General features: G+C 43.6%; 2 protein-coding genes across 3 annotated transcripts; both read left to right on the top strand.

Annotated features, from left to right (window-relative positions):
• Window positions 1-18,227: 18,227 nt before the first annotated feature.
• GPR83 (G protein-coupled receptor 83) lies at window positions 18,228-33,945 on the top strand. 2 transcript variants are annotated; one of them, XM_015100868.4, is made up of 4 exons: window positions 18,228-18,740; window positions 23,727-23,852; window positions 27,018-27,151; window positions 30,943-33,945. In XM_015100868.4, exons 1-4 carry the CDS (start codon window positions 18,378-18,380, stop codon window positions 31,565-31,567), a joined length of 1,248 nt encoding a protein of 415 aa, XP_014956354.2. In that variant the 5' UTR covers window positions 18,228-18,377; the 3' UTR covers window positions 31,568-33,945. The 2 variants fall into 2 exon arrangements, with proteins under 2 accessions (XP_014956354.2, XP_042088758.1); XM_042232824.2 differs by lacking the exon at window positions 23,727-23,852.
• Window positions 33,946-59,195: 25,250 nt separating this feature from the next.
• On the top strand, window positions 59,196-60,634 carry LOC101114552 (leucine-rich repeat-containing protein 28-like). Its single transcript, XM_042232822.2, has one exon. The coding sequence runs from the start codon at window positions 59,278-59,280 to the stop codon at window positions 60,403-60,405; it is 1,128 nt and encodes a 375-aa protein (XP_042088756.1). The 5' UTR covers window positions 59,196-59,277; the 3' UTR covers window positions 60,406-60,634.
• The last annotated feature ends 314 nt before the right edge of the window (window positions 60,635-60,948 follow it).

Genomic DNA, 60,948 nt, shown 5'->3' with positions numbered 1-60,948 from the left:
GTGGTAGTTGCTCAAAGTTGGAGTAGTTGCTGTGGAAATTTCTTAAAATAAGACCACAGTGAAGTTTGCCCCATTGATTGACTCTTCCTTTCAGGAGCAGTTTCTCTGTAGCATGTAGTGCTGTTTGACAGCATTTAACCCACATAGAACTTCTTTCAAAATTAGAGTCAGTCCTCTCAAACCCTGATGCTGCTTTATCAACTTAGATGATTTAATATTCTAAATCCTTTGTTGTCATTTCAACAACCTTCACAACATCTTCACCAGAAGTAGATTCCAGCTCAAGAAACCACTTTCTTTGCTCACCCAAAGGAAGCAACTTTTCATCCATTAAATCTGTATCACAATATCACAGGAATTCAGACACATCTCCAGGCTCCACTTTCAGTTGTCTTGCTATTTCCATCACATCTGTGGGTACAGCTGCCGCCGAAGCCTTGAACCCCTCAAAGTCATCCATGAAGGCTGGAATGAACTTCTTCCAAACTCCTGTTCATGTTGATATTTTGGCCTCTTCCCATGAATCCTGAATGTTCTTAATGACATCTAGGATAGTGAGTTCATTCCAGAAGGTTTTCAATAGACTTTTGCCCAGATCCATCGGAGGAATCACTATGACAGCTATAGCCTTATAAAGTGACGTTTCTTAAGTAATAAGACTTAATAGTTAAAACTGGAACCCCTGATGATTCAGATGGTTAAGAATCTACTGGCAATGTGGAAGACTGGAGTTCTATCCCTGGGTCAGGAAGATTCTCTGGAAAATGAAATGGCAACACACTCCAGTATTCTTGCCTGGAGAATCCCATGGACAGAGGAGCCTGGCGGCCTACAGTCCATGGGGTCACAAGGAGTCGCTTCACTTTCAGTCAAAACTACTCCTTGATCCATGGGCTACAGAATGGACCTTGTGTTAGCAGGCATGAAAGTAACACTAATCTTATTGTATATCCTGATCAGAGCTCTTGGGTGACCAGGTGCCTTGTCAATGACCTGTCATATTCTGAAAGGAACCTTTTTTTTCTTTTGAGCAGCAGGATCTCAGCAGTAGACTTAAGACATTCAGTAAACAATGTTGTAAATAAATGTGTTATCATCCTAAACTTGTTCCATTTGTAGAGCACAAGCAAAGTAGGTTTGGCATAATTATTAAGGGCCCTAGGAATGGTAAATGGACATTCACTTCAAGTCAGCATCTGCATTAGCCCCTGTCCTTTGAAGCTTTAAAGTCAGGCATTGACTTCTCCTCTCTAGCTATGAAATTCCTAGATGGCATCTTCTTCCAATATTCGGCTGTTTCATCTACATTGAAAATCTGTTATTTAATGGTGCCACCTTAAATAACTGTCTTAAGTAATTATTTTAGCTAGATCTGGATAACTTGCTGCAGTTTCTACATCAGCACTTGTACTTTTATGTTATGGAGAGAGTTTCTTGCCTTAAACCTCATGAACCAGCCTCTGCTATGAGACTTTTATTCTGCAGCTTCCTCACCTCTCTCAGCCTTCAGAGCATTAAAGAGAGTTAAACTTTGCTCTGGATTAGGCTTTGGCTTAAGAGAATGTGGCAGCTGGTTTGATCTTCTATCTAGACCACTAAAACTTTCTCCATGTCAGCAATGAGACTGTTTCTCTTTCTTAACCATCTCTGTGTGTTCACTGGAGTAGCACTTTAAATTTCCTTCAAGAACTTTTCCTTTGCATTCACAACTTGGCTAACTCTTTCGTGCAAGAGGCCTAGCTTTCAGCTTCCCTCACTCAGCTTAATTATTTCTAGCTTTTAAAAGAAGAAATGTGTGACTTTTCCTGTCACTTGCACACTTAGAGGCTGTTGTAGGGTTATTAATTGGCCTAATTTCAATATTTCTATGTCTCAGGAAATAGGGAGGCCCAAGGAGTGAGAGAGAGATGGGGAAGGGCTGGTTGGTGGAGCAGTCAGAACCCATGTTTATCAATAAGTTTTGCCATTTTGTGTGCACGGTTTATAGCACCCCAAAACAATGACAATAGTAACATCAAAGATCGCTGATCCCAGATCACCATAACAAATATAATAATGATGAAAAAGTTTGAAATGTGAGAGTTAGCAAAATATAACAGAGACACAAAACAAGCATATGCTATTGGAAGGACAGTATTGATAGACTTGCCTGACACAGCATTGGCACAGAACTTCAATTTGTAAAAAAACACAGTATATGCAAAGTGCAATAAATGAAGTGCCATAAAATTTGGTATGCTTGAACAACTGACTGGATATTTGATTTAAAAATTGAGTATATATTAAACTCTAACAATATGTATTATTATAACAACAATAATATATGTAAATACATAGAATATATGGAATAATTTATTTAATAAATAAAAGTAAATGACATCATAATAGAATGTCTAGAATTTGCCTTAAAACCATCTGGACCAGAGGAAGGGAAATTGATTGGACCTGGCTAATGGATACATGTAAGTATACTATGTCATATTTCTATATAAAAAGGCTTAAAATATTAATGTAAAAGATTATTCCATCAAGCATTATTTATTGCAGTGAAAAATACACTGTAGTATGGTATTTCTTGAGGCAAAATATATGCAGCTATTAAAAGGGATGTTTTTGAGAAAAATATAGTAACATAGAAAATGCTCTCAGAATGATGTAATCCAGACACAAAACTGATAAAATTTCATTTCAATTATTTTAAAAATGTAAAGGAAACACCAAAATGTTAATAGAGAGATTGCGGTGATTTTTTTCCCCTATATTTATATGTTTTTATATTCTTTTATAAATACCATTTATAATTCAGAAAAAAGAGAGTGATGTATGGAACAACACAGTCAATCTTTACATCTAACAGGTCCCTTACTATTGTCACTGTCAGAGATGGGTTATTGGTCTCATCAGCTAAATGAACCAATATGACCTGGGTGGCAGGTTTTGGTTACATGTAAGGAGGTCGTTGGAAAGGAAATAAAACTGCTGGCTTTATAAGTTACACCCTGTACTTCTGCAGGACACAGCCAGTTGTGTTTGTGAGAGACAGTTCCTTTGTCAAGGAGTGATGATTAAATGAACAGCTCTGCTTTAGTTATATGAATGTTTGGAGTTTTTTGTCTTTAAAAACACTCTATTGATGTTTTCATATATAGATTCATTAAGTATTTAGCAAGAGCCTGCTCTATGCTAGGTACCATGCTAGGCATGGTTTAAAAGATGAAGAGATATACCCTGAAGAAACCAAAATTGAAAAAGACACATGTACCCCAATGTTCATTGCAGCACTATTTACAATAGCTAGAACATGGAAGCAGCCTAGATGCCCATCGACAGATGAATGGACAAAGAAGCTGTAGTACATATACACAATGGACAATTACTCAGCCATAAAAAGGAACCCATTTGAGTCAGTTCTAATGAGGTGAACGAATGTAGAGCCTATTATACAGAGTGAAGTAAGTCAGAAAGAGAAAGATGAATATCGTACTCTTAACATATATACGGAATCTAGAAAGGTGGTACTGATTAATTTATTTTCAGGGCAGCAGTTGAGAAACAGACATAGAGAACAGACCTGTGGACATAGGGATTGGAAGAGGGCGAGGGTGTGATGTATGGAGAGAGTAACATGGAAACTTACAATATCATATGTAAAATAGACAGCCAATGGGAATTTGCTGTATGACTCAGGGAACTCAAACAGGGGCTCTGTGACAACCTAGAAGGGTGGGATGGGGAGGGAGGTGGGAGGGGATTTGGGGAGATAGGGGACATGAGTGTATGGCTGATTCTTATTGATGTATGACAGAAAACCACAAAATTCTGTCAAGCAATTATCCTTCAATTTAAAAAAAAAAAAAGATGAAAAGAGCAGAGTGCCTGCACCTAAGAAAGTTCAGTCTAATAGGACAGGCTGAGGTAAACAGTTGTTAAACTGGATAGAAAGTCTGAGGTAGGGCTTCCTAGAAGTGGTCTGGGGGTTGAGAACCCACCGGCCAGTGTGGGGGCCACGGGTTCAGTCCCTGAAGCAAACACCTAAGTCCATGCATTACAACAACTGAGCCCATGGGCCACAACTACTGAGACCACGTGCCTGGAGCCTGTGCTCCACAATGAGAGAAGCCACTGAAATGAGAAGCCCGTGCGCCACATGAAGGGTAGCCCCTGCTCCCCGCAACTAAAGAAAGCCTGTGTGCGGCAGTGAAGACCCAGCACAGCCAAAAATAAATAAGGAAAAGCTGAGGCAGAAGTAAGCTCAGGATGAACCATCAAACCCACGCTGAGGGCCCACATGCTCTTCCGAACTCACTTGCTGCTAAGATCTTTCATTTAGCAATTAAACTTACAGGTATAGAATAAATGGTAGGTTCTTTCTCATCTCACAATTTAGATTACATATTAATCTTTTGCCCTTAATGTCAGGCTTTGATGGTATCCTTAATGTGATTTTTTAAAATAATCTGACTGATTGGCCAGGATTTGACCTTTACATTATGATCTAACATGTTTATTCCATTGCAAATAGTTTCTTCTTCAAAGATGTATGATCATCATATTTCAAACACCACAAACCTTCCTTGGTTCCCTTGACTGCAAGCTGAATTTTCTATTGTAATTACTAGAATTTGTCTTTATCATGGCATGAACTTTATAAAATAAAAGTCGATGTAAAATTAATATGCGAAAAGATTTTTTTCCTGGTGCTCAAAACCAATGGCTTCATTGGTAATTCAGGAAAAAAAAAGGTCTTATTAAAGCATTTTTCAAGAGTGTATCAATGATAGCTATTACTTATATCCTGTGAAAATAAGTTGCAGATCTGGTAATGCTTTCTAGAAATAACTTTACAAAATTTTTATTTGGTATTGTTATAAGAAAAAAAAAACTAGTCATCAATTCCTCCCTCTATAAAATGTAAATTAATCAAAAGGCTTAAATATCAGGCTTAATTATCCTCTTTCACTTTGTGAGGATCTGGTTTGAAACAAAACGCACAGCAGAAATAAAAGAGAAAGAAGAAAAAATAGCTCAAGAGCAATTAAGAGCATAGAATTAGAGCTGGTGCTAAGAAACATGATTCAACCTGTAGGATTACAGAAAATCTCCTTGTAACATCCATTCCATGGCTCTACCAATAGAAGAACTGTATCTTTTTCTCTTTGCCTCCTCAGAGATTAACTGAAGAAATCCTCATTTAAGTGGTTAACCAGCAGTAGAAACAGAAAATAGAGTTATTTTCACAGAAGGTAGATTTTATATTGAGTTCAGAAGATACAGTTTATAAAATTTTAAATGATTAAAATGTAGCTATGTCTCTGAACCCTGCTAGATAGAAAAAGGAGTATTCAGAAAAATTAAGGCTTGCATCCTGGGTTGTCTGATTCCAAGCTCAAAATCTCTGCTATAGTCCTGCTCATTTCCCCTGTCTGGGTCCTGGCCTAGGGTCTAGGGGGTAATAAGAATGAGATACACAGAAGAGCTGACAATCAGAAAGACAGATAAATTACAAATTGACAACCACAAGGTAAAGGAGACATCAGAAAAGAGACAGCATGGTATGGGAGGAGTTTTAAGTGAGATCTGGGGACACAGACTCTGCTTGTTACGAGACTGTGGCAGTCAAAGGGGTCGGTGAATCTGACAAGAGAGACAGCCCTTGAGCTGGATCTTAGAGAAGGAAGAGATGTTTTCCTGGCTGAGGGGTGGGAGAGGATGATTCCAGACAGAGAAATAGTATCTTCAAATACACAGCTTCATGAAATTGGTGGGCTGCGATAAGACCCCAAAATTCTATCCATAGTGAGCCATGAAGAAGAAAAGGGACAAGTTTAAGAAAATGAGGGAAGAATAGGATATGTTTAGTTTAAAGCTGGTTGAACTTTAAAGGCATGTGGGTATTCCAGGTAGAAATGTCCAACCAACAGTTGAATGCATAACATTAATCTGGAGCTTTCAACAAAAGTGTAAGAGGAGGTATAATTTGGAAAGAAGAGTGAGTGACGATTCAACCAGTAGAGATGGTTGAGGTCAATCTTGGATGTTTAATTCAAAAGGAGCAGATAACAGAGGATGGCACCCTGGATCACCAACACTAACTAGCAGCCCTGTGGTGGTTACAACAAATGCCACCATTTATCCACATCATGGGTTAAATAGGCTGATATGAGTTGATCCAGTACCAACAACACCATTTATTTATTTTTTTTGGGGGGGTGGGGTAGGGTTTCTTTATTTATTTTTGTGTGGGTTTTCTTTTCTCTTAGTTTTTAAAAATAATTTCTTTTAATTGGAGGCTAATTACTTTACAGTATTGTGGTGGTTTTGCCATACATTGACATGAATCAGACAGGTGTACATGTGTTCCGCATCCTGAAACCCCCTGCCACCTCCCTCCCCATCCCATCCCTCTGGGTCATCCCAGTGCAACAGCCTGGAGCTCCCTGTCTCATGCATTGAACCTGGACTGGGGATCTATTTCACATATGATAATATACAGGTTTCAATGCTATTCTCTCAAATCATCCCACCCTCACCTTCTCCCACAGAGTCCAAAAGACTGTTCTATACATCTGTGTCTCTTTTGCTATCTCGCACATAGGGTTATCATTACCATCTTTCTAAATTCCATATATATGTGTTAGTATACTGTATTGGTGTTTTTCTTTCTGGCCTACTTCACTGTGTATAATAGGCTTCAGTTTCATCCACTTCATTAGAACTGATTCAAATGTATTCTTTTTAATGGCTCAGTAATATTCCATTGTGTATATGTACCACAGCTTTCTTATCTGTTCATCTGCTGATGGACATCTAGGTTGCTTCCATGTCCTGGCTATTAGAAACAGTGCTGCAATGAATATTGGGGTACATGTGTCTCTTTCGATTCTGGTTTCCTCAATGTGTATGCCCAGCAGTGGGATTGCTGGGTCATATGGCAGTTCTATTTCCAGTTTTTTAAGGAATCTCCACACTGTTATCCGTAGTGGCTGTACTAGTTTGCATTCCCACCAACAGTGTAAGAGTGTTCGCTTTTCTCCACACCCTCTCCAGCGTTTATTGTTTGTAAACTTTTGGATAGCAGTCATTCTGACCGGCGTGAGATGGTACCTCATTGTGGTTCTGATTTGCATTTCTCTGATAATGAGTGATGTTGAGCATCTTTTCATGTGTTTGTTAGCCATCTGTATGTCTTCTTTGGAGAAATATCTGTTTAGGTCTTTGGCCCACTTTTTGATTGGATCGTTTATTTTTCTGGAATTGAGCTGCAGGAGTTGCTAGTATACTTTTGAGATTAGTTGTTTGTCAGTTGCTTCACTTGCTATTATTTTCTCCCATTCTGAAGGCTGTCTTTTCAACTTCATTATAGTTTTCTTCATTGTGCAAAAGGTTTTAAGTTTAATTAGGTCCCGTTTGTTTATTTTTGTTTTTATTTCCATTATTCTGGGAGGTGGGTCATTTGGGATGCTGCTGTGATTTATGTGGGAGAGTGTTTTGCCTATGTTTACCTCTAGGAGTTTTATAGTTTCTGGTCTTACATTTAGATCTTGAACCCATTTTGAGTTTATTTTTGTGTATGGTGTTAGAAAGTGCTCTAGTTTCATTCTTTTACAAGTAGTTGATCAGTTTTCCCAGCACCACTTGTTAAAAAGATTGTCTTTTCTCCATTGTATATTCTTGCCTCCTCTGTCAAAGATAAGGTGTCGATAGGTGCATGGGTTTATCTCTAGGCTTTCTATTTCTTTCCAATGTCTTTGTGCCAGTACCATACTGTCTTGATGACTGTAGCTTTGCAGTATAGCCTGAAGTTAGGCAGGTTGATTCCTCCAGTTCCATTCTTCTTTCTCAAGATTGCTTTGGCTGTTCAAGGGTTTTTGTGGTTCCATACAAATTGTGAACTAAAATGGACTGGATTGGGTGAATTTAACTCAGATGACCATTATATCTACTACTGCAGACAGGAATCCCTCAGAAGAAATGGAGTAGCCATCATGGTCAGCAAAAGAGACTGAAATGCAGTACTTGAGTGCAATCTCAAAAATGACAGTATGATCTCTGTTCGTTTCCAAGGCAAATTATTCAATATCACAGTAATCTAAGTCTATGCCCCAACCAGTAATCCTGAAGAAACTGAAGTTGAATGGTTCTATGAAGACCTATAAGACCTTTTAGAACTAATACCCAAAAAAGATGTCCTTTTCATTATAGGGGACTGGAATGCACAAGTAGGAAGTCAAGAAACACCTGGAGTAACAGGCAAACTTGGCCTTGGAATACGGAATGAAGCAGGGCAAAGACTAATAGAGTTTTGCCAAGAAAATGCACTGGTCATAGCAAACACCCTCTTCCAACAACACAAGAGAAGAGTACACATGGACATCACCAGATGGTCAACACCAAAATCAGATTGATTATAGTCTTTGCAGCCAAAGATGGAGAAGCTCTATATAGTCAAAAAAACAAGACCAGGAGCTGACTGTGGCTCAGATCATGAACACCTTATTGACAAATTCAGACTTAAATTGAAGAAAGTAGGGAAAACCACTAGACCATTCAGGTATGACCTAAATCAAATCCCTTATGATTATACAGTGGAAGAGAGAAATAGATTTAGGGAACTAGATCTGATACAGTGCCTGATGAACTATGGGATGAGGTTCATGACATTGTACAGGAGACAGGGATCAAGACCATCCCCATGGAAAAGAAATGCAAAAAAGCAAAATGGGTGTCTGGGGAGGCCTTACACATAGCTGTGAAAAGAAGAGACAAGAAAAGCAAAGGAGAAAAGGAAAGATATAAGCATCTGAATGCAGAGTTCCAAAGAATAGCAAGATGAGATAAGAAAGCCTTCTTCAGCGATCAATGCAAAGAAATAGAGGAAAACAACAGAATGAGAAAAACTAGAGATCTCTTCAAGAAAATTAGAGATACTAAGGGAACATTTCATGCAAAGATGGGCTTGATAAAGGACAGAAATGGTATGGACCTAACAGAAGCAGAAGATATTAAGAAGAGATGGCAAGAATACACAGAAGAACTGTACAAAAAAGATCTTCAAGACCAAGATAATCATGATGGTGTGATCACTCATCTAGAGCCAGACATCCTGGAATGTGAAGTCAAGTTGGCCTTAGAATCACTATGAATAAAGCTAGTGGAGGTGATGGAATTCCAGTGGAGCTGTTTCAAATCCTGAAAGATGATGCTGTGAAAGTGCTGCACTCAATATGCCAGCAAATTGGGAAAACTCAGCAGTGGCCACAGGACTGACAAAGGTCAGTTTTCATTCCAATCCCAAAGAAAGGGAAGGCCAAAGAATGCTCAAACTACCACACAATTGCACTCATCTTACACTCTAGTAAAGTAATGCTCAAAATTCTCCAACCCAGGCTTCAGCAATATGTGAACCATGGACTTCCAGATGTTCAAGCTGGTTTTAGAAAAGGCAGAGGAACCAGAGATCAAATTGCCAACATCCACTGAATCATCGGAAAAGCAAGAGAGTTCCAGAAAAGCATCTCTTTCTGTTTTATTGACTATGTCAAAGCCTTTGACTGTGTGGTTCACAATAAACTGTGGAAAATTCTGAAAGAGATGGGCATACTAGACCACCTGAACTGCCTCTTGAGAAACCTATATGCAGGTCAAGAAGCAACAGTTATAACTGGACATGGAACAACAGACTGGTTCCAAATAGGAAAAGGAGTACATCAAACTGTGTACTGTCACCCTGCTTATTTAACGTCTATACAGAGTACATCATGAGAAATGCTGGACTGGAAGAAGCACAAGCTGGATTCAAGATTGCTGGGGAAATATCAATAACCTCAGATATGCAGATGACACCACCACATTTATGGTAGAAAGTGAAGAGGAACTAAAAGCCTCTTGATGAAAATGAAAGAGGAGAGTGACAAAGTTGGCTTAAAGCTCAACATTCAGAAAACTAAGATCATGGCATTTGCTCCCATCACTTCATGGGAAATAGATGGGGAAACAGTGGAAACCATGGCTGACTTTATTTTGGGGGCTCCAAAATCACCGCAGATGGTGACTGCAGCCATGAAATTAAAAGACGCTTCTTACTCCTTAGAAGAAAAGTTATGACCAACCTAGATAGCATATTCAAAAGCAGAGACATTAGTTTGCCAACAAAAGTCCGTCTAGTCAAGGCTATGGTTTTTCCAGTGGTCATGTATGGATGTGAGAGTTAGACTGTGAAGAAAGCTGAGCACCTAAGAATTTATGCTTTTGAAGTGTGGTGTTGGAGAAAACTCTTGAGGGTCCCTTGGACTGCAAGTAGATCCAACCAGTCCATTCTGAAGATCAGCCCTGGAATTTCTTTGGAAGGAATGATGCAAAAGCTGAAACTCCAGTACTTTGGCCACCTCATGGGAAGAGTTGACTCATAGGTAACAACTGTGATGGTGGGAGGGAATAGGGGCAGGAGGAGAAGGGGACAACAGAGGATGAGATGGCTGGATGGCATCACCGACTCAATGGACTTGAGTCTCAGTGAACTCTGGGAGTTGGTAATGGACAGGGAGGCCTGATGTGTTATAATTCATGGCGTCACAAAGAGTTGGACACGACTGAGTGACTGAACTGAACTGAACTAATTGTGAAATCATTTTTTTCTAGTTCTGTGAAAAATACCGTCGGTAGCTTGATGGAGATTGCACTGAATCTATAGATTGCTTTGAGTAGTATACTCATTTTCACTATATTGATTCTTCCAACTAATGAACATGGTATATTTTTCTATCTATTTGTGTCCTGTTTTATATCTTTCATCATTGTTGTATTGTTTTCTATATATAGATCTTTTGTTTCTTTAGGTAGATATATTCCTAAGTATTTTATTCTTTTCGTTGCAATGGTGAATGGAATTGTTTCCTTAATTTCTCTTTCTGTTTTCTCATTGTTAGTGTATCGGAGAAGGTAATGGTGGCCTACTCCATTACTCTTGCCTGGAAAATCCCATGGATAGAGGAGCCTGGTAGGCTGCAGTCCATGGGGTCACTAAGAGTCGGACACGACTGAAGTGACTTAGCACTTAGCAAGTGTATAGGAATGCAAGGGATTTCTCTGTGTTAATTTTATATCCTGTAACTTTGCTATATTCATTGACTAGCTCTAGTAATTTTCTGGTGGAGTCTTTAGGGTTTTCTATGTAAAGGATCGTGTCATCTGCAAACAGTGAGAGTTTTACTTCTTTTCCAATCTGGATTCCTTTTATTTCTTTTTCTGATCTGACTGCTGTGGCCAAAACTTCTAAAACTATGTTGAATAGTAGTGCCATGCCACCATTTATAAAAGCTCCTATGTAAACATGTAGAGTGAGATCAAACAACTTACAAAACAAAAAAACAAAAAAAACAGAAAAAGAAAAACGTGGAGCCACAAACTGTAGGTTGCTGTGTGTGCTTCCTTTTGCTTATCCTAAATATACCATTTTACCCTATGGCTCCAGTGTGTTAGAACTTGGAAGCCAATTCCTAGCATAAAATTTCCATTTTTGTTACTTTTGAGATGATCTTCAGGCATGGTTTATTTTTCAGCCCTACTTTGTTTATTTGCAGTTTAAGTAACATGACATGCAACTTTTGCCATGAGAACAGACAAATTCTGTGTGACTATCACATGCTGGCAATGGTGCTAAGTGCTCTTTCTTTCCCTCTGCCACTGTGATTGTCACCAGAGAAGGACTGTGGGGGTTATGACTTTTGTAATCAAGTAGGGATTTTCAGGAAACAATATTGGTGTTAAGTGAACAATTACTTTTGGTGCCAGGAATCTTGGTGTGTTGCAGCTGTCAGAAACAACTTTCTAAGGATCTGTGTGATATGTTATTCTTTGTCTAGTTTTTATTAAAATTTTTCTTTTTGGTTTCAAGTCCATTTGAAATAGTTAAACACTAAACTCTGCTCTCTGGTTTGCTCAACATGTATGACTATTATTAGAGATGAAAATATAATTACTATTTGGCATTGAAAGAGTTCAGAATGAATGTCCCTAAAATATGCCACTTACGCTTATTGATTAGTTTGAGCTGAAGTCAGTTAAGGTACAAAAGACTCGGGAAGAGTTGTTGCTGCTATTGTTGTTTTACTGCTGCTGCTGCTAAGTTGCTTCAGTCGTGTCCGACTCTGTGTGACCCCATAGATGGCAGCCCACCAGGCTCCCCCATCCCTGGGATTCTCTAGGCAAGAACACTGGAGTGGGTTGCCATTTCCTTCTCCAATGCATGAAAGTGAAAATGAAAGTGAAGTCCCTCATTTGTGTCTGACTCTTAGCGACCCCATGGATTGCAGCCTACCATGCTCCTCTGTCCATGGGATTTTCCAGGCAAGAGTATTGGAGTAGGGTGCCATACCTACCCCTTAACTGCCTAAAAGAATTCAGAGGGAGAGTCTGGTCCAGGAAGATAGCTATCACCGGAGGTAACTAAGAACATGTGGGCTGTTTGGAAAGCTGGGGGAAACCCAGCAGAGACTCTTTAAGGTCCTTTCTCTCTCACTGTCTGCGAGGCACAGGAAGCATTGATTGACCAGCATTGGCTCTTGCTGTCTTGCTGTGAATTGTCTTCCTCCCCTTTTAAACTCCAGACCCCTATTGCCTTCTTCTTATTTCAGAATATGGCATCTCAGCCTCAACTGCTTGACTTTCAGGGAGCCTCTCACTATCCTTTTCTGGGCTCCCATATGTATGTAATTAAATGTGATTCCCTCACGTTAATTTATTTTCATTTGTTTGTTGGTTCATGAGTGCTCAGTCGTGTCTGATTCTTTGCCACCCCATGGACTGTAGACTGCCAGGCTCTGCTGTCCATGGGATTCTCCAAGCAGGATTACAGGAGTGGGTTGCCATTTCCTCCTCCAGGGGATCTTCCCAACCCATGGATTGAACCTAGGTATCCTGCATTGCAGGCAGATTCTTTACAGTCTGAACCATCAGGGAAGCCCATTAATCTGTTTTATGTTAATTTAATTAATAGACCAGCCCAAAGAACCTAAGTGGGTAGAAGAAACCTTTTTGTCCCCAACAGCATGTACTGACTGTACACAGTATCCTTGGTTCTATTCAGAAGGCACACAGGAAGGAGCTGCTTCTTTCTGGAAGCTCCGTGTCTTCTGAAGTCTCCTTCAGCTCAGTTCAGTCGCTCAGTCATGTCTGACTCTTTGCGACCCCATGAACCACAGCACACCAGGCCTCCCTGTTCATCACTAACTACCAGAGCTTGCTCAAACTCATGTCCGTTGAGTCAGTGATGCCATCCAACCATCTCATCCTCTGTCATCCCCTTCTCCTGCCCTCAATCTTTCCCAGCATCAGGGTCTTTTCCAATGAGTCAATTCTTCCCACTAGGTGGCCAAAAGTATTGGAGTTTCAGCTTCATCATCATTCCTTCCAATGAACACCCAGGACTGATCTCCTTTAGGATGGACTGGTTGGATCTCCTTGCAGTCCAAGGGACTCTCAAGAGTCTTCTCCAGCACCATAGTTCAAAAGCACAAATTCTTCAGTGCTCAGCTTGCTTTATAGTCCAACTCTCACATCCACACATGACCACTGGAAAAACCACAGCCTTGACTAGATGGACCTTTGTTGACAAAGTAATGTCTCTGCTTTTAAATATGCTGTCTGGGTTAGTCATAACTTTCCTTCCAAGGAGTAAGCATCTTTTAATTTCATGGCTGCAATCACCATCTGCAGTGATTTTGGAGCCCCTCAAAATAAAGTCAGTCCTTTCCTATTTGGAAGTCTCCTTAGCTATAGACATAATAATGCTGCAGAGCCACAAAGTGTCTGAGGAAGGCTTAATAGTTTAGTCTTAACATGGAACAAGTGGGAAATGTTTTTTCACTAAGCAGTAGACTGCTCCATCAGTTCAGGGGAAGTCGAGAACAGTGGTGCTGGACTGGGAACTCAGGAGGCCCAATCCTGGCCAAGTAGAGAGCTGGAAACCTGGAGAAGAGGAAGTGTTCTAGAATTTATACCTCCCCTTGGATATAGGGCTTCTCAGGTGGCTCAGCTGGTAAAGAATCTGCCTGCAATGTAGAAGACCTGGGTTCGATCACTGGCTTGGGAAGATCCCCTGGAGAAGGGAACAGCTACTCACTCCAGTATTCTGGTCTGGAGAATTCCATCGACAGTATGGTCCATGGGGTCGCAAAAAGTCGGACATAACTGAGCAACTTTCACTTCACTTGGATATTGGGGGCTTCCCTAGTGGCTCAGATGGTAAAGAATTTGACTGCAATGCAGGAGATTTGATCCCTGGGTCAGGAAGATCCTCTGGAGAAGAAAATAGCAACCCACTCCAGTATTCTTGCCTGGGAAATCCCATGGAGAGAGGAGCCTGGTGTGCTACAGTCCATGGGGCTGCAAAGGGTCAGGCATGACTGAGTGACTAATATTTTGGGTATTGTGAATATTCCTGACCCCTTCAGAGCACACTGATCCAAATTCCAACTGCAGCCTGAGGGCCTTCTCTGGCTTCTGAGGCTCACTTCAGCCACCCACTTGGCAGGCAGGAAGTAGAGGAGAATTATCACACCCTTGGGAGCAGCCTTCAACCCGTGGTTGAAAGAGGTGGTGGGTAGATACTCCTGCTCCCTTGCAGGGCTTGCACAGCTGCTGTGCATGCTTTGTATCAGCTTCCCCAGCAGGACTATGCCCAGTCGCCCACGATGGTAACTGGTCTTACAATATGCTCTTTATCGGCCATCTTCCTTTCCTTGTCTCGTTTTTCCACCTTTCCCTACTCCTGTTTGCTTCCACTTCCCCAGTAAACTTGCATTAAAAACTTTGTCTCAGGATTTACTCCTGTGGAAAGGTAATATGAGGTGACTGAAATATGTCACCTCATCTTTCAGAGAGAGTTTCAGGCCCCCAGCACAAATGCCATCACACCCACAAGGTGGGCACGGCAATCAAGAAACCACCATGAAGGCGTGAGTGCTCCAGACTAGTGTGCCATCCAGAGCACCAAGCAAAGTACTTAGATAACAGAACTCAGAAGGCACTGCCTATCTTGTGTTTCTTTCTCTGTGCTCAATGCTGACTAGCCCTCTTCTACCCATACCTCTTCCTCAACACTGAGATTAATTCAATTAACCAGGGTTCGTTTTCTAAGCCACCATCACACTTGAGCCTTGCCTCCCTGTGATACTGGCAAGTCATCTTGAGATACTGGCAAGCATCCAGGCCACCTAGGCTCTTGGTTGCATGTTCACAGGCAGTTTCTTGGGTTTTTTTTCCTGATATTTAGATTCCTAAGTATCTATTATCTCATCAATATGGCACCCCTGTCGCTTCTCCTAGGATCAGTCACATATTCCCCTATTCCAACCACATGACTCCATGAGACTCACCAGGTCCATCAGCAGAATCAAAGGACATCTTCATATCACCTTCTGCTCCCAGACATAGTTGTTTACCAAGGGAATGTAAGGTGATGAAATGGAAATAAGAGTGGACCTCTTTGAACTTCTGATAAAATAATGGAGAAAGGTAGGCTAAAAGCTCTGGGAGGGGGCTAAGGTCCAGGAGGATCTTTTGTGTTTCTTGTACTTGACCAAGAATTTGGCAATCATCCTTGCTTCCCCACTCCAGTCTCTGTCAACCCTGAGCCCCACCTTGCTGGCACCAGGATACAGGTCTCCAGTCTGCTCCTAAATCACTTGAACAGCCTTCCCTCTCTATTTTCCAGTTGCCAGAGTGTTCTTTCTAAAATGCAAATCTGATCATATCAGTCTCTACTTGTAGCCATTCTGTGAATTCCTGTTGCTCTCTGGAAATCATTCAGATCTTTATGAGGATTTCAAAACTGATGGGACCCTTTTGGTCTGGCCCCCTGCCTACCTCTCCAGTCAACTCTTCAGAAAAAAAAAAAAAATGGTGCCTGCTATTTCAGAAAACAAAGACTGTTGTCTGCCATCAAGCCATCAGCCACTAAGGAGCATTCTGAATGGAGAAGAAGATACTGGCCCTAGATAGTTAAGATGTGTGTCAAAGGAATGATTTCAATGAGCCCAGACTCTTGCACCTTCCTATAAATAGAAGAGCACAAAACTCATTAACTTGAGATGTCTGTTTTCTTGATTAGCAATCATCTTTTGATATTTGATAACTTGCTTATTTGTTTTTATTTAAACAAAAACTCCTATGTATCCTGGGCTTCCCAAGTGGCTCAGTGGTAAACAATCCACCTGCAATGCAGGAGATTTAGGAGATGCAGTTTCAATCCCTAGGGTGGGAAGATTCCCTGGAGGAGGGCATGGCAACCCACTCCAGTAATCTTGTCTGGAGAATCCCATAGACAGAGGAGTCTAGAGGGCTACAGTCCATGCGGTCCCAAGAGCTGGACACGACTGTGCACTCACCACTACCACTACCTATATATCCTGGCTCTCCCTTTCCTCTTTGGAGCAGCTTCTCAGAGCCATCTGAGAGGCTGTATCCCAGGCTATAGTCTTCAATAAGGTCCCTGAATAAAGCATAACTGACATTTTCTAAGTTGTATGTTTTCCTTCAGTCCACCTCTCTTTGCATAACACTCAAGAACTTCCTGCTCCTGCAGTTGAATGAGTCAGACTCACAGTCATCTCCATGTCTCCATGTGTGCCACACAGAGACTCTCTCCTTATAGAATTCTCCATCTTCTTCCCTCTGCCTCTCTGTGACCTAATGGCTCTTGCTGGTCCCTTGTGACTGAGTTGAAGTGTCACTTTCTCTGAGAAGACTTCCCTGATTTCCTCTCACATAGATCAGGGCACCTCGTATTTTACTCTGGTGACACTTAATCAAACTATTTTCTAATTGCTTATTGACCTGTGTCCCTGGAGCTCAAGGGGGTACAGAAGCTCATGTCCAAATTTCCTGGAAAATTTCCAAAATGAGAGGTGGCTAAGCTTTCCCTCAGTGAGAAAAGGGGACTTGGGTGGGAGGGGTCTGTTCTCCAGGGATTGGGTGAGACAAAGGATTTCTCCTGAAGGAAAGGGACATCTCAGAAGGGACCTGGGCTTGAGTCATTTGATGGAGACCTAAGGGCACTGCTCAGCAGGGCGCCATTACAAAAATGTCTGCTTGGGCTTTGCCAATAGAACAAGTGAGGGGTCAGTTACAAGTAGTCAACCAATTACTGCATACAGAGCCCAGAGCAATGTGGCAGGGTAGCCCTATGGGACTGAAAACTCCACATACAGGAAAAGGAAAGCTTTCCACTAAGGCCAGAAAAGTGAAAGAACTTGCTTAAGATTTCAGAGCTAGGACATGACAAAGCTAGGATTTGACTCTGATTCAACAGGATTGTATGGAATGGATGGCAGGGCAGGAGTGACTGGGTAAGACTTGAGTGTGTGTGTGTGTGTGTGTGTGTGTGTGTGTGTGTGTGTGTGTGTGTGTGTGTGTGAAAGACCAGGTGAGTAAAATACCAAGATTTTGTGGAGAAGTAGGTGGGAACAGAAAACAACATGCATAACATCCCTTACAGGTACGGCTTCAGAAACGCCCATGGCAGAAAACTCAGTTACCCAAAAAGTGGGCACAGAGCTATTTATCTCCATTGATTCCTGGATCACACCAGGAGAACTGCTTTGAAGTGTTTCCTTGAAAAAACAAGCCCACACCCCGCGCCCACCAACCCCCTCCCCCTCCCCGCCCATTAAATCTTAGTGAAGGGACGGAAGCGAAGTCTGGCCAGCCTCCCAGGACATCTTAAGTCTGGTCACTGAAGACGCTTGAAGAAAGTCTACATCGATTTCATTGTTCACATTGTGCCAGAACCCCAGGGCCCAGGGACACACCTCAACCTGAAACCTGCCAAGACTGACACTCAGACAAGATCAGAGCAGCCCCAGTTCGGAACCAGGTGCTGCCTGGAGCGGGCACACCCAGTCGCTGCCGCGCGCTCTCCGAAACCCCGACTGACCCGGGGCGCATTCCTCCCGCTCCCTTTCGGAAGGCTAGGCTTAAGCAGAAGGCAGGCGGATACGAGCCTTTAGCGAAACAGCCCTGAAGCCCAACTGGAGTTTTATTTCTAGAGGGAGAGCGGGCTGGGGAAGTGGGTGGAGGGGAGCTCGCCGAGCCGGAGCGCGTCACCGTCGCCCGGAGAGACGCCGCGCCGAGCGATCTGCAGAGGCGCTCGCTCTCCCGCAGCCGGAGGGCGCAGCGGAGACACGAAAAAGTGGCGCGGGCGGCCCGGAGCGCGCGACCGCGGGCGGGAGGCAGGCGGGGAGGGGCCGCCCACCGAGCGCGGCGAGGCCCGGGGTCCCGGGACGCAAGGCCCACGCGCTCCTCTCCCCGCGCCCGAGCGCACGTGCGCGGCCCGCGGGGCGTCCTGCCCGGCCGGCCCAGGGCGCGGGGCTCCCGCGAAGATGACCCCTGGCTGGGTGCTGCTCTGCCTGCTCCCGGCGGTGCGGGCCGCGGACGAGCGGAGCTCCGGGGCGGCCCTAGCGGGCCCCAATGCCTCACACTTCTTCTGGAACAACTACACCTTCTCAGACTGGCAGAACTTCGTGGGCCGGAGGCGCTATGGGGCCGAGTCCCAGGACCCCACGGTGAAAGCCCTGCTTATCGTGGCTTACTCTTTCATCATCATCTTCTCGCTCTTTGGCAATGTTCTCGTCTGTCATGTCATTTTCAAGAACCAGCGGATGCACTCGGCCACCAGCCTCTTCATCGTCAACTTGGCCGTCGCCGACATCATGATCACGCTCCTCAACACCCCCTTCACTTTGGTGAGGCCGAGGGCTGGGCTCTGTCTCCCTGGGTCCCCTCCCTCTCGCCGCCCGATTTCTCCCTTTTCCCGTCTGTTCCCTTCTCTGCCTGTCTTCCTGCTTCATGTTTCTTAGTCTCTCTCTGATCGACTCATCTCTCATCGCTCTGCCCTGCTGTTTGTCTCTTAGTGTGTCTGTTTCTGACGCTGTCATTTCGTGTTTGCCTTTCTGCCTACCTGTCTCTCCAGCGTCTTCTCTTTGCTCTGTCTCTGGTTCTCTATGTCTTCATCTGTTATTTTCCTGTCTTTGACTCTCTCTGCCTCTGTTTGTCTATCTCTGTCTCTCTCCTCATGTTTATCCTTGACACTTCTTGTCTGTCTCTCTAGTTTTGTCTTTCTGTGCTCTGTCTCTCTCACATCACCTTCTACGCCAGAGCTTCTGCAGCTCGTGGCACTGAGGTCAATGATTCGAGTGTCTGCAGCCAGCTGTGAGTCAATGACCATTTCCTGTGTAATGTCACTGACCGGGAGTCTGCATGATGATGGAGCAGTAAATCAAAGCCCTTTGAAATGCCAGCGTAGATTGTTAGGTCACCCCACCCCCATTAAATATAGCCCATTAAATGCCCCCGGTCATGGGATGCTGCTTGAAGCCAGCTAAAATATGAAACAGTTGCTAGTTGTTAATGGAACCTTCCTGCCTTTTCCTAGACCACTTAGTTAAATTGCATTTCCCTTCAGTGGTTTGCCAGTGAGGTTGTGTATGAAGTCTGTGTGGTGGAGGACATGTGGGTGAGGTGGGCTTGGGCCCCAGGGCAGGGGCGGCCTCGGGGCACTTGCACACGGGTAGGGGGCCCCGCCCCGCCTCTCTTCCTCAACTTCCACTGAGCTCCGGCTGCTGATGCTAGTGGTGTCATGTCTCTTCTTTCATGTCTTGGGACTGTGGTGCCCGTGGATGATTGAAACTGGAAGAGCTGTGACCAAGCAGTCATCATGACAGGAACACCTTCTATTTCTGCAGCATGATTTACGCTTTTTTCCAATTTATGAACAACCTTATTGATACTTGAGTTATTACCAAACCCTATCTATTCATATGTCTTTCTCTCTCTTTCTTACACACACCACACACACTCAACCAGAAATAACAGATGAGCAAAAAGAAGGTGAATTCCCACAAGCCTATACACGTGTGTGAACATCCTTTCAAACCTGACATTTAAAAACTGTGTCCTCTCTCGTGTCTTTGCTTATGAGAGCATCACTCCCATTTGGCAGATGAGAAAACTGTGGCACAGAAGTTCAGTCCCTTGTCCAGGTCACTTGGCTGGTAACTGGCAGAGCCAGCATGAGAATTTGGTCCTCTGACTCAGGTACAGCCGGAGGTCTGTCCATGAAGCCACTTAACTGGGGGTAGGGGATGGGACCTCTTGGACCACTGCTCTCAACCACGGACTTTCCCTGCTCTCCTTTCTGCCTGCATTTACTGGATTCCTCAGGATGCTGTGGGCAGTAGCCAGGGGCAAAGAAACTTCCAGATACCTCCCCCCCACAACATACACACACACATCCACTCCCCACCAACTGCCTTAAAGCACAGGAGTGCATCTCTGGTTTCTCTTGGCTCCCGCTTAGCTTCTGACTTGACCATCTGCAGTCCTGGGGAGTGGGCTAGGCCGCCCAGGATAGGAGCCCCGGGGCACAGCCCTCTGCTGCTGCCCAGAGCAGGGTGCCTGGCTGGATCTGCACACAGGGCAGGTGGGGGAGGGAGAGACCAGAATGCAGTTCGGAGCCAAGAGCCCCCTACCCGGAGGATCTCCTGCAAAAGAGGGGGTGTCAAGGCTCTGAGGACCCGGCCCCTGCTCCAGGTTGATCCAAACCAGCTTGGCCTTCAACCTGACCCGTGCAACCACTCCAGTCCAATTTCCTATCAGAGCTTCTGAGAAGCTGGCAACTAGGGTGAGTGAAAGGGTTGAAGGGAGGGTCTTCTACATCTCACCTGGGCTCCTCAATGGGTAAGAAGTCCTGTTCTTGGGCTAGTTGATATAAATATCCCTCCTCCCTGGTCTCCCTTCCTGTCCATTTTACATATTATGTCAGCATGAAAACCAGTGCTGGTCGATGAAAGAAAAGCAAACAATTACTCACAATTACTGTGGCAGAGGTGGGCACAGAGTGTGGTGGAGCCAGGAGTCAGTCCTTTATTTTGATCTGCCAGAGTTCCATGGGTGGGTCAAAGGAGACTTTTCAAAGAACGCAACATTTCAAAGGGGCTAGGATGAGTAGGAATTTCTCAGGCTGAGATGAATGTTTGGTACAGGCAGAGACTGGAGAGGACAAAGGCAGGGGTGTCCAGGTTTGTGGTGTGTTAAGGGCTCACTGCAGCTGCAGCATCAGGGCAGGAAGCACCATGGAGGAGCTGCGGGGCAGGAAGAAGCAGAGGCGGCCAGGAAAAGGTGGGCTGGCTGTGAGCAGCCTGGATGCTCGGAGGGTATCTGGCTCTGTCTTGAAGGCCGTCTATGATTCTAAGCAGGAAGGTGACAGTAATCTGATCTTTGGTTAAGAAAGCACTGTAAGCAGTGTGAAGACTGAATTACAGGGGGGCAGACTGGAGGACTAGAAAGCTGACTGGAGGCTGTGATAGTCCAGGTGAGAGATGAGGGGGCTCCAAGCAGGCCATGGCCTGGGGGCTGAAGAAGAGGGAGTGGATTGGGAAATGCTTCAAGCAGCACTGCTTGGCTTTGGTTCTGCATTGACTGTGGGAGGTGAGAAGCAGGGGTACCTAAGCGTTTCCTGCTGGATAGTGTCACTGGGCTGCTCACATCCCCATGGAGCTCCTACCTGCCTATTCCATAGAGAATAGTGACCATGGTTTGTGTACCAGGTTCATGATCGGGTCAGACTTGTCCCCCGTGTTTCTCATGCACATGCTGTCGTCAGATCATTCCAGCCCTTATTCTCCAAACAGCTCCTGAGATTCCTGACTTTGTGCCATGCTCTTTGTTCTTACCTGCACATGGGCAAATCCTACCTATTCTGTAAAGTGTTAGTTGCTCGGTTGTGTCCGACTCTTTGGGAACCTATGAGCTATAGCCTTCCAGGCTCCTCTGTCCATGGAATTCTCCAGGCAAGAATGCTGGATTGGATCGCCATTCCCTTCTCCAGGGGATCAAACCTGGGTCTCCTGCACAGCAGGTAGATTCTTTACCATCTGAGCCACCAGGAAAGCCCATTCTATAAAGCTTATCTCAATTGTCTTGTATCTTACAATAATGGCAGCTAGTAGTTAAGTACTTGCTATGTACCAGGCACTGTTTTATCTGATTTACTCGTGTTATCTGATTTACAGGTACTTGATTTTTATAGCGATCATGTGAACAAGGGTTAGCCCAGGAAAGTGAGGCTCACTGGGCCTAAGTGCCTCGCCCAAGGTGACAGCTATCAGTAGCAAATACTTTGCTGTAAATCACTGCTCGACATTCTTCCTGTCGAGCTGATTTGCGCTATTTTTTTGTGTCACCTCTCTCTCTCTCAGCCTCAGCCCACTCCCACCTGCCCTGGTGGCTCTTTGTCTGGGCCTTCTGTGGGGCAGGGGTCCCAACCCCTGGGTCACAGACCAGTACCTAACGGGCCCCGGGCTCCACAGCAGTTGATGAGTGGTGGGCAAGTGAGTGAAGCTCTGTCTGTGTTTACCTGTACCCTTCACTTGTTACCTCCTGAGCACCTCCTCCTGTCCATCAAGGTGGCATTAGATTCCCCATGGAGCACGTGTCCTACTGCACTTGAATCATCCTGAAACGCTCACCACCCCTCGCCCCCATGAATTATCTTCCATGAAACTGGCCCCTGCGAAAACAGTTGGGGATCCCTACCATAGGGCATTGAATATTTTCTGTCTTGCATCTGAGATACCTGAGACCTCCTCTTCCCAAGTTGGGAGCTCCTTGATCAGAATCAATGCCTGATCCTTTTTGGGTGTGGAACATCACTCAGGAGCTCAGGCGCTGAGTGAGCAAAGAGCTGTGGAAGATGTGGGTTGAGGCCTCTGCCTGCTCCCTGAGCCGCACACACCCTGAAAGCTGGTCTCCTCTCTCTGCCCAGACCCTGGCCCCTGCTCCCACCTCTGCAGATCCCTGGATCTCCTCTCCAGATGATGTGTTTTGAGGCCTGCTTAGTCAACATTCCAGGGCCCAACCTACACGCTATATTGTGACTCTGTAGACATGTCTCCTCTGTGAGTCTGAACTCATAGGAACCAAAAATTAATTTGGTTATTATCATAAAAATAGCTCCTATTTAGTTCTAATCATATCTTTCTAGCAATCTGCCAGATATTGTATTCCATGCGCTATAGTCTTTCTCTGAAAAAAAAAAAAAAAAGCTAATCCTTACAATAAGATACATAAGACTTATTAGAAATAAGAAATAAGACTTATTAGAAAAGACCCTGATGCTGGGAAAGATTGAGGGCAGGAAGAGAAGGGGATGACACAGGATGAGGTTGGATGGCATCACAACTCTATGGACATGAGTTTGATCAGGCTCCAGGAGACAGTGAAGGACAGAGAAGCCTGTCTTGCCTGCAGTTCATGGGTTCACCAAGAGTCGGACATGACTGAGCAACAGAAAAACAAAAGAGATTTTTGAGCCCCCTTTTTTTTTTTTTTTTTTTGCAAATGAGGAAACAGAGGTTCAGACAGATTATCTACCTTGCCCAAGGTCACACAGCTAGAAAACATTAGAGGTGGGAAATCTGACTCCAGAACCCATGTCCTTCCCACTCTGTCCTGGCACCTAGCAGGGCCTGGCCCCAGTAGCAGGATCAGAGTCTGCTGAATTGGGTGATGGAGAATGAGTTGTGCTGGAGAAAAGCACGTGAGACCCACAGTCCAGCAGTGCAGAGTGGAGCCAGGCAGAGAGAGGCCTCCTGTGGTTCGCTGCCAGGAGACACAGGGAGGAGGTCGGGCCAGAACCGTCTGCCTCCTGACACCTGCGGGTTCGTCTGCAGGTCCGCTTTGTGAACAGCACGTGGGTGTTTGGGAAAGGCATGTGCCACGTCAGCCGCTTCGCACAGTACTGCTCCCTGCACGTCTCCGCCCTCACGCTGACAGCCATCGCTGTGGACCGCCACCAGGTGAGGCCCCCCCACCCGCCCCGGCGTTCTTACCAGGGCGCTCAGGACAGTGCTTCAGCCCATTTATTTTTAAAGACTGTTTCTGATGTAGACCGTCTTTAAAGTCTTTATTGAATCTGTTACAATATCACTTCTGTTTTATGGTTTGGCTTTTTGGCCTCGAGGCATGTGGGACCTTAGCTTTGTGACCAGGGATTGAACCCGCACTCCCTGCATTGGAAGGCGAAGTCTTAACCACTGGACCGCCAGTGAAGTTCCCTAGACCATTTTTCAAAGAGCCTATTTGTCTTCTTACTGACCAGTATGAGCACTAAATTAGGCATATTAAGTCCTTTGTGCTAGAGGCTGCAAAACATTACTCCCCATTTGTTATTCCAGTGAAGACTCCCTGCTGGCATTCTGTGCATCAGAAATGACTGAGCTTGTTTTCAGGGGTAGGAAGGCAAATCTGGAAAATGACAGATGAAAAGAGAGTGGCAGATAATTGCAGGTCAAAGGCAAGGCTGCTGGCTGGGAGATGAGGTGGCTATTCCTGGGCCTGGTTGTAGAGGAGGTACACCTGGGGTTGCAGACAGGGAGGCGTGCAGGTGCAGGAGTCCAGCGGGGTGTTGAGGCCCTGCTCATTGTCCTGCCCCTTCAGGCGATTATGGGTGGGTATGGTGAAGGGAGCCAAAAGGACCTGACAGTGCCGGTCATGGAGGAGGGTGGTTCCACACAGATGCCTGGCTTATGCTGATTCAGTGAACCTTGGTTATACACTTGGGTCTGTGCAGAGTCACTGATCGCAGGTCAGGGAAGGGCATCATCGCTTGCACAGCACCATATGCCTGGTGACTGATGAAGGGAGGAGCAGCCTTGAGGCTTGAGGCTGGCTGCAGGCTCATGCACAGATTTCTAGATGATTAGTCTGCTCTGAGAAGACACAAGGGCACCTTCAGGCCAGTATCATAAGGACAATCAGGACAAAAAGAGCGAAATTTAATTCTAAGGAGCTCCAAGAGTTACAACTACAGCCAAGGGATAGGAAGCTTCTAAGATACAGACTCATCAGGGAGAATCCTCAATGGCTCAGCAGGTAAAGAATCTGTGTGCAATACAGGAGACCCAGGAGACTTGGTTTCCATCCCTGATTTGGGAAGATCCCATGGAGGAAGGCATGGCAACTCACTCCAGTATTCTTGCCTAAAATCCCATGGACAAAGGAGCCTGGTGGGCTACAGTCCATAGTCACAAAGACTTGGACATGACTAAAGCAGCTTAGCACCCATGCACACTGTCCCTTTGGCATTTATGTTAAGATGTTTTGGTGCAAAGTATCAAAAGGTTGCATACAAATATTTCTTGCCTTTTCTTAACCTTCTCCCCTAATTCAACAAGAAGTACTCTGGATCACCTTACCTTTACTTGGGCTATACCTACCTCACTTAACACAGCTAACTGAGGGTCCACCCTTGGACCAAAGGAGGGTCTGAGGAACAAGGGGGAGGTCTTGCATACACTGGCCACACTACTGTGATATATACCCACACATGGGATCCTGTCCCAGAGACTACAGGTTCTTGGAGCATCCAGGGTTTCTGACCCAGGCTTTCACTCCCTTTATTGACCTGAGCCATGAAGGAGTGTGAGAGGCAAGGATGGCTGAGTCCAGAATGGAGATATGCTGGGCAGCTTCTGAAGCCTAGTCCATTCCTCCGATAAACCTTAAGAGACCGGGGGAAGACTGTGGAAGAACACGGTAGAAGGTCCAGTGTGTCCTGGGATGGCATCCTGAGGTGGTGGCAGCTCTTTATGACCTTTCCTCCTGACCCTACTCACCCCAAACATCTTTTTCAGGAAATAGATTCTAACCTAGCCACCTGGGTGTCCATCAGTAGACAGATGGATAAAGAAGATGTGATGTATATATATACTGGCTCCTCAGCCATAAAAAAGAAGAAATTTTGCCATTTGCAGCAACATGGATGGATTTGGAGGGTATTATGCTAAGTGAAGTAAGCCAGATGGAGAAAGACAAATACTGCATGATATTACTTATATTGGACTCTAAAGTAATACAGCAAACTAGTGAATATAACAAAAAAGAAGCAGACCCCCAGACATAGAGAACAAACTAGTGGTTACCAGTGGGAAGAGGGAAGGAGGAAGAGGCAATGTCTGGGTAGAGGAGTAAGAGGTACACACTACAGGTATAAAATAAGCTACAAGGATATATTGTACAACACAGGGAATATGACCCATATTTTACAATAACTATAAGCGGAGTATAACCTTTCAAACTGTGAATCACTATATTGTATACTTACAATTTATATAATATTATACATCAATTATATATCAATTTAATAAAAAGAAATAATGATTCTAACCTTAAAATGAGGCTGCTGTGAAATTCCCAAGTCTTTATTTAAACTTTTTAGGAGAATTGATTGGCATATAGTAGCAATTGGTTCTAAGATGCTTTTCAGCCCAAAGCTTCTAGCACTGGTTTTATTTGGGGCTTGGGAAAGCTGGGCCCCACTGCAGTTTTATTGGATTGGCCAGATAGTTCGTTCGGTTAGTGAGTATGTTGTTCAACACAGTTCTTGGTGAAAATTAAAAATGTGTCTTTTATTAGTACTTAAAGCCAAATGAATTTTTTGGCCAGCCCAGTAGAAACGACTTTGAGAAACAGCAGTGATCCCCAAATAAAGGTGGATGCAGCTTCCCACAGTAAGTGGTGAGGGCTTCACCCTGTGTGTGTCACCTTCCGACCCCTCTGAGCCCTTTGTAACCTAAAGGATCTGGGCAGATGGGATGAGGTCCTGAGGTGGGGGCTGACCGTGGCTGCCCCTCTGCCCGCCTCACTGTGGGTGTCATGGGGACAGACCTCTCCTTTCACTCCTCTCTGACTTTCTCTCTGCACCTGGCTTCAGCCAGGCATGACCGACATGCAAGAGCCATTTGAACTGCCTGGAGTCTCAGTCCAGATGGCATCCTCTTTCTACCCCCAGAGCTGGGTGGTGGGGTGGTGTAACCCAGGGGCTCTACAATGAATTACGGGGTATTTGATTTTGTAAGTAGGACCTACCTGCCTTGTTGTGACAAGTGAACCGCATCATCTGGATTTCTCATTTGCTTCAAGCTGTCTTCTGCCAGTGATGCCCAGTTTTGTGTGTTTTCCAGGTCATCATGCATCCGTTAAAACCTCGGATCTCAACCACAAAAGGTGTCATCTACATCTCAGTCATCTGGACCATGGCAACGTTCTTTTCACTCCCACACGCTATCTGCCAGAAATTATTTACCTTCAAGTACAGGTGAGATGGACTAGTAGGGAGCAGCCTGGGAGCCTGGAGGACCTTGACAGATGGAAACTTGAGCCTCCTCTGAATCTCAGAGTTACTAGCACCAAGTTACTGTGCCAAGCTGTCTCTCTGCTTCCTTCCCATCCTGTTGCTTCCAGGCCTGTGCCTACCCTCTGCACTTTTTTTGTTTTGCTTTTTTTTCTCATCCTTTCTTCTAAACACTTTACAGCTCTTCCTTGTTATTCTCTGTCCCTTTGTTTGCAAGGTCAAGGTAATAGCAATCAGCTTCTGCCACTGGGGACATATACTCACCCAGACTGAAATTCGGAATCACCTATTCCCTGTTTAAAATGATGAGGTTTAAGTTCCCTTGCACCACCTATAAACAAACCTGTATATATGTCTAAGTGTCTCAGGCAGGATGCTGTCCCCACACACACCTCTCATTTATCATATGCTTTGTCTTTTGCTCTTCTAGAAAGGAAAGCACTCAGTGTCTTGAAATTTAAATACTCGTGCGTGCTGCTAGTTCATTAAAGGTGACCTCCCCTGTTAGACTGTGAGGTTGAGGGGAACTGGCTCCAAATCTGATTTTGTCATCTTGCTGTCCCTAGCATCTAAATGACTGTCTCCACATCACAACCTCTCAGTACATATTTGCTGAATGAATGAATGAACATAGAGTGATCTTTATCAGTTCATAGTTGTTTTAGCTGAAGTTCTATAGAAACAGATCCCGAGATAAAGGAAGATGCATGTGCCCATGATTTTTAAGAAAGTGCTCCCAGGAGACTTCCCTGGTGGTCCAGTGATTAAGAATTCTCCTTCCAACGCAGGGGACGTGGATTCAATCCTTGGTCAGGGAACAAGATCCCATGTACCGAGGAGCAACTAAGCCCATACTGCAACTTCTGAGCCTGCTGTCCACAACTAGACAGCCTGCATGCTTCAGCTAAGACCTACCTGACACAGCTGAATAAATAAATGAAGTACTGGACTTCCCTGGTGGTACAGTGGATAAGAATCCACCCACCAGTGCAGGGGTCACAAGTTCGACCCCACGTCTGGGAAGATTCCACATGCCGTAGAGCAACTAAGCCTGTGTGCCACAACTGCTAAAGCCTGTGTGCCCAGAGCCCAGGCTCCGCAACATGAAAGGCCCCCACCATGATAAACCTGCACATTGTAGTAAGATGCTCGCTGCATCTAGAGAAAGCCCATGTGCAGCAACAAAGACACAGTGCAGCAACAACAGAATAATTAATTTTAAAAATACCAGTAGATTTATACATACTTAGAAAAAAAAAATCACCCTTAAAAAAATAAGTAAAGTGCTCCCAGGGGTGGAGAAGCCGGACAGCAAATGGGGAGAGACCGAGGGAGGGCGTAGCCTGCAGGGGGCGCTCCGGGGCAGACTGTAGCTGCGTCTGCCCCCTTGGAGGCGACGGAGCTGCGCTCTCATATCCTAGGAACTCCTGGTCACTTCTAGCTCTTAGTGAATCTGGGGAAAGTGTCTTCCGTGGCCTTCGGGTGGTCCTAGGCTCCTGGAAGTCTTGGGTACCAGCTGTGTCTTGTGGGGTGGGCAGGAGCTGGGGCCCAGTGCCTCAGACCAGCGAGGGGTGCCCTGCTGATGGGTCTTCCTGTGTGCTGCCTCACCTGAATCAAACATTTACATACACTCCTGTAGCGTAGGCGGGCTCCAGAGAACTCGCTCTGAAGGCCAACTTGAACTAATTTATGAAGGATCTGTGCCTGAATTCTAGGATACCTAATGAATCACGTGCCCACCTCCTCCTGAATACTCAGCTTCCCCATCTGCCTTCACATGTGGAAGGCTGTTTCTTTTTTCTGATAACAAAAGCAAAGAGAGTTGTCTTTGTTTCACTAGTGACAGCCACCTGTATGTACTGATATTACAAGATCAATAAGCTACATGGTATGATGAGAAAGTAGCAATTTCGAGTTGCTGCTTAGAGATTTTACAGGATTAAAACCCTGCTGGCATAAAAAGTCTGGACATTTAAATAAAGACCTGAGCTTAGGTTTCCTGCCACAAGTTCCTGCCTTGCTTTTTCCAGAGCATCTTTTAAAATGTTCTTTCAGAGTTGAGCCTGTGAAAAATTAGTGACCTCCACCCCAACCAGCTTGTAAGTAACAGGTGCTTGCTGCCCTGCTCTCTCTCCTGCCCATTGGAGACCTGGGAGTAAGGATGGCACTTCTCCCAGCTCATAGCAACCCCAGCTGGGATGTAAGTAATAGTCTTGTGATTTCCTTTGTGTGAGTGTATTAAAACTGCGCCTTCAGTCAAATGGCCCTGGGATTTTCACTTCTCCAAAATTGGAAGGAAGTCCTGAGGGAGCTCCCTGCTGCCTCGTTCAGCAGATCGTAATGTGCATGTTCTTCATCTACCAGCTCCAGGTTTGCCAACACACATAGATGTCCTTAAAGAATTTGAAGAGGACTGGGTACATTCCATAGAAAATAAGTATTTTTGTCTGAGTGGCTGAAGGTGTATGAGTTCCAGCATTGCCACTCACATTCTCAAAGCTCATCATTTTTCCCCCCATTCCTTGGATCCCCTCTGGAATGAGAGTAGGTTGTGCAACAGAAATTCCAAGATTTCCCGAATCCATTGTGCTCCCAGGATGAATTAATTCTAAGACTAGGAACACCAGTGCATTTATTCATTGAACAAATATTTATTGGGCCTCTATTCTGGGCTAGGAACAATACAAAGTAAACACACAGAGTGTGTATTTATCTAGGTGTATTTATCTTTCTGAAAAATTGAAGTATAGTTGATTTGCAGTGTTAGTTTCGAGTGTATAGCAGACTTTTTTCTCTTATAGGTTATTACAAAATGTTGAGTATAGTTCTCTATGCTCTACAGTAGGTCCTTGTTATCTATTTTATATATTATAGTTTTTATATGTTAATCGCATCAGTAAAATATTAACAATTTATAAGTTCATATTCATTAGTTCTGAATAGTCATTGGAAGGACTGATGCTGAAGCTGAAACTCCGATACTTTGGCTACCTGATGTGAAGAACTGACTTATTTGAAAAGATCCTGATGCTGGGAAAGATAGAAGGTGGAAGGAGAAGGGGATGACAGAGGATGAGATGGCTGGATGGCATCACCGACTCAATGGGCATGAGTTTGAGTAGACTCCAGGAGTTGGTGATGGACAGGGAGGCCTGGCGTGCTGCAGTCCACGGGGTCACAAAGAGTCGGACGCAGCTGAGCAACTGAACTGAACTGAATGTTAATCTCAAACTCCAAATTTACCCCTCCCCCTTGACCTTTCCCCTTTGGTAACCATGTTTGTCTTCTATGTCTATGGGTCTGTTTCTGTTTTGTATATAAGTTCATTCGTGTCATTTTTAACATTTAAAAAAAATTTTGTATCATTTTTTTAGATTCCACATATAAGCACTATCATATGATATTTGTCTTTCTCTGTCTGGTTTACTTCATTTAGCATGATAACCTCTAGGTCCATTCGTGCTGCAAATGACGTTATTTCATTTTTTATAGCTGAGTAGTATTCCACTGTACATGTGTATCATATCTTCATAATCCACTCATTTGTCATTGGACATTTAGCTGTTATTCTTACCTTTAGAGAACTCCCAGCCTAGTGGGAATGCTACAAATGTAGTCAGATAATCAGGCTGCTCATCATCTATGCTTTAACAGATGGATGTACCAGGAACCCAGGAGAGAGAGAGGCCAGTGTTCCTGGGATGTGGCTTTTCCACAGTAACTGCACATTCTCCTTCTCTCTCCCCTGTCCCCAGTGAGGACATCATCCGCTCCCTGTGCCTGCCAGACTTCCCTGAGCCAGCCGACCTCTTCTGGAAGTACCTGGACTTGGCCACTTTCATCCTGCTTTACATTCTGCCCCTTCTCATCATCTCCGTGGCCTATGCCCGTGTGGCCAAGAAGTTGTGGCTGTGCAACACCATTGGTGATGTGACCACAAAGCAATACCTGGCCCTGCGGCGCAAGAAGAAGAAGACCATCAAGATGCTGATGCTGGTGGTGGTTCTCTTTGCCCTCTGCTGGTTCCCCCTCAACTGCTATGTCCTCCTGCTGTCCAGCAAGGTCATCCGCACCAACAATGCCCTCTACTTCGCCTTCCACTGGTTCGCCATGAGCAGTACCTGCTACAACCCCTTCATCTACTGCTGGCTCAACGAGAACTTCAGGGTTGAGCTGAAGGCGCTGCTGCGCATGTGCCAGAGGTCACCCAAGCCTCAGGAGGGGCAGCCGCCCTCCCCTGTGCCCTCCCTCAGGGTGGCCTGGGCGGAGAAGAGCAGCGGCCGCAGGGCTCCTCCAGCCAGCAGCCTCCTGCCGTCCTCCCAGGTACAGTCTGGGAGGACAGACCTGGTGTCCGTGGAGCCCACTGTGACCATGACTTAGAGGAGGAGGCAGGGAAGGGGTGGGGGTGAGGGGCTCTGTCTGCCGAGGAGGATGGCAGAGCGCCTGAGAACAGAGCCTGGAAAAGAGTCTGTCCTGACACATGATGAACTTCGCATGCCAGAAACAAGTTCCTGCAGAAGCCCGAGGTCATTTGAGTTCCTATACAACTGTCCAGCCTCTTTGCTCCATTAGAGAAAACAAAAAGCTCAACATATACTGGTGAATTTCTGTCTGAGACGTGCTGGTTCCCCGAGCCAGAGGACCCGGCACAGCTTCTGCTCACATAGGGGTTGAGTTAGGCAACTGCTCCCAGCAGTCAGGCAGCCACCTTATAACACTCCCCACCACTGATCACTCGTGATGGACCCCGGAGTCAGACTTGGGGTGTGCACAACCTAGGGGCACAGCACTGCTTGAGACAGGACCATTGGCCAGTGAGAGGTTCGCCAGCCAGAGCCGGTGTGAGCTTTGAATGCCTTGCTTTTTGAAGTCGCTGGAGCAAGATGAATCCCAGTTCTATGGAGGCCCAACACATGACAAGAAAGGGATGACTGGGTTCTTTACTTTAGTAAACAGGAATTACTGAATTTCCTTAAAACAAAGAAAAACTCTCATTGAAAGTTTGAAAAACATTCAGAAAAGCACAAAGAGGAAAATAAAAACTACCCCCTTCTCCCACTAACTTGTGATAAGTTCTGTCAAAATGCTATGGAATTCTTGGCAACTTTTTTTCTGTATGTGTGCGTCTGTGATTTTTGTTTCATGTTGAATTACAGTTTTCCATTTAGAAATAAGAAATATGAGCATAGCCGAGAACTCCTGAACCCTTCTCCCAGGAGTAATATCTACTGGAAGAGTGAGATGAGGTGGGAGAAGAGCCCAACGAGAAAACTGTCCCAGAGCAGACAGACTGCCTTCATCCTGCAACCAGCGGTGGGAAGAGCCTGGTTAAAGGACCTCTCTTGGGATGGTGGCCATTACGATAAACCAGAAACAGAACTTATCCAAGAGATACAATTCTTCCTCGCCTGCAATCTCACAGAACAAGATTCAATGAAATACTGCTCTGCTTTTGCAGAGAGAGCAGGCTTTCCAACATGCTCCCAGCTGTCTAGGCAGGCTGTTTCTCCTCTGTGTTGTCTGAATAGTAAGGCTTTTTCACACCAATTTCCACAAGACAGCTCACATTCAACCTTACTCTGGTGGCTCACATGTTACTTATCAAAACCTATGGCATCGTGATGGTCCTTAATAACTAAGCTTGCCAGAGAAACCTCATTCCAGAGATGATGAGTGTTTTCATCACCTGCCGTCTGGTCCTGAGTGTCACAGTGTCACCCAGGAGAGAGATGCCCCAGGCAGAGGAGAGCTTCATTCACCAGCCCTAAGCAAGTGCTGCTCTCACGCTTGTTCAAGGTTTCTTTCTAGCAACCAGAGAGATTCTGAAAGCAAACAATAGCCATGGAGCTGAGTGGGAAACTGAGGCTCAGGGAGAAGGGGTTTGTCTGAGGTTCACTTAGATCTCTTGGCTGTTAACTGGACTTTGTCATATCATCTGCCTCCCTAAAACGAATCATGGGGGTTCATTATTACTATTCTCTCTGTTTTGGGGGTGTTTGAAAATTTCAAGCTGTAAAGTTTAAAAAATCATCTTCTGAACAGTGGGTAAAAAAGTGACTTTCATGGGACGTGCATGCTACATTGCTTCAGTTGTGTCCGATTCTTTGCAACCCTGTGGACTGTAGCCCGCCAGGCTCCCCTGTCCATGGGATTTTCCAGGCAAGAATACTGGAGTGGGTTGCCATTCCCTTCTCGAAAGGATCTTCCTGACCCAGGGATCAAACCCTGGTCTCCTGCACTACAGATAAGTTCTTTACCGTCTGAGCCACCAGGGAAGCCCATAGGTTCCACCTTCATGGGAGAGAGGGAGGCTTTTAGGCCCATAGGGATACCACGAGGGTTTTTTCCAGCCCAAATGGCTCCCAAGCCTGAGCCTATTGTCCTTTAATGCTGTCATGGCATCCTTTGAACCAGAAAGAGAGCAAGTGGCAGAGCTATGGAAAGTTTGTCCTGCTCTGAAATCAGATGAAAAGTTTCCCTTCGCTTCTTCCTCTCTGAAGGCCTGTAGAAATGCTGCCAAGTCACAGGGAAGGTCTTTCTCTGGTGGAAGTCCCGCCCTAGTAAGGTCTGGGTCTGCTGTCAGCTCTCCGTCTCCCATCTCCCTCCACTTCATCGACCTTCCCTGTGCGTCTCAGAGCAGAAAGTGCTTTGTGTTTATGAAAGTGACATGAGTCACCCTGGAACCTCTGCACTGTGCTGTCGTGAAGACTTGAATGTAACTTGTTCCAGTGTCAATAAAATACATAGTGGCTGTGTGGCTTGTGCTTCCCGGACTGGTGATTCCAGTTGGTGACCTTCAGATAGGGATTCACGTGGCTTAGATGAAGAGCATGTGGAGAGCTTCAGCCCTTACCGCTGCATCTTACAGCTGAGCAAACACAAACAAACTGAGCAGGTCAAGAACTAGTTGAAAGCCTCTGGGTAGCGCTTTTTCCATCGTGCTGGCTGCAAGTCCCCTCTTTTGTGATTGTGAGTCTGTGTTGAGTGAGTTAACCTGGGATTCTATCTGCTCCTTGGTGATCCCAGAGATGAGGCTGCCACTCCCACACGCAGGGTGCAGGGTGCGTTGCTAGTCACAGGATTTCTGCCCACCCTGGACCGAGGCTCCCCCTGTCTGACCAAGTAAACTGGGTAGGAGCCTCTATAAGCAGCTCTTGGCAGGAAGCCCCTCTCAGCATGCAGCCCCATTTTCTTGCCACTTTAGCATAAAGCTGTATTGTAACTAACTTTTAGACAAGGTACCCCCATGGTGTACTCACCTCTGGCCCAAGCACAACTTTCAAAATTTTAATCACACAATACCTTGCCTCGCTTGTCAGTTCTTTCTGTAAATCAAAGGAGTAGAAATGAAGAAGTAATATTACAGATGACCAGATCTTTTCCCTGGCTTCTCCTCCAGTAATCTTGTGGACAAGACTGACACCTAGAGGAAGATCATGAGGAGCTGGCAAACCTGCACACAGTGGGGCATGGTGACCACTCTGAGCCACCATCTCAGGGATTAACTGAGATGACTTCCCTCTTTCCCTTCAAAACTTCCCTGGCTGAGCAGCGTCTTCAGAGCTGGTTTTTGGGAGACACTGAGTCCACCATCTCCCCAGATTCCTGCCACTCTAATTAAAGTCACCTTTCCTTTCTACCAGCATTTGTCTCTCTCCCTTTCTCATGTTGATTTTTGAGCAGTGAGCAGACAGACCTGATTTGGTAGCACTTCCACTGCATACATAATTACCGTGATGCCATCCAGAGCCCAGGAAATCAGTGTTAAATAATGACCCAGAAGGGAATTTATTGTACCTGGGGAACATTTGAAAGAAAATGAAAGGCAATGGAGAAGAGAGGAGAATTAGGACCTGCTGACAGCTCCTGCGTGAGACACCTTGCTGAATGTTTCTAAGCCTGTAGATTCATTTTCCCTCAGTATTTCTCCAAGGTGGGCGTTATTGTTTCTACACTGCAGGTGAGGTAACGAAAGCTCACTAAAGATCCTACAGCCTAATCTTGAGGTTAGGTTCTGAGAAGCCATGTAGGAAAAGAACCTGACTTTTAATTTCATGTTCTATGAATTTCCTTGATCATAGGGCACTTTGGGGAGTAAAACTTGTTTATCCCAAAACCAGTGCTTGAGTTACATGCTTTAGGAAATGATTGATTACCATTTGGTGGGTCCCAGGGCCCTTTGTAGCCCCGTGGTCAGTGAACTCATGCTCGCAGAGCAGGGCAAGTATCACGCTGCTTTGTGGGCCCCCCAGTTAGAAGCATCTTCCCAACCAGCTGTGAGCCATGGCTGAGTGGTCCAGCCCTGCTTACTGACTGTGGCGGGTGGACAGGGGTAGCAGCTGTCTCACAGCCAGCTTGGGTCTCAGGGTCCGCAGGCAGCAAAGGCAGAGCCTGGCTGGACCCTCGCTGCTCCAGGGGGGCTGGGAGGTTCCCCCAGGTCCCTAGGGTAATGGGAGCCGTGCCAGAGTGTCTGGGCTGGGGCCATCTGGGAAGAGGGGCTCTTGCGACATCTGCTGAGTAAAGATGCTTTTCCTAGAGCGTTGCCCACAGATGGTAGAAGATGTTCCTAGTGCTGTGGGGTCAGGATGTCAACACCTTGTTTTGGCCTCTGTGTACCCTCCCCACCCCCTCACCCTATCGCCTCACCCCTGCCCTCCTCTCTCATGTCAAGGTGTATACACTTAGTAAAGGAACAAATACAGTACATGCAATGCTGGAGGCTTTGGGGGGAATGAATAACCAGTGGTATTTAGTGTGAGAAAGCCCTGGGGTTCAGGTTTTAGAGCCTCTCTTGCTGAGACTAAACCATTTGCTGCTTCACGCGGACAAAGTACTTGATGTTAACAGCTCCTCCTCGTCTCCTGTTTTCAGCCTAGCAGGGACTCTGTACTCAGACTGGTCATGAATTTAAGTTGCTCAGCTTCCATATGAGGCAAAGGAATCATGAACACAGGGTTCAGGATATGGTTATCTCAGGTGGAGGAGGGGTAGGCATTGGCAGGTGATGGAGACCACGTGGCTGTAAATAAGTGTCAAGATTCTAACTTCAGTCTGGGGCAGTGAATTTGTGGGTGCTTATTACTTGATTAAAAATCACCAATCAAATAACTAACCAAGTAGTTAAAAGCAGGTCACAGCTAGACCAGCATTAAGAGCGTGCCATGAACCCAAGGTTATGATTCATCCAATTCTGTGCCTCTGCAGTCTATACACAAACAATAAGCCAGTAGAAATGTAATCCGGAGGTCCATGCCTTCACCTTTCTTCCCTGCATCTTACCAATCAAATTGCATCTATATTTGTAGCATTAGAACATGTAAATTGAGTTCACTGCTGAGATAAGTAGGACAGGACAATTACATTTGTTTTTTAAAAAACAACCTTGTATTTTCAGATTTAAAACTTGCCTCCTCATTTCTCTGCTTTTGTTTTCTAATCTGTCACTCTTGCTAATTCTGTCCCAATTGTTCAAAACAGTTAAAGTGCCATTGTGAGGTGGCCACTCAGTGCCCCTTGCCTCACCTGCTGTGCTGCTTCTCCCGGGCTAGCTGATTATATGTTTACTTAACTCTAGTCAGCAGAGCGGGGCTTCCTTGGTGGCTCAGTGGTAAAGAATCCTCCTGCCAATGCAGGAGACAAGGGTTTGATCCCTGAGTAGAGAAGATCCCCTGAGAAGAGAATGGCAACCCACTCCAGTATTCTCACCTGGAGAATCCCATGGACAGAGGAGCTTGACAGGCTACAGTCCGTGGGGTTGCGAAAGAGTTGAATACAACTTAGTGACTAAACAACAACAATTAAAGCCAGCAGAGAGCCTGCTTTCCCAGCAGTCACCTTCTCCTCTCCTTAGTGGGTAGATATTCCAACTTCCTAGATCTGTTTCTTCCTCATTTTCCATTTACTCCTTTACTTTGGAAGGTACATATTCCAGCTGCTGTTCAAGAAAAGAAAAATTTCTTTTGAGACCTTGTATGTCCTGAGCCAACAGGGAAGCCCTGTATGTCCTGAGATATGTTTAATTCACATATAATTCGAATTGTGTCTGACTGAATATAACATCATAGATTGAAAATCACTGTCTCTCAGAATTCGAAGGTATTTTATTAGTTTTCTGTTGCTGCCATACAAATTATAATTGCCTTAGGGGGTTAAGGGCTTTGCTGATGGCTCAGTTGGTAAAGAATCTGACTGCAATTCAGGAGACCTGGGTTCGATCCCTGGGTTGGGAAGATCCCCTGGAGAAGGGAAAGGCTACCCACTCTAGTATTCTGGCCTGGAGAATTTCATGGACTGTGCAATCCGTGGGGTCGCAAAGAGTCAGACAGGACTGAGTGACTTTCACTTTCACTTTAGTGATTTAAACAGCACAAATGTATGCCCTTACACTTCTGTGGGCAGATCAGAAGTCAGACACAGGTCTCAGGAGGGCAAAAGTAAGGCTCAGGCAGGGCTCCATTCTCTTGTGTAGGCTCCAGGTCTGATTGTTTCCTTGCCTCTTCCGGCTCCCGAGGCCTCCCACACTCCATGGCTCATGGCCCCTTTCCTGCAGCTTCAAGGGTGGCTGTGTGGCACCTCTCTGATCTTCTCTAGTCTTGTTTCCCCATCTCTCCTGCTTCTCTCCTCCACTTTCAGGACCTTCGTGATTATACTGTGTCCACCTGAGTAGCACTGGGTACTCTCCCCTCTTAGTCAGCTGACAGCAGTCCTGATTCCAGCTGCAGCCTTCATTCTGCTTTGCCTGATACGTTCACAGGTACTGGGTATGAGGACATGGACATCCTTGGGAGGCCATTATTCCACCGACCAGCACTGCTCGTCTGCCTTCTAGCACTTCTGCTGAGAAATTGGTGGCTTTTCTGACTCCTAGTCCTATGCATGCAACCCAAGATTACCTACCTTAGGTAGAGGCCAAGACTAATAAGAATCACTGCTTCTGCTCCATTAAGTATCTAATATAGGCACTAACCTGTGCGATTCCCCCAGGCAGGTGATAATTGCTTTGAGATTAGATTTTCACTGGGAGGATGAGCTTCAGGGGCATCCACCAACACTGCTGTACCTGTCCTCCTGTGTTGGTTCTGCCGGTTGCTGAGTGTTCTGACTATATGCTTAAGTACTCAGGACTTAGCCACAGAATAACCTCATGAACACAGTATGAGTGGGACATAAGCAACAATTCCATTTATCACTTGACTTCCACAAGTCCCCCTCTCATCTATGAATCGCAATGTCTTTTCATCTCTAAGAATTGGTGGCCCAAAAGCCAGAGTCCAGTTATCTCCAAATGTGTACAATGGCCATTGCACAAGCCCCTTTGGAGAAAGGCCAGACCATTGATTAATGAGCTGCCCTGCTGACTGTAACAGTAACCATGCTTTCTGTGCCACTAGGAGTGAGTTACTATGTGGCTTCTGCCACCCCAGAATCCAACCCCAAGAACCTCATGGAATCAGGAAACTATTTCTAGGTAGCATCCTCACATTCATTTTTGATGCTCGGAAGAAATCCACTTTGGTGGTTTTACATATCCCTGCGTTTCCATCACTGGTGTGTTTCTCTATGTCAAGGAGAGGTCTGGGCCCTCTCAGAGGATGTATTTAGGGTTGAATGCATGGGTCATACCTCCTAAATTCACTTCAGTATTACCATCTCTCAAAGTCTTTGTATTACTGTTTCTAACTTTTACTATATAATATGTCAAGTTCTTTTTGGCATAGACCACTGTTGAGATCATGGGCTTCCCTGGTGGTAAAGAATCCACATGCCAAGCAGGAGATGCAGGTTCCATCTCTGGGACAGTAAGATCCTTTGGAAAAGGAAATAGCAACCATTCCAGTATTTTTGCCAGGGAAATCCCACGGGTAGGGGAGCCTGGTGGGCTACAGTCTGTAGGGTTGCAAAAGAGGCAGCATGACTTAGCAACTAAGCCACCATCACTACTGAGCCCAGAGACAATAGAAACCCAGCAAACAATTAAAACCATTCTCAGGACTACAAACAGCTAAAAATTGTCTTAAAAAGTAAGAACAGTTTTAGAGCTCTTGTACTTCCTGATTTTAAAACTTATTACAAAGTTATAGGAAAAAAAAAAAAACCCAAAAAACTGTGATACTGGCATAGAGATAGTCATATAGATCAATGGAATAGAATATTTCCTCACATATTCTATTCCAATGGAATAGAATATTTCCTCACATATATGATCAAGAAATTTTCAACCAGGCTGCCAAGACCAAGAGGAAAAGGAGTCTTTTCAGCAAATGGTGTTAGAAAAACTGGATATCCATATGCAGAAGAAAGAATTTGAACCCATGCAAGATGGATCAATTATCTAAAGAGCTAAATCTCTTAGAAGAAAACATAGGGGGAAAAAAGTCTTCACAACTTTGGATTTGGCAATGATTTCTTGGACTTGGCACCAAAAGTACAGGTGACAAAAGTTAAGAAGTTAAAAATTAAAAGTTTTAATCAAAATTAAAAGTTTCTATTCATCAGATGAAATAGCAGAGTAAAAAGACAACCTTTAGAATGGAAATATACTTGCAAATTATATATTTTAGAAGAATTAGTATCCAGAATATACAAAGAACTTCTACAACTCAACAACAATAACAACAAAATCCAATTTTAAAACAGTCAAATGACTTAAATAGACATTATTCCAAAGAAGATACACAAATGGCCAAAAAAAAAAACACATGAAAGAAGTTTCAAGATCACTTATTAGGGAAATACAAATCAAAATCACAGTTAGATAACATTGCACATCCAGTGTGCAATGGGTGGCTACTATTAAAAAAAAAAAAAAGGAAAAAAGAACACCAGTGTTGGTGAGAATGTGTGGAACAGTAACTGTTTGACACAGCTGGTAGGAATGTAAAATGGAACAGCTGCTGTGGGAAACAGTATGGCAATACCTCAAAAAAATTAAAAGTAGAATGCCATATGATCCAGAAATTTCACTTCTGATTATATACCCAGAGGAACTGAAAGCAGGGTTTCAAAGAGACATTTGTACATCCATGTTCATAACAGCATTTTACACAAGAGCCAAAAGGTAGAAGCAACCCAAGTTGATGAATGGTAGAAAAATGTGGTATGCACAAAGAAACGTTATTCAGCCTTTAAAGAAGAAGGAAATTCTGACATGTGCTATAGCGTAGATGAAACTTGAGGGCTTTATGCTCTGTGAATAAGCCAGTAACAAAAAGACAAATCATGTATGACTTCATTTCCATAGGGGTACATAGATTAGTCAAATTCAGAAGAAGAGAGTTGTTTAATGGGTATAGAGTTCAGTTTTGCCAGATGAAAAAAGGTTCTGGAGGTTGGTTGTACATTATAAATGTATTTAACAAGACAACTATACACTTAAAAATAGTTAAGATGGTAAATACTGTTATATGAATTTTAACCACAAGTGTAAAAAAAAACATATAAGTTGCACGTCAAAACAAAAAGTCATTCTCAGTAACCCAAACTTAATTCACTGACTCCAGAATCTCTGGTGTATATTCCCATGTTGATAAACTTAACTTAATCTACATTTTTATTTCTCCCTCCCTCTTCTAACACTCTGATAATCTATGCTCAGATATGTTACCTATGTATTTGTAGATATCTTGTGTGTGTGTGTGTGTGTGTGTGTGTGTGTGTGTGTGTGTGTGTGTGTGTAGATTTCAATTATTTAAATCATGCAGTTTGTTTGGTATGAAATATCCCCTTTGGATTTGGTGATGTCAGTGGCCTCTGTGGCCCCTGGGATCTACAGGCAAATAGGAGTTAGTAGGGGTGGAACTTGAAGAGGCTTGACATTTCATTTCAAGGAGTCCTCTGATGAGGTTAGTACGTAGCAGAGTGGACCGACCTCAGCAGGTGGAGAGAAGACTGCTTCTTCATGCAAGAGAGGCTCAATGAAGTTTGGAATTATTGGAGTGGTCCAAATTGCCCACAAATACACCTGTTTCAGTTTCAGGGTGCTGCCTTTCCCCTGTAAATGCCTTTACTTTTACATTAGAGAGCAAGTGAGGCTGTCAATTGAACTGATGTTGTACTTCAGCAGGCCACTATGTTTGATTAACCATTGTATTAGCTACATGAACTTTGCACTTTTGAGAAACAAAAAATTCTTTTAAGGCAATCATGGAATATCCCTCATCCTCTGATGTAAAGTTTTCAGTCTGTCATTCTCCTTTAGAAACTATTATAGCTGAGTTAAAAGCAGCCGTCCCATCTCACAACTTGTCTACTTCTCATGTCCATTATAATGGTCAATCTCCGTGGCCACCGAAGCTCTGCCTTCCATAGGTGAGCCATTCCAAATGACTGTGGTGGGTCATTAAAGTGACTTCTCAGCCAAAGCATGCTCTGGAACCCCTGAGCCTCTTCCTGTGATGCTAACCCATCATCACTGACTGTAAACCTAGGAAACTAGATAATGAATTCTGGATTCCCATTCCCTTGAAAGTCTATAGTGCCGGGGTCCAGCCCCAGTGGATCCAGGGAATTCGAAGCGGGGACGGTGTTGGCGAGGAAAAAACTTATTTATTTATAAATATAAGATTAGATTAGGAAGAAATAGTGTAGTAGGAAAATTAAGTGGAGAAAAGAGGCTGAATAACTTGGTTTATGTAGAAAGCCAATAAAGTTCCAGACAAGGAGCTTGCACCATCTATGTTAGGCCACTGGCGTCCTCTTGAATATCAGAGGGTGCCCCACCTTGGGCTCCCTCTCTCGTGGATCTTAGAAGCCCGGGCAAGTAAGTAGACATGGCGAGCCTCCACATCCCAGATGGGAATTCAGCCAGAAATTAGAGTAAAGAGGAGACACAGGGGAAACCAGTCCTTCCAATGACTGGCCTGGCCTCTATTGTCTAGAAAGGCCTTTTATACCTTTTTGATTGTACATAGAGATCAATGGATAATACAAAGTTACTCAGTGTTAGCAGCCCAGACTCTTATCAAAACCAGGCTTTTCTCTCTGCATACAAGTCTTAGGTGATTTACATCATCTTCCGGCCAAAAGGGCCAATTAACATTTTACAGCCTTTTTTCTGATAAGAGTTTGTCAACCAGAAGACTTATTTGTGTTGTTCTTCCCAAAGTCTGGTGCCACTCTCAGATAACACTAAATAAAGTTACATTCTTACACAGCAAAGATACAGCAACTTATAACAAGTAAAAGGAGTACAGTGATTTATAACAAAAGAAAAGTAATTAACTCAATAGTCTAGTGTTGCTAACATCAAAACTATTATATATCTTTTTCCATATCCCATTTACATTGATTAACATCTTCCCAGGTGCCTAAAAGATAAAGAATATGGAGGCCTGGCAGCAATCATTGAGTCAACAGTGAAATCCGTCACCCATATGATCTTTAGCTCTTTAGAAAAGGATCTGTGTCTTTAAGATGCTTTTAAGCTTTGTGCCTCTCGTGGTTGGGGGCTGTAAACAATTCACAAGCTGTAAGTGGTCCAGGGGAACCTGTTAGGCAAGCTAGAGAGTTATCAGAGGGGGTTTGAACTGAAACATCCCTTTCAAATGCAGAAGACTAAAGCCCTGAGTTAACTTTTTCCAGAGAATGTCAGAAGAATGGAAAAGCAAGTAGATTCTTATTTTGGGGGGGTACATGCTCAGGAAATACCAGGGGGAAAACCTGAGGCCTGATTCGCCTTGCCCATCAAGGCCTCTGCCGCATGACCTTGTCATGGGTGGGATTCCTCACGCTGGCTCCCGGCACTATAGCCCCGTCAACATTTATGGAACAAATTTTTTTTTTTTTTATTCAAGCATTAAAATTTTTTAAATTGAAGTATAGTTGATTTACAATGTTGTGTTCATTTCTGCTATATAGTAAAGTGACTAAGTCATGATATACTTTTTCATATTTTTTTCATTATGATTTATCACAGGATATTGAATATAGTTCCCTGTGCTATAGAGTGGAATCTAGTTGCTTACAAATTCATTACTAATCTTTGTTACAGAAAATGAAGTGACTCTAGCTAGTTTAAATCACTGGAAGTGCCCTTTGACCTTCACACAGCTTCTACTTCATACAGTTCACTTCTCCTTCAATGTCCGTCTGTGTGTCTACTTGCCAGAACCTAGGTCACATGAAGATTGCTAATTGCAAACATTATAGTGTAGATACTTCTTAAAAAGTGTTCCAGGCTTTGTAGTATAAGAAAGTTGGAATGGATGTCAAATGATCCAGCGTGATGTAGCTCATGTAGCAAAGATCCATAGGAAGTAATCTCTCTCTCTGTTTTTGAAAGTCTGAAAATTACTTCATTATCTCTGAAATGATAGTTAAGCTTTGTAAAGAATAAAATAGCAGGTTGACTGATATTTTCCCCAAATATTTTGAGGATGTTATTCTGTTTCTGGATTCTATTGTTATTGATAAGAAGAGTGTTCTGTTTGTATTTTCTTTGTGGGTTCAGTTCAGTTCAGTCGCTCAGTCGTGTCTGACTCTTTGTGACCCCATGAATCGCAGCACGCCAGGCCTCCCTGTCCATCACCAACTGCTGGAGTTCACTCAGACTCACGTCCATCGAGTCCGTGATGCCATCCAGCCATCTCATCCTCGGTTGTCCCCTTCTCCTCCTGCCCTCAATCTCTCCCAGCATCAGAGTCTTTTCCAATGAGTCAACTCTTCGCATGAGGTGGCCAAAGTACTGTAGTTTCAGCTGTAGCATCATTCCTTCCAAAGAAATCCCAGGGCTGATCTCTTTCAGAATGGACTGGTTCGATCTCCTTGCAGTCCAAGGGACTCTTGTCTTCTCCAACATCACAGTTCAAAAGCATCAATTCTTCGGCGCTCAGCTGTCTTCACAGTCCAGCTCTCACATCCATACATGACCACTGGAAAAACCATAGCCTTGACTAGACGGACCTTAGTCGACAAAGTAATGTCTCTGCTTTTGGATATACTATCTAGGTTGCTCATAACTTTTCTTCCCAGAAGTAAGTGTCTTTTAATTTCATGGCTGCAGTCACCACCTGCAGTGATTTTGGAGCCCCCAAAAATAAAGTCAGCCACGGTTTCTACTGTTTCTCCATCTATTTCCCATGAAGTGATGGGACTGGATGCCATGATCTTCGTTTTCTGAATGTTGAGCTTTAAGCCAACTTTTTCGCTCTCCTCTTTCACTTTCATCAAGAGGATTTTTAGCTCCTCTTCACTTTCTGCCATAAGGGTGGTGTCATCTGCATATCTGAGGTTATTGATATTTTTCCCGGCAGTCTTGATTCCAGCTGGTGTTTCTTCCAATCCAGCGTTTCTCATGATGTACTCTGCATAGAAGTTAAATAAGCAGGGTGACAATATACAGACTTGACATACTCCTTTTCCTATTTGGAACCAGTTTGTTGTTCCATGTCCAGTTCTAACTGTTGCTTCCTGACCTGCATACAGATTTCTTAAGAGGCAGGTTAGGTGGTTGGTATGCCCATCTTTTTCAGAATTTTCCACAGTTTCTTGTGATGCACATAGTCAAAGGCTTTGACATAGTCAATAAAGCAGAAATAGATGTTTTTCTGGAATTCACTTGCTTTTTCCATGATCCAGCGGATGTTGGCAACTTGATCTCTGGTTCCTCTGCCTTTTCTAAAACCAGCTTGAACATCAGGGAGTTCACAGTTCCCGTATTGCTGAAGCCTGGCTTGGAGAATTTTGAGCATTACTTTACTACCATTTGAGATGAGTGCAATTGTGTGGTAGTTCGAGCATTCTTTGGGATTGCCTTTCTTTGGAATTGGAATGAAAACTGAGCTTTTCCAGTCCTGTGGCCACTGCTGAGTTTTCCCAATTTGCTGGCATATAGAGAGCAGCACTTTCACAGCATCATCTTTCAGGATTTGAAACAGATCTACTGTAATTCCATCACCTCCACTAGCTTTGTTCATAGTGATGCTTTCTAACGCCCACTTGACTTCACATTCCAAGACGTCTGTCTCTAGATTAGTGATCACATCATCATGATTATCTGGGTCGTGAAGATCTTTTTTATACAGTTCTTCTGTGTATTTTTGCCACCTACTCTGCTTCTGTTAGGTCCATACCATTTCTGTCCTTTATGGAGACCATCTTTGCATGAAATGTTCCCTTGGTATCTCTAATTTTCTTGAAGAGATCGCTAGTCTTTCTCATTCTGTGTTTTCCTCTATTTCTTTGCATTGATTGCTGAAGAAGGGTTTCTTATCTCTTCTTGCTATTCTTTGGAACTCTGCATTCAGATGCTTATATCTTTTCTTTTCTCCTTTGCTTTTCACGTCTCTTCTTTTCACAGCTATTTGTAAGGCCTCCTCAGACAGCCATTTTGCTTTATTGCTTTTCTTTTCCATGGGGATGGTCTTGATCCCTGTCTCCTGCACAATGTCACGAACCTCAGTCCATAGTTCATCAGGCACTCTATCTATCAGATCTAGTCTCTTACATCTATTTCTGACTTCCACTGTATAATCATAAGGGATTTGATTTAGGTCATACCTGAATGGTCTAGCGGTTTTCCCTACTTTCTTCAATTTGAGTTTGAATTTGGTAATAAGGAGTTCATGATCTGAGCCACAGTCAGCTCCTGGTCTTGTGTCCCACAGGTTTTGGGTTGTTGTATTTTCATTTTCATTTGTTTCTATGCATATTTTGGTTTCTTTTTTTATTTCTTCTGTAATATGTTGGTTATTCGGAAGCGTGTTGTTCAGCCTCCATATGTTGGAATTTTTAATAATTTTTGTCATATAATTGAGATCTAATCTCACTGCATTGTGGTCTGAAAAAATGCTTGGAATGATTTCATTTTGTAAAAATTTACCAAGGCTCAATTTATGGCTTCTCTATCTTGGAAAAGCTTCTGTGTACACTTGAGAAAAATGTGAGATTCATTGTTTTTGGGTGAAATGTCCTATAGATATCAATTATGTCTAACTGGTCTATTGTATCATTTAAAGTTTGTGTTTCTTTGTTAATTTTCTGCTTAGTTGACCTATCCATAGGTGTGAGTGGGGTATTAAAGTTTCCCACGGGTATTGTGTTATTGTTAATTTCCCCTTTCATACTTGTTAACATTTGTCTTACATATTACGGTGCTCCTATATTGGGTGTATATATATTTATAATTGTTATATCTTCTTGGATTGATCCTTTGATCATTATGCTGTGTCCTTCTTTGTCTCTTTTCACAACCTTTGTTTTAAAGTCTATTTTATCTGATATAAGTATTGCTACTCTTGCTTTCTTTTGGTCTCTCTTTGCATGGAATATCTTTTTCCAGCCCTTCACTTTCAGTCTATATGTGTCCCTCTTTTGAAGTGGGTCTCTTGTAGACAGCGTATATACAGGTCTTGTTTTTGTATCCATTCAGCCAGTCTTTGTCTTTTGGTTGGGGCATTCAACCCATTTATGTTTAAGGTAATTATTGGATAAGTATGATCCTGTTGCCATTTACTTTATTGTTTTGGGTTCGAGTTTATACACCCTTTCTAGGTTTCCTGTCTAGAGAAGATGCTTTAGCATTTGTTGGAGAGCTGGTTTGGTGGTGCTGAATTCTCTCAGCTTTTGCTTGTCTGTAAACCTTTTGATTTCTCCTTCATATTTGAATGAGATCCTTGCTGGCTACAGTAATCTGGGCTGTAGGTTATTTTCTTTCATCACTTTAAGTATGTCTTGCCATTCCCTCCTGGCCTGAAGAGTTTCTATTGAAAGGTCAGCTGTTATCCTTATGGGAATCCCCTTGTGTATTATTTGTTGTTTTTCCCTTGCTGCTTTTAATATTTGTTCTTTGTGTTTGATCTTTATTAATTTGATTAATATGTGTCTTGGAGTATTTTGCCTTGGGTTTATCTTGTTTGGGACTCTCTGTGTTTCTTGGACTTGGGTGATTATTTCCTTCCTCATTTTAGGGAAGTTTTCAACTATTATCTCCTCGAGTATTTTCTCATGGTCTTTCTTTCTGTCTTCTTCTTCTGGGACTCCTGTGATTCGAATGTTGGAGCGTTTAATATTGTCCTGGAGGTCTTTGAGATTGTCCTCATTTCTTTTAATTCATTTAATTCATTTTTCTCTTTTCCTCTCTGATTCATTTATTTCTACCATTCTATCTTCTACTTCACTAATCCTATCTTCTTCCTACTATATGTTGCCTCCAGGGTGTTTTCTATCTCATTTATTGCATTATTCATTATATTCATTATATATTGACTCTTTTTTATTTCTTCTAGGTCCTTGTTAAACCTTTCTTGCATCTTCTCAGTCCTTGTCTCCAGGCTATTTACCTGTGATTCCATTTTATTTCAAGATTTCGGATCATTGTTTGGAATTCTTTATCAGGTATATTCCCTATCTCATCCTCTTTTGTTTGGTTTGGTGGGCATTTATCCTGCTTCTTTACCTGCTGGATATTCCTCTGTCTCTTCATCTTGTTTATATTGCTGCGTTTGGGGTGACCTTTCTGTATTCTGGCAGTTTGTGGAGTTCTCTTTATTGTGGAGTTTCCTCGCTTTGGGTGGGGTTGTATCAGTGGCTTGTCAACGTTTCTTGGTTAGGGAAGCTTGTGTCGGTGTTCTGGTGGGTGGAGCTGGATTTCTCCTCTCTGGAGTGCAATGAAGTGTCCAGTAATGAGTTCTGAGATGTCAGTGGTTTTGGAGTAACTTTGGGCAGCCTGTATATTGAAGCTCAGGGCCGTGTTCCTGTGTTGCTGGAGAATTTGTGTGGTATGTCTTGCTCTGGAACTTGTTGGCCCTTGGGTGGTGCTTGGTTTCAGTGTAGGTATGGAGGTATTTGATGAGCTCCTATCGATTAATGTTCCCTGGATTCAGGAGTTCTCTGATGTTCTCAGGATTTGGACTTAAGCCTCCTGCTTCTGGTTTTCAGTTTTATTTTTACAGTAGTCTCAAGACTTCTCCTTCTATACAGCACCATTGATAAAATATCTAGGTTAAAATGAAAAGTTTTTCCACTTGAGGGACACCCAGAGAGGTTCACATAGTTATATGGAGAAGAGAAGAGGGAGGGTTTTTTTAAAAGTAATAGTAGGTCATAAAAATGAAAATTAAAGGAGTAATAGAGGACTTAAAAATTTAAAAATGCTTAAAAAAAGGGAAAAAAACAGAATGATCATAAAAATAGTAAAAATATATCTAGGACTTTCTCTGGTGTTGTTGTGGGCAGTGTGGGGTCAGTTCATTTTTGGATAGTTCCTTGGTCTGGCTTATATTTCTCAAGATGTATAGGCCCCTTCCTCTGTAGTCAGTTCTAACTACAGAGTTTTAATCTAGTGCACCTGTCGCTTCCAAGGTGGTTCCCTCTGTTTTAGCTTCTTCTGTCTACTGGTCTCTTCAGTGCCTGATTTCCTCCCTGACACGGTTGGGGAGTGGGGGGGGGGGCGGTGGTGGACACTTTTTTTAGGCTCGCTTGTTCAGTCGTGCTGTGGGGAGGGAGGGATGCTGCAAACAAATAACACTGGCATGTGCTCGCAGTGTCTCAGCCACACTGGGCCTGCCCTCACTCACAGCGCGTGTGCCCTCTCTGCTCACACAGCTCATGCTCTAGGTTGATATGCTGGGAACCTTCTGAGGCTGGCCCAGGGCTGCATGCATCTCCCAGGTCTAAGCCACTCAGGTTCAGGCACTCAGGTAGTCCTCAGAGGCGCAGACTCCATTGGGCCTGTGTTTTGTGCCCTTCCCAGGTCCGAGCAGCTCAGGTGAGGAGGTGTTTGGTGAGTGCAGTCACTGAGACTTTTCGCCTCTCCTGTCCCTGCTGCTCGGTTTTCTGGGTGTACAACCAGCACACCTTCTCAGGCGGTTGATGACTGTCCAGAACCCCAAGAAGTCTTAGTTGGCAAAGAAGCCTGCTTGCAGTTTGGTAGATAATGTCTCTCAGGGGCTGCCATTGCCCCTTTCTGGCTCTGGCTGCCTGTCACCAGAGGGGGATAGTCTGCAGCCAGCTAATTCTGTTCAGTCCTTTGTTCTGTGTGCGGTTCAGTTGGTGTCTTAGGGCTTTTTGCATGGTAGCTATCCCACAGTCTGGTTTGCTAGCCCAAGTTAGTTCGCTCTGATTACCCTTGGGGCATTCAGGCCCAATTCTTACTCTAAGCAATGCAGCCCGCGCCTCCCTACCCAGCCCCCACTTGCTAGTGGTGGAAGCAGGCATCTGCGCTGCTTCTCTGCTGGGGGAGTTACCCTTGGGCACATAATCTGTTGCTTTTAATTATTTATTTATTTTTCCTCCATGTTATGTTGCCCTCTGTGCTTCCAAGGCTCACCACAGACTCGGCAGTGAGAGTGTCTCCTGGTGTTTGGAAACTTCTCTCTTTTAAGACTCCCTTCCTGGGATGGAGCTCTGTCCCTACCTCTTTTGTCTCTTTTTTTGTCTACTATATTTTTTCCTACCTCTTTTGAAGACAATGGGCTGCTTTTCTGGGTGCCTGATGACCTCTTCTGGCATTCAGAAGTTGTTTTGTGGAATTTACTCAGCGTTTAAATGTTCTTTTGATGAATTTGTGGGGGAGAAAGTGATCTCCCCGTCCTATTCCTATGCCATCTTAAGACCGCCTCCCTTCTTTTTATTAATTAATTAATTTTACTTTACAATATTGTATTGGTTTTGCCATACATTGACTTGAATCCGCCATGAGTGTACATGTGTTCCCCATCCTGAAACCCCCTCCCACCTCCCTCCCTATCCCATCCCTCTGGGTCATCCCAGTGCACCAGCCCTGAGCACCTTGTATCATGCATCAAACCTGGACTGGCAATTCATTTCACATATGATATTTTACATGTTTCAATGTCATTCTCCCATATCATCCCGCCCTTGCCTTCTCCCACAGAGTCCAAAAGGCTGTTCAATGCATCTGTGTCTCTTTTGCTGTCTCACATACAGGGTTTTTATTACCATCTTTCTAAATTCCACATATATGCATTAGTATACTGTATTGGTGTTTTGTTTTTTTTGGCTTACTTCACTCTGTATAATAGGCTCCAGTTTCATCCACCTCATTAGAACTGATTCAAATGTATTCTTTTTAATGGCTGAATAATATTCCATTGTGTATATGTACCACAGCTTTCTTATCCATTCATCTGCTGATGGACATCTGGTCAAAGCTATGGCTTTTCCAGTAGTCATGTATGGATGTGAGAGTTGGATTATAAAGAAGCTGAGCACTGAAGAATTGATGCTTTTTGAACTGTAGTGTTGGATGTTTTTGAACTGTGGTATTCTGGTTCCTTTTTTTGGAGAATGGTATTAAAAACCAAGTATTGGGTGCTAGAGGTACCCATTGTCACTGGATTGTCTTTAGAACCTTCCAGAAGACTGAAGAAATATATACATGTTTATTAACTTTGTGCATGCACACATATCTATAAATATTTCTGTATGTAACTATTTAACTTATTAAGGTAGACATGAGTCCATACTGATATCTCCAACTTTAATCCATTGTCAAATGGATCATTTTAACCTCCTCTCCTTGCATATATCCCTTGCATTGTAAATTTCCACTCCAACAGTGAGATATCTATCTGAAACCATTTGCTATCCTTTGACTTAACTGTTCAATCCCAGTGTATATGTAGAGTAGTAGGAGAGATAAGAGTCCTACTTGATGGGGTGACTTCATTCTCTCTGGTATGGGCAGGTGGTTATAGCCAACTTTTTCTTCTAGGTGCTCTCAAGGGATCTGCAGGAACTTTTCAAGGCCCCAACCATCAGTCACAATCCTCAAAACAAAAGACATGCGTTTGATTCTCTGAAACTCTCTGCCCTCAACCTTCAGTTCACATTCTGTACTTCAAGTTCTTCCTCATAGCTCCAGCCACACTCTCTTTCTCCCACGTGATCCATGCTTTGTTCACAGAAAACACTGGCACACCTTTTTCTATGTGTTGTGCTGTGTTTAGTCACTCAGTCATGTCCAACTCTTTGAGATCCCATGGACTGCAGCCTGCCAGGCTCCTCTCTCCATGGGGATTCTCCAGGCATGGCTTGTCTACTGGAGTGGGTTGTCAAGCCCTCCTTAAGGGAATCTTCCCAACCCAGGGACTGAACTGAGGTCTCCAGCATTGCAAGCAGATTCTTACTGTCCGAGCCACCAGAGAAGCCCAAGGATACTGGAGTGGGTAGCTTATCCCTTCTCCAGGGAATCTTCCTGACCCAGGACTGAACTGGTGTCTCCAGCATTGCAGGCGGATTCTTTGCCAGCTGAGCCACCAGGGAAGCCTGTCTTTCTCTGTACATTAGAGCCATGCAGGCTCTTGTAGCCCAGTGGTCTTCTGTTGGCTACACCACCTACCAATGTCAGTCCTTATCCTTCCTTCCGTGATGGCCTGAAATCAGACACCTGTCCACAGTACCCCCAGGCTCCAGAGGACTCATATCAGGCTCTCAACGAAGCTCCTTCATTAGGATTGAGAAGAGAATAAAACCTCACTTCCTATCTGAAGCGGCAGTTGGGGATGGAAGGGAACTAATAGGTAACATCTCTCTTCAAATAAATGTTTTCCATAAATTTCTTTCCCTCTTCAAATCCAAGTCCTCCATAAATCCTTGATTTAGGAAGAGAAAGTATGATTTGAGCTTTGTCTCACATTCACTTTAGCGTCCATCTGCTAGCCATGGAATTGGTCGCTCAGTGAAACTAAAACCAGAAGAGTCCAACTTTATATGTAGCATAAGAATCAGAGTTTCTGGGAATCAGAAGCTTCTAGCCTTGACAGGGCACCAGTACTCGATCCAGACATAGTCACTTCAAAGAAAGCAGTATCTCTGAACCAAAATATGCTACATGTGTGTTTAGATCTTAAATAGTTAAAGTAATCTTACCAATCAGAGATTTGGTTTTCTTTCTGGGGGAGCTAAATCTCTTCTCTCCTTTATTTTACAAAGTTTTGCTGATGCACTTTTTCTCACCTAAATTTTTGCTTTATTAAAGTTTATTTTTTTTACCTCTGTCAGACCATAAGTATTTGTTAGGTCTTTGGAACTTGTTCCTTCTTATAAGCTATAGAAAACAGAAAATAAATCTTTTTAAATTGCACTCTCATCCTACAACTATTCTAATCACTAATTCATTATATATATGTAATATATTACATTATATATAAAACATGAAAGATTATATTATATATATTACATATATATAGTAGATGCTTTAGGATTGTCTATGTATATAAAGACATTTCTATTTCTTTCTAATATATATGACTTTTACATCTTTTACTTCTCCTATTGTACTAACTAGATTTTCCTGTACAATAGTGAATAGAAGTGGTGAGCATGAATTTCAGACATTGTATTTTTCAGTTTTAAAATTTTCACTCAGTTCCAGACTTTGACCATTCAAGTGGGTGTATAGTGGTAACTCTCATTGGTGTTTGAACTTGCATTTCCCTGATGACCAATAATTTGGAGCATCTTTTCATATGCTCATTTTCTGTGTGTGTATCTTCTTTGGTGAGGTGTCTGTTGAGTTCTTTGACCCATTTTTTAATCACATTTTTTTTATTTTTGAGTTTTAAGAATTTTAACAGTCCTTCATCAGATATTCTTTCCAAATAGTTTCTTCCAGTCTATGGCTTGTCTTCTTAGTCTCCTGACATTCTCTTTCACAGAGGAGATGTTGTTTTAAATAATTTAGTCCCATTTTAATAATTTTTATCTTCAACAGCAATTACTAGAGCTTTTTATGCCACCAGTATAGAAATGCCATTCTTTTCTTATTTGATTATTTTTGTAACTTCTGTTCATTTGCTGAGATTATCAATCTGTTCATTCATTCTGCATATGTTTTCTTATAAAATATTTGAATAGTTATAATGGTGGTTTTAAAGTTCCTTATCTGCTAATTGCAGCATCTAGGCCATTTCAGAACTGGTTTCTATTGTATGATTTTTCTCTAACATATGGGTTACATTTTTATGTTTCTTTTCATTCCTACTGATTTTAGATTGATTATACACTGGATACATAATGCTGTATTGAAGAGACGCTGCATTTTATGTTTCTCTGAAGGATTTTATCTTTCTTATTTTGGTCTGCTTCTGCTGCTGCTAAGTCGCTTCAGTCATGTCCAACTCGGTGCGACCCCATAGACAGCAGCCCACCAGGCTCTTCTGTCCCTGGCAAGAACACTGTCTCCAGGCAAGAACACTGGAGTAAGTTGCCATTTCCTTCTCCAGTGCAGGAAAGTGAAAAGTGAAAGTGAAGTTGCTCAGTCATGTCTGCCTCTTTGCGACCCCATGGACTGCAGCTTACCAGGCTCCCTCATCCATGGGATTTTCCAGGCAAGAGTACTGGAGTGGGGTGCCACCACCTTCTCCACTTATTTTGGTCTAGCAGGCAGTTAACCTTGATATCCCATGAGGTGCACAGCAGCTGAAATCTTTTCTCTGTCCCTCTGACTTCCACCCACCACCTATCACCTGGGGCTGCCCTTAAACTTCTATAGTTTAGTGGGCTGCCAACAAGTTTGGCTCAGTTTATGTTGTGGTTTTTTGGTTCACCCCTTCTGTAACTTCTCCACAATTTCTCCCCCTAACTTTCTAGCTACTCCACAAGCCCTGCCCTTCACCTTGTGCTATCTTATAGAGTAAGGCGCTGGCTTTCTACTACCCCAAGTTTCTTGCACATTGGGGAATGTCAGTAGACAAAGAGCCTCACACATCACACGATTTGTAATTGTTGAATTTTAAGTGTGTACTCTTGTACACTCAGAGATAGCAATGGTGCAGAAGCAGGGCAGCCACGACAACGCATGAGCACGGCCGAGAGGAGCTACCCTGGGCCAGAGGTCAGGGGCAGCGGCCAAGAGGAGCTACCCCCATCTGAGGTAAGGAGCAGCAGCTGCGCTTTCCTGGAACAACCGTGAAGAGCGACCCCACATCCAAGGTAAGTGAAACCCAAATAAGACTGTAGGCACTGAGAGAGGGGATCAGAGGGCAGACAGATTGAAACTACAATCACAAACATCTAGCCAATCTGATCACATGGACCACAGCCTTGTCTAAATCAATGAGATTAAGCCATGCTGTATGGGGCCACCCAAGACGGACGGCTTATGGTGGAGAGGTCTGACAGAATGTGGTTCACTGGAGAAGGGAATGGCAAACCATTTTGGTATTCTTGCCTTGAGAACCCCATGAACAGTATGAAAAGGCAAAATGATAGGACACTGAAAGATGAACTCCCCAGGTTGGTAGGTGCCCAATATGCTACCGGAGATCAGTGGAGAAATAACTCCAGAAACAATGACGGGATAGAGCCAAAGCAAAAACAACACCCAATCATGAATAGGACTGGTGATAGAAGCAACATTTGATGCTGTAAAGAGCAATATTGCATAGGAACCTGGAATGTTAGGTCCATGAATCAAGGCAAATTGAAAGTGGTCAAATAAGAGATGGAAAGAGTGAAAGGCGACATTCTAAGAATCAGCGAACTAAAATGGACTGGAATGGGTGAATTTAACTCAGATGACCATTATATCTACTACTATGGGCAGGAATCCCTTAGAAGAAATGGAGTAGTCATCATAGTCAACAAAAGAGTCTGAAATGCAGTACTTGGATGCATTCTCAAAAATGACAGAATGATCTCTGTTCATCTCCAAGGCAAACCATTCAATATCACAGTAATCCAATGCTATGCCCCGTCCAGTAATGCTAAGAAACTGAAGTTGAACAATTCTATGAAGACCTACAAGACCTTCTAGAACTAACACCCCCAAAATATGTCTTTTTCATTATAGGGGACTGGAATGCAAATGCAGGAAGTCAAGAAATATCTGGAGTAACAGGCAAATTTGGCCTTGGAGTACAGACTGAAGCAGGGCAAAGGTTAATGGAGTTCTGCCAAGAGAATGCACTGATCATAGAAAACACCCTCTTCCAACAACACAAGAGAAGACTCTACACGTGAATATCACCAGATGGTTGACACCAAAATCAGATTGATTATATTCTTTGCAGCTAGAGATGGAAAAGCTCTATACAGTCAGCAAAAACAAGACCAGGCGCTAACTGTGGATCACATCATGAACACCTTATTGCAAAAATCAGACTGAAATTGAAGAAAGTGGGGAAAACCACTAGACCATTCAGGTGTGACCTAAATCAAATCCCTTATGACTATACAGTGGAAGTGAGAAATAGATTTAAGAGACTAGATCTGGTAGATAGAGTGCCACATGAACTATAAGTGGAGGTTCGTGACATTGTACAGGAGACAGGAATCAAGATCATCCTCAAGAAAAAGAAATGCAAAAAAGCAAAATGGCTGTCTGAGGAGGCCTTACAAATAGCTGTGAAAAGAAAGGGAGCTAAAAGCAAAGAAGAAAAGGAAAAGTATACTCATTGAATGCAGAATTCCAAAGAATAGCAAGGAGAGATAAGAAAGCCTTCCTCAGGGATCAATGCAAAGAAATAGAGGAAAACAACAGAATGGGAAAGACTAAAGATCTCTTTAAAAAAATTAGAGATACTAAGGGAACATTTCATGTAAAGATGGGCTCAATAAAGGACAGAAATTGTAGGGACCTAACAGAAGCAGAAGATATTCAGAAGAGGTGGCAAGAATACACAGAAGAACTGCACAAAAAAGAACTTCATGACCAAGATAATCATGATGATGTGATCACTAATCTAGAGCCAGACATCCTGGAATGTGAAGTCAAGTGGGCCTTAGGAAGCATCACTATGAACAAAGCTAGTGGAGGTGATGGAATTCCAGTGGAGCTATTTCAAATCCTGAAAGATGATGCTGTGAAAGTGCTACACTCAGTATGGCACAAATTTGGAAAACTCAGCAGTGGCCACAGGACTGGAAAAGGTCAGTTCTAGCATCTCACATGCTAGTAAAGTAATGCTCAAAATTCTCCAAGCCAGGCTTCAGCAATATGTGAACTGTGAACTCCCTGATGTTCAAGCTGGTTTTAGAAAAAGCAGAGGAACCAGAGATCAAATTGCCAACATCCACTGGATCATGGAAAAAGCAAGAGAGTTCCAGAAAAACATCTATTTCTGCTTTATTGACTATGCTAAAGGCTTTGACTGTGTGGATCACAATCAACTGTAGAAAATTCTGAAAAAGATGGGCATACCAGACCACCTGACTTGCCTCTTGAGAAACCTGTATGCAGGACAAGAAGCAACAGTTATAACTGGACATGGAACAACAGTCTGGTTCCAAATAGGAAGAGAAGTATGTCAAGGCTGTATATTGTCACCCTGCTCATTTAACTTCTTTGCAGAGTACATCATGAGAAACGCTGGACTGGAGGAAGCACAAGCTGGAATCAAGATTGCAGGGAGAAGTATCAATAACCTCAGATATGCAGATGACATGACTGTTATGGCAAAAAATGAAGAAGAACTAAAGAGCCTCTTGATGAAAGTGAAAGGGGAGAGTGAAAAAGTTGGCTTAAAGCTTAACATTCAGAAAACTAACATGATGGCATCCAGTCCCATCACTTCATGGCAAATAGATGGGGAAACAGTGGAAAGAGTGGCTGACTTTATTTTCCTGGGCTCCAAAATCAGTTCAGATGATGATTGCAGTCATGAAATTAAAAGACGCTTACTCCTTGGAAGGAAAGTTAGACCAACCTAGACAGCATATTAAAAAGCAGATACACTACTTTGCCAAACAAAGGTCTATCTAGTCAAGGCTATGGTTTTCCAGTGGTCATGTATAGATGTGAGAGTTGGACTGTAGGATAGCTGAGCGCTGAAGAATTGATGCTTTGAACTGTGGTGTTGGAGAAGACTCTTGAGAGTCTCTTGGCCTGCAAGGAAATCCAACCAGTCTAAAGGAGCTCAGTCCTGGGTATTCATTGGAAGGACTGATGTTGAAGCTGAAACTCCAATACTTTGGCCACCTGATGTGAAGAGCTGACTCATTTGAAAAGAGCCTTATGCTGGGAAAGATTCAGGGCAGGAGGAGAAGGGGTTGACAAAGGATGAGATGGTTGGATGGCATCACTGACTCGACGGACATGGGTTTGGGTGCACTCCAGGAGTTGGTAATTAACAAGGAGGCCTGACGTGCTGTGGTCAAGGGGTTGCAAAGAGTTGGAAACAACTGAGTGACTGAACTGAACTGAACTGAACGTGTCTAATTTCTATATACTTTTTGTCACTTTCCAATGCTTTCTTACAGATGTTTTAAAACATTTTCCCAGATTTTTATTTGTTACTAAGAAAGATGAATCTAACTGATATATAATGCTACTATGATATTTAATGAGTTTTTAATGTTGTTTCTCAGCCTGGGCTTTCCATACCCCAAAAGCAGTATGAATTTGGCCCCACATCCAAGTGTAGAGCTGGCTTGGATCTCTGATTTCTTGTGAGTAACTCTATTTCCCACCAATGGTCCAGGGTAAGTGGAAAGCTTCTATACCACTTTCCCTGCCCAATCAATATTCTCGTTCCATTTCTGCCATTCAACCTGATAACAGCCACTTTTAGGCTTGCAACTTTAGGTAGAAAGTTCCAACCCTGACCCACCCTCTCCCCCTGCTCTATGAATGTGGCCTTCATATTCACAAAGGCAATACAACGGTAGCATCTAAAACGTATATTCAATCTTGAATTCTTCATGAGCAGTTCTAATATCAAGACTTGATATTAGAAGTTTTGCTTCTTCTTTTCCAATTTGGATTCCTTTTATTTCTTTTTCTGTTCTGATTGCTGTGGCCAAAACTTCCAGAACTATGTTGAATAGTAGCGGTGAAAGTGGACACCCTTGTCTTGTTCCTGACTTTAGGGGAAATGCTTTCAATTTTTCACCATTGAGGATAATGTTTGCTGTGGGTTTGTCATAGATAGCTTTTATTATGTTGAGGTATGTTCCTTCTATTCCTGCTTTCTGGAGAGTTTTTATCATAAATGGATGTTGAATTTTGTCAAAGGCCTTCTCTGCATCTATTGAGATAATCATATGGTTTTTATTTTTCAATTTGTTAATGTGGTGAATTACATTGATTGATTTGTGGATATTGAAGAATCCTTGCATCCCTGGGATAAAGCCCACTTGGTCATGGTGTATGATCTTTTTAATGTGTTGTTGGATTCTGATTGCTAGAATTTTGTTGAGGATTTTTGCATCTATGTTCATCAGAGATATGTTCATCGCAATGACGACCCTGTATGCAAGACAGGGAAAGAGACACAGATGTGTATAACGGACTTTTGGACTCAGAGGGAGAGGGAGAGGGTGGGATGATTTGGGAGAATGACATTCTAACATGTATACTATCATGTGAATTAAATCTCCAGTCTATGTCTGACGCAGGATGCAGCATGCTTGGGGCTGGTGCATGGGGATGACCCAGAAAGTTGTTATGGGGAGGGAGGTGGGAGGGGGGTTCATGTTTGGGAATGCATGTAAGAATTAAAGATTTTAAAATTTAAAAAATAAAAAACTAAAATAAAAAAAAAAGAAGTTTTGCTTTTCATTTACTCCTTGTTTGTGGAATTTTTTTCATTCCTTAGTTTTAAACAGCATTACTTTGTGCTTGTAAAAGACATGAAGCATCCTGCATCTGCTTGGTCACACATTTTCAACAAAAGCCCAATAATTCATTTTGCATAAGGATTTCTTAAAGCATTTTTTTAAAAAATTCAGCTTCTATTACGTGTTAACTACTTGAGAGATGGTGTGCAACTTCAAGTTAAAAGCCTACATAAGAGTCACCAAAAATGACTCTTGATGTGAAAATGATGTGCACATTGCAAATGAGAATTCTGAGGGAAATTGAAACTTTATAGACAAATAAAATCATTTGGAAATTATTCAACAAGTATTGATCTAGGCATTTTAAGTGCATATCAAGTAGATTCTTGGCAGTCAATGACTTATATTTGTGGCTTCAACAGTTCACTAAGGACACTGGAAGTCCATGATATATAGTAACCTACAAATATGAGGCATGAATTTTTTCATCTTTAAAGGTTTTCAATATTATGTTTACAGTTTTCAAAATTATATAAAAATAAAAACAATAGAGTCCGGCGCCCCTCAGCTCGGGAGCGCTGGCTCCGCCGGCAGAGAAATGGACCAGTTTTGACAAGATGTAGTACTGCAGCATGCCTGATGGATTATGTTCAGCCATGGCATCCGAACTTTGTAAGACGATCTCTGTGGCAAGGCTGGAAAAGCACAAGAATTTGTTCTTAAATTACAGGAATCTGCAGCATTTCCCATTGGAGTTACTGAAAGATGAGGGACTACAGTACTTGGAGAGACTCTACATGAAAAGGAACTCCCTTACAACCTTGCCAGAAAACCTTGCTCAGAAGCTTCCAAACCTTGTGGAACTGTATCTTCACTCAAATAACATAGTTGTGGTTCCGGAAGCCATTGGGTCCCTTGTAAAACTACAATGTTTGGATCTTAGTGACAATGCCTTAGAAATCGTTTGCCCAGAAATTGGTCGTCTGAGAGCTTTACGTCATCTTCGATTAGCTAATAACCAGCTGCAATTCCTACCTCCAGAGGTTGGCGATTTGAAGGAGCTGCAGACACTAGACATTTCTACCAATCGTTTGCTAACTTTACCCGAGAGGCTTCACCTGTGCCTTTCTCTGCAGTACCTCACTGTGGACCGAAATCGTCTATGGTGTGTGCCGCGCCACCTCTGCCAGCTGCCCAGCCTCAATGAGCTCTCCATGGCTGGAAACCGTCTTGCATTTTTGCCACTTGATTTAGGTCGATCTCGAGAACTTCAATATGTGTACGTGGATAACAACATTCATCTGAAAGGCTTGCCATCCTTTCTGTACAACAAAGTCATCGGGCGCAGTGGCTGTGGTGCTCCCATTCAAGTTTCTGAGGTGAAGTTGCTTTCCTTTTCATCGGGGCAGCTAACCGTTTTCCTCCCTGCTGAGGTGAAGGCCATAGGGACAGAGAAGGATCATGTCCTGCCTCTGCAGGAGCTGGCCATGAGGACTCTGCATCACACATACCACGCTTCTCTAAAAGATCTGGGCTTTCTGTCTCCAGTCTCGTTACCCAGAAGTCTCCTGGAGCTGCTGCACTACCCCCTGGGGTACTGTCACCGGTGCAGCGAGCCCATGTTTACGATTGTCTACCCCAAGCTCTTTCCCTTGAGAGAGACGCCAATGGCAGGGCTGCACCAGGGGAGGACAACTGTGAGTTTTGTGGCTTACTGTTGCTCCACCCAGTGTCTGCAGACTTTTGACCTACTGAGTTGATAAACACTCAAGAGCCTCAGGAGTGGTGCCAGCTTGACGCTGCAGTTGCCTGCATATCGCACACTGTGCCGCAAAGGGGTGGAGAGTCCAGCCAGCCCAGCAGCCCTTGCGCCCTGCCACACTCGGAGACTACAGGACTCTGGAAACGTCACAATCGAGCTTCAGAACTGAAATGCCTTCCCCCAAGTTGGAATATATCCTCCCCCAAATTAAGAACCAAAAAAAAAATAAATAAATAAAAATAATAAAAACAATAGTCTCTGGACCAACTACCTTTATCCATTGCCTCACACCTTAGAAGTAGGTATGTGTAACCATTTTAGTAAGAGGAATGTCTTGGTTTAAGTACATGCTCAGTCATGTCCAACTCTTCGCGACCCTATGGACTGTAGCCGTCCAGCATTCTCCGTCCATGGGATTATTCTGGCAAGAACACTGGAGTGGGGTTGCCATTTCCTTCTCCAGGGGATCTTCCTGACCCAGGGATTGAACCCAGGTCTCCTGAGTTGCAGGAGGATTCTTTACCACTGAGCCACCTGGGAA

The sequence above is a fragment of the Ovis aries genome, chromosome 15, assembly GCF_016772045.2.
Source record: "Ovis aries strain OAR_USU_Benz2616 breed Rambouillet chromosome 15, ARS-UI_Ramb_v3.0, whole genome shotgun sequence".
Classification (NCBI taxonomy): Eukaryota; Metazoa; Chordata; class Mammalia; order Artiodactyla; family Bovidae; genus Ovis; species Ovis aries.
Note: the sequence above shows the minus strand (reverse complement) of the source record. Positions and strands in the feature narration are given on the sequence as shown.

What these genes read in the sequence shown, in the direction of transcription:
- GPR83 (XM_015100868.4), top strand. Translation starts at nt 18,378, where the DNA reads ATGACCCCTGGCTGGGTGCTGCTCTGCCTGCTCCCGGCGGTGCGGGCC. An exon ending in TCAACACCCCCTTCACTTTG is followed by an intron (nt 18,741 to 23,726) that starts GTGAGGCCGAGG and finishes GTTCGTCTGCAG; the next exon opens with GTCCGCTTTGTGAACAGCAC. An exon ending in TCGCTGTGGACCGCCACCAG is followed by an intron (nt 23,853 to 27,017) that starts GTGAGGCCCCCC and finishes TGTGTTTTCCAG; the next exon opens with GTCATCATGCATCCGTTAAA.
- LOC101114552 (XM_042232822.2), top strand. Translation starts at nt 59,278, where the DNA reads ATGCCTGATGGATTATGTTCAGCCATGGCATCCGAACTTTGTAAGACG.